This window comes from Sardina pilchardus, chromosome 6 (assembly GCF_963854185.1).
Source record: "Sardina pilchardus chromosome 6, fSarPil1.1, whole genome shotgun sequence".
Taxonomy (NCBI): domain Eukaryota; kingdom Metazoa; phylum Chordata; class Actinopteri; order Clupeiformes; family Clupeidae; genus Sardina; species Sardina pilchardus.
In genome coordinates, this window is record NC_084999.1 from 35,592,504 (window position 1) to 35,664,592 (window position 72,089).

Sequence of the window (72,089 nt, forward strand, 5' to 3'; positions counted from 1 at the left end):
TCCTTAATACTGACAAGATAGAGCAACATAATGCATCTCTATGGAAGAAAAATTCGAACAGTTCCTGTCTGCTTAAAGAGCCGTATCGCAAAGACGTCATAGTGGGATATCGATCTCTGTCAGATTGGCAGGCAGTTCAGTTTGAATGTTAACAGGTCTGCTTAAAGGGGGATTTAGCCCCCCTCCCCTTTGCGAAGACAGAACGCGGAAATGATCGAACGTTTGCGGCGCCTCTCGCTCCGCTTTAACCCTCTCTGGTATAACTAACAAGTAGTTGTCTCTGTGAACCGCTTTTCTGTTGCCTTTTTTAATTTTAAAGTAACAGGTCTTTGCCAACATGTCTTTAACCCTCATTATATTTACTGGAAGACTACACGGTGCACATAACGGTGCGGTCACACGCTTACATCCGCCAACGTATGCATCATTTTCATCAACGGCAGCATATTTCCATAAACGCGTACTGATTGGTTTGTCAGTGTTTGAAAATTTGCATAAACTGCATTTCATTGGCTAGTGCTTACGCGATCCGTCAAAAGTTGAACATTTCTCAACTTTTTAACGGAGGCAACATATCCCAGGCAACGCATCGGACCCACAATTCAGTGCGGCATAAAATGAATGGGAAAACAACGGACGAACGTTGGCGGACGCAAGTGTGTGACCGCACCGTTACTGAAGCATTCTGTTTGCAGAGCATCTGCTGCAACACTGTAATCAATGGAACTCTTTACACTAGAAAAAAAATAGACTAGTCTTCTAAAACTATTGTCACGCTCTGCGAACAGAGTGCTTCACTTGCGGACCCAGTGTAGCTGTCTTGTTACAGGTGGTGGATTGTGTCACCAGTACAGCAGCCTGCTGGTGGCAGTACCTTTATATTCATGTTGCTGACATTCAGTTAAAGTAGGTAGTTATGTACTTAATATGCTTCCAAAACGTAACTCATTTTGTTATGCTTGTATGATTACAGATGCTGTGAGAGTCATGCCCTGTGCAGCGGCTTCTGATTCAGTACAGCAGTTCAATCAGCCCAGCAAACAGGAAAAACAGTTAAATGTGTTTTAACACATTTAACAGTTAAAACAGTTAAATGTGTTTTAACTGTCAGCATCCCTACCCAAAAAAGATCAGGCTACTGTTATTTCCAACTAAGAAAAAAAATGGTCTGGTTTGAAGGTTATCTGTGTTTTGAAGCATGTCCTAAATATTAATTAATAATAAAAATGTTTGACACTATTTATGGTTGCATTTCATTTTACTTTTATTAGGCCTATCTGCTCAATGTATTTATTATGTATTTGTCTATAAATGTACTTATTTCATTGAGCATTGAGGTGCCGGTGACAAGTGTCTTCTATTGTTTAGGAATTGCATGAAGGAGTTCAAGTTTGTAACTGATTGATAACTTGTAGGCTGTAGTGTAGCAGAGTTGATTTCATGTACTGTAAACCCCATATTTTAATGCTTACTGTTTCACAAAATGAAGGTATTTGGCTGTAAAACCACAAGGTGCTTCACATGATAGATTTTGACTTAATCATTTCTTGAATTGAATGTATGAATTCATTTTAATGTCATATTGGTTGATACAAAACGTATTTTGTGTAGCCTGCAGGTAAAGTATGTTTACTTGTGATTAGCTTCCACTACAGCCTTGCGTAATCTATAAACAAATTTCATAGTTTTTTTTTTATTTAGCTAGCTGCTATTAGTTTCCCTGAGTCAGGCTTTTTTCCTATAACATTCTGCGAGTCGTAGGGAAATGTTAGGGTAAGTTCTTACACACGTCTGCAGCAGCCTGTTTGAAGTAATAATATGCTTGTATGCATAGGCTACCTTCACACTGGAGGCATCTCATTTCATATAATAGACCATTTTGTTTGGTTTATTTTGGTTTAGCTTTACAGTGTAATAGTTCACCACTGTTAGCTGGACGCAAACTAGCTCTCAAAACAAAAGTGCGTGTCTGAGGAGAAATTCAACGCTTCATCTAACACAACGCAAGAGAGGGTAAACACCGCTACGTATGCTCCAAAAACACTGACGGCAATCATCAAATCCATTAACCAAGCCAGAAAACAACACTGAATTGTTCGTTGTCACGTAGAAGGTGATGTGTCACATCCATCAAGGAGGATAAATAATTAAGTGTCAGTTGTCATGTGAGAGTTTGCTTTAAATACACCAACGATAGTCTAGCCTAGCCTACTCTAGTTCTTCTAGACTGTAAATAAAAAAAACACAGCGATCTGACGTTTCAGTTTGGGGTTACCATGGTTTCTCAGAACGTTAGAGCTTCAGAACGTTAGCGCATTCACCGGCAGTTCCCTAATGAATATTCATGAATCTTCCCCTACCATCCTGTAAAAAAAAAATTCGCTTCCCCCCCTGGCGGCACCCCTGGTCAAAACACTACTGTAAACAAATCACAATATAGCCACCAAAGATTCTAGAACAGAGCAAGATGGATCACTGGCCGGAGAATACGTTGGATTTTTTGAAGTACATTCTAACGCTCCATGGGCGCCATTTTGGTTAGCCGAAAAGTAATAACCCAGCAAACAATTAACGTTCTGCTAACTTTCACTAACGTTAGCTTTTGGTTCCCCTATGGTTCGTTTTTCAGCAACCTACTAATAACGTTTAGAGAACGTTATCTCCAGGTTGTCAAAACAAATAACGTTCCCCTAACGTTTTTACAACTAAAGAAAAAAAACGTTATATTCTGGTTGAATCCCAGCAAGCAAATAACGTTAGCCGCTGGTTCTCCTGTGGTTAGTTTATCAGTAACCTTCTCATACCCTGGAGAGAACGTTAGCTCCAGGTTATCAAAGTTTCCCGAACGTTATTACAACTAAAGAAAAAAACGTTATATTCTGGTTGCATTTCTCTTTTCACACAAAGTTGCTACTTAGTTGTTTTTTGGTATCTTATTTGTATATCGGTATTCTCTGGTTATGTGCGTGGGGTTGATTATTGTTGATGAAAATCGCCCCAGAGTTTCTATGAGTTTCCAATTGAACACGGCCAGCAGCCACACTGCAAAGTCGGAATAATTTGTTGCAAAATCGACATACAGCCCTATTCTATTCTTCCCCCCTCTGTTGGATTGATATTCGGCCGACCAGCCAGCCCGTCAGCTAAAGGGGCCAGCGCGAGAAGCTGAAAAACTTCCATCTCCGGTCCGTGAAAAAAACAGCCAGTTCTGGGGTGTTGGTGTTTTAGCAGACTCAACCTCGCTAACTTTAAGACATTTGGCACAGAGATAAAGTTACTCACGTAGGCTACTGGCTGTATGGTATCGATCACATTCTTCACATCGTTCTCCATGCACTTATTCCATTAAGTCCAACAGGCTTTTAAAAAACACTGTACAGGGTAAACCGGGTGGAAGAGCTAGCTAGCCATAGTCCCAGGCAGGCACACAACGATTTCATGCTAACTAATCTGACGAATAGTGTTGGATTAATCCATAATCGATTAGAGTGGCACCTGAAATGCATTCATGTTTTTAAAGCTTTATTTGTTATGAAAATATGATGATGAGGACTCCAATGAATTCTTTCTCAAACGTTGAGACTGCATCTTAAACAGCACAATGTTCCCGGGGGAGAATTGTTTTATATTAACACGTAGTCCAAGTTATAGCCTGTTACAGTGCTGTTCACTCAGCCTATCCCACAATTCCCAGTCCCAATTTAAAACAAAATAAACCAAAATCCATCATAATTCTGAACCGAGGACTTTTAATGGCATACGATGCAATAAAAACAGCCAGTTTTGAATGTTGAAACAGTGTGTTAGGCTAGCGCCTGCTCTGCTTATGTTTTGATCTGAGTAATCGTTTATTATAGGAAAAGACACCGTAGACAAGAAAGTATTAGACCTAACCGCATTTAAATACTTAGCTGACACAAATTAATGTTAACGAACCGTATTCGTCGCAGTTCAGCAAGCAGTTAATGGTAAGTGTAATTACATACGTATAATGTCATTGCCTTAGTCATCAGAGACGTTCGCCCTCTCAGTTTGCAGATAGGCTGTAGCCGCAGATGGAGAGAGTACAGCGGAGCCATGCCTGGATGTCACGATAAATTTTACATATTTTTTCCCCCTTTACACTTTGTTGCTGGGAGGTTAGGGGAACGTTAATACAACCAAATATAGTAAAGTTCCCTAAAGGGTAGGAGAACGTTCTGCTAACCAAAATAAACAACCAGAAAAAAACGTAGTATTTTCGTCAAGAAAGCTTTCCTGGGGAACCTTGTGGCAACTTTCGCAACTTTCAGGCAACGTTTTCCTAACCAGGAAAAAAACGTTCTAAAAACGTTCTCCTAACCAGAAATTGTTAGCTGGGAAATCGTGCCTTTCACACGGCCAGATCATTACCGAGTAACAAAACAAAACAAAAAACAGCTGGCAACGGCAAAAACAGCTGTTGAGGTGGGTTTATATGATTGGAACTGTGTCAGAAATGTTGCTGAGCTTACCAAAATGGCGCCCTGTACTGTACTTCATTCTTTTGACACAACTGATCCATCTTGCTCTGTTCTAGAATCTTTGATAGCCACTAGTAGCCTAGGCTACTGTAAATAGTTAAGTAAACTAGCCTACTGTGTTTTCCCTTTTTTAATCTTATCTTTCTTTTAACTCATAATGACATACCAGAGATGGTTGAGAAAGTCAATTTGATGTCAAGAATTAAGGCTTTGATCACACTATTGAGCAAGCATAACACATTTCAGCCCAATAATTTTCCACGATTGTTTTAATTTAACGGCTGCTTATCGCCTCTTGATAAGCGCGCACACGCAGTAATTCTCATCCCCCACCCCTGACTTTTCAACTCCAGCCAGAGTGACTTCATTTCAACCATCAACCGTCACTTTTCAATCATGAATCTGACTGCAATCTTCAACTCTGTAGCATATTCAAGGTAAGAATTACAGTACTTTTGTATGCCAATTGAAAACGGGAATTTATTAGAAATGTATTGTTTTCACAATGAAATGTTAACCAAAGCCATTATTGTCATGTTAGAATCAGGATAGCACGTATCGATAGCTAGAACTAGCGAGCTAACGTCGCTAGCGTTAGCGATGTTAGCTGTTAATGTTAACTTTTCCAGTAACTGGAAAGTTTCCAACAATCTGTAGACATGAAGTGGCAACTAAAGCCATCAGTCATGAAAACGTTGGCAGCTGCAGCCTCATTTAGGTTTTGGCTGGGCCAGCTAGCCAGCCAACTACTTCATCAGCCAGCCGTTATTCTCAAAGCAAATGGCTCCGGGGTCTATACATAACACACTATCCATTGCAACATAGCCTATTTGAAACCGATCATTCCCCCTCCCCCATACACTCGTCTAAGCTAGGCTACTACAGACATCACCGCGCATCGAGGACAATTAACTGCCTCCCCACCCCCACCGCCTCTCTTTGTGCATAGGCTAGGCTGTAGGCATGGCTATTTAGGCAACTCGTGGAAGAATGCGCAATCATGTAATCATCGCATATGCGCGTTTCAGAATGTTCGAATTCGCCAGCGTGCGTGTAGTTGTGTGAATAGAAAAAACAGAACATAGCCTATATTTATTGATGCTTTGCTTAAAATAATTTCCACCATGAACAAGTCGGGAATCGAACCAGCAATCCTTTGGATGAGAGGCCGAAGCTCTAACCAGTGAGCTACAGTTCTCCTCTACAGTTCAGTTAAAATGTGTATCTCAATGCTGGATCTCGAATTCACGTAGACGTTAGCTTAAATTGTAGAAACAATAAGCCCATAGCCTTTTTTCAGCAGACATAGCTGTGTAATAACTGTGTAATTGAAACCAGACTGTTCATTTTCGGCAGCGCAAACAGATAGGCTACCTATTAAATGAATAGAAGTGAATTTGGGGAGTGAATTGACTTTTACCCATTCACTTTTAGAGCATTTTAGTTGAAAGTCAAGTTTGCTTAAGGTTTGTTCAAGAACTCTTCCAGAGTTTTTACCTCAAACAAAACAAATCAACACAACTAAATGAACAGATAACTCGAACGTGCTGTATGTCATAATGAAACAACCACAGACTGTCAACAACACGGTCTGACACGAATGATAGCCTACTAGTGCAAACTGAATTGATGACCAAACGATTTGATTTGTGCACGAAGCGCCATCTAGCGATCATTTTGTGTAAGTAACAGCCTCCCAGTCTAAGGACTCAGCGGTCTTTTGACCGCCTCGCCGCGCTTTAAGTCGTTCACAACAGCAGGGCGCTTCTAGTAGGTCGTCAAAGCGGTCAAATGACCGGGGCACGGCGCTTCTAGGTATAATGCTAGAAGTATACTCGACGCGCCCGACCTGTCGCGCGACAATGTGACGTCAAAATGACGTAATTTCCTGTGTCGCTAGCCACATTTCAGCCGCGCGCCGACCTGTCGCGCACCGAACATTTGATATCAACCGCGCGCGCCAACCTCGCACGACAACCACGAAGAGATTGAAGCCAAGCTCACGGAGCCAGTGTCCTTATACAGTCATCAACCACATAAACCACATTCAGGCATTATCATATAGCCTATCCAACATCTTAAATAAGCCCATTCATTTTTAAAACGACTGTAGTCATGAAGTTTGAATAATAGTAAGTTTGAAAAGTGGGAAGTTAACTTGGCTAGGCTGCAGCGAGAGTTGCCGTTTGGATGACTGATTTGTTTACAGTCGTGAACTACGTTGGATAAGTTAACGAAGTTACCAGTGAGAGTTGCAACAGGAGGATATTAGGGGGAAATGACTAGGACCGAGGCACATAAGTATTCCAGCAAAAGGTAAGGAAGAGATTTATTTTCAACCAAAGGATATCTGCTAGACCTAAAAAAATATATATATCTTTCCATTTAAGGAGATTACACAAGCTCATCTCATAAACGAGATGGTAGGCTAATCCTTCAGTTGTGCAAGCTAAGTCTGAAATATCAGCAAAGAAGCTAGTTGCTACTGCCAATAACGTCAATGGATACCGTGCCTCCGTTCAGGAGAATACTGCAAATTGTGTCGCGACTACCACGCGCAAGTATACATGGTTACAACGTTCCCCGTGACGTCAACATGTCGCACGACAAGTCGGGTGCGTGTACTGTACCGGGGCCTTAAGTGGGTCAGAACGGCGCGGCGCTTCTAGTGTTAACATTAAACTTAATACATGTAGTGTTGATGCATAATATGTAGTGTTGCTATAACTGGAAAGAGGACCAGTAAAACAAATTAATGAAGTAGGCTGATGTGTAGTTATCTCACCCCTAATTTAGGAACTGTAGTTTTGCATAGTCATGCTCATAGATCCGTCATATAGTGGATGTGAAAGGGGAGCATTTGGGGAATTTCAATTACCAGAAATATCATGCCGATAAGTAAAGGGATCTTTAGTTTGTGAAGGGTAGTGTTTGGCTAAATGGTATTCATTTTATAGCCTTTATTTGCCCAATGTTTGGTGACTTACATTGAGGCATGTGTTTATTTAAGATGCATGTGAGTGTAGTAGTGCTTCAGTGATGGTCTTTTCATGTTCTGTGTGTTTTGCAATGTATTAATTAATGTAAGCCTCTTTCTGTTCCCTCTTTTAGTAGGTGGTGTGAGGACTGCTGCCCTGAGAACGCTGTGTCAGAGACACTTAGGCCCTGTACACATTAACACGGGTAAACATAAATACGTGCAACCGTAGTTAAAATTCCCTCCGTCCACACTATCGTTTTCATATAATTTTCAGAATTTTCTGGCATTAGAAATTCCAGTTCTGCATTATTGTTTTGATTGTTACGTCACTCTCCCGCCGGTGCAGCAGAAGAGTGTTTGACAGACGCGCAACAAGTTGTCAAAAAGTAACACTGGCGCGGCACAGCTGTAAGATTGCGACCAAATGGATGTTCATCGCTGAGATAGTATAATGTGCACGCAACCTTTTTCACCACATCCACCGGTTCTCTCAACCGAGTTGTCTGACCTTCAATGTGCGGGCGTGTAGGAGATCACTTTGGCTTAGTTGGTCATCCGAAAGTTTTCTCTCCACTCCTCGGGGAGTAGCCTACCTCATGTAGGCCTAGCCTATGAAATTGTCCCACCAGTCGTGTTACGGATCTCGATGGGATCCAGTTAACTGGAGATAATTAGCACGAGCAGGCAGTTTTACCTAATTTACTGCAGATGTGACTCAACAAATAGTCAATCATAAAACAAGACTATCTGCGCGATACAGAACTCTGCGCGAACATAGGTGTCCATAATACAAAAACTAGCCTTATTTCTGCGATCAGTTGAAGACTTATTGCTCCACAGCCATAGTTTGTGTACATTTTGGCAGAGTGCAGCCTGCAGCTCATTGATTTCGCTCGCTTTGGTATAGGCCTGCGTATATAGGCTAGCCTACTTATAATTTTGAATGGTTGCGCTAAAGTGTGTTATTGAGGAAGGGTTTAAATTACAATAAACAGGTGTAGGCCTACTGGGAAAAACACCAATGTCAACATCTGGGCTTGAACCAACGCCACGCAGGATGCATGCCAGGCAGACAGATTAGGCTACGGGAGCGCCAACACAAGCATTTTAAAACCAACTCCATATTTGATACATCGTTAAAATGTGGGCAATGCAGTAGCCTAAACTTAGGCGATTTTACACCAAGGCTAGCCAACAGCGAGGCATTTTTTTTCGGCACTTGATTTCGTCTTTGGAAGAGTTAGACTCTTTATCCTACATCAAGATAATGCAGTGCAACGTTGCAATTGTCGCATTTGCGGGAAACGTAGGCTATATCTGAAAGCTTTCGATCCCAAAATTAACATGGCAACGTTGCCTATGACTAAATTGTTTAAGTGAAGGTTGCATTTGCTAGGTGGTCTGGTAGCGCATCAGCCTGGCTTTAAATCGAGGGGGCGCAGGTTCGAATATTCAGTGGGTGTTTTTGCCAAAGGCTCATGTTGCCTTTTGTTTTTGGATTTGTTTCAGTCAGGCACAGGCTATCGCTTTATTTGTCATGGACACAAATTAAGGGGACCTCTTCGTGGAAACCCACGTCTTCATTGCACAGGCTAGCCTAGGTCCAATGGGCTCAATGCAAAGTTAGTGTGGTTAACGTTACCATTTCTAGAATCGGAGTCATATCTGCAGTAGGCTAGCCTACATTAGGTAAAACTGCCTGCTCGCACTTATTGTTTGTCCCCAGTTAACAGGATCCCATCGAGATCCGTTACGGTAACACCGAGTCCAGAAACATCGGTAGGCTGGTCTGAAACGCCGCTGCAACTTTTGGCCATCATTCATACATACATTCAAACAATTCTTGAATTCTTGAATTTCCCCTTGGGGATCAATAAAGTAGGCTATCTATCTAATCTATCTATCTATCTATCTATCTATCTAACACATGAGATACAGCGCTCGCCTCCTCCGTTGTAGCAACACCCGTGCACTATAGGCTACAGCAGAGTGAGTTGTACATGAAGATATAGTAAATTATATAGAGAAAGCATCATCTGCAGCATTTCGTCTGCCATGTTTATGGTGGTTTTTGGAGTCTCGAGCATAAACTTTCCTCATCGTCATGGCAACCGAACGTCATTGTATCTCAATCTCCCCGGCTGCGCTGTACACACAACTCCGGCTTCGTGTTGTATTCCGATTTATCCACCTTAGCTATCGTATTTTAAAAGCACCGTATACGGCTTAGGAATACACCGTATTAGTGTGTACGGGAGGGGTAAACGGGGGCATTATTAAGCGTATTCATATTTACCCGTGTTACAGTTTTTTTCAATCGCTAACAAGCGTTTGTCCATTCAGTTGACACATTTTCAAAACTCTAAACACAGTTACCACATCATCGGTCTTTTGTGGCCATACCATTCACACATTTCACGTTGTTTTCACACAGTATGCAGTCAGTGAATACATTTTCACAATGCTTACATTTATTTAACAGACAAACTATACCTCCCAACAAAATAATGGATCGTTTTTGTATTATTTTCGAATGTTAACACACAACATCCCACAATAGTTAACACAATATTCCAAACCTTAGATACAGTATAAAAACCTCTGTTTCTGCAATGTTATCAATTCAAAAGCAATATATTTCAGCTGATAATAAACAAACAATCGAATAATTGACACACAGATGATTTATGTTGGGTAAATTGGGCCAACCACAGCTGATTCCAGTCTATCTTAGACTCAGTGGCAGGGGTTATTGCTCTCTATTACATTGACACTTACACAGTAAAAAGAGGAGGTGATGTTTTTGGAAGCAGAAACTGAATAAGACAAATACCGTAATGTCTGGACGAGGAAGAGTAAGAGTAAGGGGCCCAGGGAGAAGAGCAGGCCCAGTGAGAGATGCAGTGAGAGGAGCAGGTGCAGAGATTAGACACAGTAATATTGTGCTTTTTCTTTGTTCACCCCCTTTTTATCTGGGCTTTTTGCTGTTGTTTTTTGTTCAGAATGCTCTTTTGTATCATGGATATTTTGTTCACTACAATGCTGTAAAACTTTTTCTGTTCTCTTTTTCTATCATAGTCTACTGTAAACAGTATTTATACTGCACCTCCTTTAGGCCTAGTGAACAGTAAAAAAAAAAAAATTGCTTTTTACTGGAATGTATTTGAATGCGAACATTACATCTGGACATACAGTTCCCAACCAAGAAATTTAGTGTAAAAATGCTGGATTGCATGTTTTGCATGCAAATACCTGTAAAACTGAAACATAAAAGTCTATGCAGTTTTTGTAATGTGAACAGTAGCCAGTATTTTGAAACCTAGTGTACTCTGATTGACTGCATGTATCTTGTGAAGTGAAAACAAGCTTCATTCTTTGACAAAATAAGTTCATTTTGAGTCAGGTTTCCAGTGTTTTGGTAAAGTTAGTGTGTGCAGAGAAATGACGAGTTAGTGTATATGTAATGTCACAGTCTGGCTCACAAACTGTGACAAAGATGGGAGACACACGAGAGGTTCGTAATATAACCAAATGAATAATTTATTTACAATAATAGAATATAACCAAACGTTGTAGATCTACTAAGGATAAAGAATATAACACAACCGATTCTAACAAATAATAGGCTCAGGCAGGCATCAGGGAAGAGACTGGACAACTGCAGCTCCATAGATTTAAAAGGTTGGCCTACACCGGGCCCTTGGTGCAGGCCAATCAGCAGCCAGCTCGTTTCCTCTCCAACGGCCTGAAACTCAAAGACAGACACCTGGTGGCAGGGTGGAACTCTGCACCTCACAGCGACATGGGGCCGTGACACCCCCCACCATAAGAGCAGAGTTCCGCCTAAGACAACACTAAGCATGGTTCCCATGGGTTAACCCACCACCATAATTTGAATGCCACTAGACACCCGAAACATTTAAGACTACAAATTACCACAAATCCACAATACTAACAATCCAAAATTAAACCCAAGCCATTATCACCATCGCAATAACATAAGTGCAGCACTATTCATCATTCTAACAGGTATGAAAAAAGTATGTATACCAGTATAAGGTGTGTGTGTGTGTGTGTGTGTGTGTGTGTGTGTGTCAAACCGCTCACCAAATCCAGACATACCACTCCAGAGTCTAAACAACTGACTTGCACAACCCAGCTACTCTTGGCGCCTAGAGGAGCATGGACAGTCAAAAGAGAGAGTCAGAAAAGGGAGAAGAACCAGGAAATGGTCAGAACAGGATTCAATCATTGATCGCCCTGGATAAGGCATCGGCCACAATGTTATCCTTGCCCTTAACATGGCGAATATCTAGGCTGTAAGATTGCAAAAATAAGAACCACCGCATCAGTCTTCTATTTGGACAGGACAAAGATTGAAGGAACACTAACGGGTTATGGTCTGTGTAAACTACTAGGGGAGCACTAGATTCCACATACACTTCAAAGTGTTGTAATGCCCACACCAGGGCCAGTGTTTCCTTTTCAATTACAGAGTAGTTTAATTGATAGGTGTTGAATTTTCTTGAGTAATAGCTCACAGGACGCTGAACATCGTTGTCGTCATATTGAACTAATACAGCACCGGCTCCACGGTCACTCGCATCCACCTGCAACTCAAAGGGACGTTCCAAACAGGGAGCTGCAAGAACAGGTGCAGCACACAGGAGACTTTTAACATTGTTAAACGCTTGTTGGCAAGAAGTTGACCAGATATATTTGGCTTTGGCCTTTAATAGGTCTGTTAGGGGTGCCACTACTGCCGAAAAGTTCCTACAAAAACTCCGGTAGTACCCTACCAAACCTAGAAAACGCATCAGATCCTTCTTGGTTGCCGGTACAGGATATTGCTCTATCGCAGCAACCTTCTCCTGTACCGGACAAACCTGGCCTTGGCCGACTTGCTTGCCCAAGTAGGTGACAGTCGCCTTGGCAAACTCACACTTTGCCAAGTTGACTGTCAAGTTTGCGCCACGCAAACGTTCAAAAAGTTGCCGAATCTGGACGATATGGTCTCCCCAGCTGTTACTATGGACGACCACATCGTCCAGATACACCGCACAGCCCTGCATGCCCCCCACAACGGTATTCATCAAACGCTGGAATGTTGCGGGAGCGTTGCGGAGTCCAAAACTCATAACTGAGTAAGAGAACAGACCAAACGGTGTAATAAAGGATGAAATATCTCTAGCACGTGGAGTTAAGGGAACCTGCCAGTAGCCTTTTAGTAAATCAAATTTACTAACGAAGCAGGCAGAGCCAACACGGTCCACACAGTCCTCAATCCGAGGCAACGGGTATGCATCCGGCTTCGTTACACTGTTAACCTTTCGGTAATCAGTACAGAACCTGGGACTCTTGTCAGCCTTATCCACAATCAAACAGGGCGAAGCCCAGCCAGATGACGAAGGCTGGGCAATGTCATTGTCAAGCATGTAACGGACCTCAGACTCCATTACTTGACGTTTCTGTTCGGACACCCGGTAGAACTGTTGCCGGATGGGCTGAGCCTCCCCAACGTCAATGTCATGTTCTATAAGGGTTGTACGTGAAGGGACATCACTAAACAGACATAGATATTCTCTAATGAGATCAGACAGTTCAGCAGAACGCTCAGGAGACAAGTGCCCACACACAGACTCAAGATTGGACAGAGTTTCAGAGTTCTTCAGCCGACCTCGCAATCTACACTCATCCGGAGCCACCACTCCATCATCATCCAGTACAACCATATCACCAGACAAATACCCTCTCACAGTATCCACCATGAGTGCAGGACTAGTACTTGGCTGCACACTCCCCCCTGCCACAGAAGAATGTACAACCCGGGAGAAATAGGGTTTTAACAGATTTACATGGCACACTTGAGTTTTCCGTCTATGGCTTGGAGTCTCAATCAAATAGTTCAAATCAGAAAGCTTACGGAGCACCGTAAACGGGCCAAGAAACTTAGCTTGAAACGGAGAACTAACAACAGGAAGCAGCGCAAGAACCTGATCACCATGGCTAAATTGACGGACCTCAGCTTTTCGGTCATATAGCCGTTTCATCTTGACCTGAGAGGATGTCAGCAGTTGTCTAGCCTTCTCCCCAGCCAAGTACAACCGATGCCGGAAACCATTAACATAGCCAAGGATATTCTGAGGAGGCTCAGGAAGCATCACAGAATCACAGAGTAAAGCTAACGGCCCACGTACCGTGTGTCCGAACACCAATTCGTTTGGGCTAAAGCCCATGCTCTCCTGAACAACCTCTCTCGCAGCTAACAAGAGCCAGGGTAAACCCTCCTCCCAGTCACCTCCCAGTTGAACACAATAACTGCGCAACAGAGCCTTTAAGGTTTGATGAAACCGCTCTAAAGCGCCTTGACTCTCTGCGTGATACGCAGAGGATTGACTCTGTTGGACCCGCAGCTGTTGCAACACCTGCACAAACATCTTGGAGGAGAAGTTTGAGCCGCGGTCACTCTGTACTACCCTTGGAATACCAAATATGGACATAAATTGGGTAAGGGCCTTAACCACAGACTTGGTCTTAATGACTCGCAAGGGATAAGCAGCAGGATACCTCGTACTCTGACACATCACTGTCAGCAAATACTTACTGCCTGACTTAGAACTAGGCAAAGGGCCAACACAATCTACTATCAGGTGCTCAAACGGCTGGGCCATAGCTGGAATAGGCGAAAGCGGAGCTGGACTAATAGTCTGATTGGGCTTCCCTGTCATCTGACAGGTGTGACAGGTCTTAATGTACACCGCCACATCCCGTTTTAAACGGGGCCAAAAGAAATACCGCAGTATGCTCTCATATGTTTTCCGGACCCCAAGATGGCCAGACTGATCATGTGAAGTTTTCAGAACTTCCTGCCGAAACTTTTCAGGAACCACAATCTGAAACACAGGATCACCAAGAAAGTTGTGCCCATGTGACACCCATTTCCTTATCAACAGTCCATCCTGTAACAGATACCCCCTCAGAGCACTCTCACCATCAACCTCTGACAGTACCTGATCAAAATACTCCCCAAGCGTTGGATCAGCTCGCTGTTCAGCTGCTAGATCACTGCGGGAGACAAATAAAGAGCTAGGAACAGGCACAAGAGAACCCACATTCGACTTGGTAACATCAATGTCAATCTCTAGGTCAGGCTGAGCCTTACTCATGGCACGAGTAACGGCACATGCAGAAAACACATCTGGAAAACACTGAGCATTCTCATCGGGCATGTTAGAAACAGGGGTAGCAGTTACTACTAAAGATGGTAAATTAGCAAACACACGGCTACCAGCTAACTGGTTACCCAACAGAATATGAACACCCTGAATCGGCAGTGCAGGACGAACACCCATAGTGACTTCCCCTTTAGCAAACCCACAGTCCAGAATCAACTTGTGCATAGGCACAGGTAAAACACTCAATCCCATACCACACATAAGTATCTTATCCCCAGTATCTGAATGCTGTGAGAATGGTAACACTGAACCTATCACAAAAGAATCAAATGAACCTGTGTCCCTAAGGATTTTTACTGGGACTCTTGCATCACCTCCCACTAGTGATACATAGCCATCAGAGACAAAAGCTGAAAAATCTGGGCGTTCTGGACTGACTTCATCCGCCACCTGCTGACAAGGAGAAACACAGGGAGAGGCACAACCAGAAGCACAGGGACAAGTACAGGAAGAAACTGGCTTTACACAAGAAATTTCAACATTAACTGGGTTATCTACAGGTGCTTCAACAGATGCAACAGCCATAACAGGTTTTGCATGGCCAAACGCTCCCACTCTTCCCTTAGATCTATTAGGACACTCGCCCTTGAAATGCCCTCTCTGCTTACAGTAGTTACATATTTTAGTATGATCATAATAGCTTTGACCAGCCCTGTGGTCGCTATGCTTACCAGGATGAGACTGTGTTGCTTCCTCCCCTCGTTTATTTGCAGGGTAAGACTGACTGGAATCCCATCCATAATCACCACGTCTACTAACAGGGACGGACTGTCTGGAATCCCCTCTATACTCACCACGGGTTCTGTACTCACGCTCACGATGCACCAAAGCATATTCATCCGCCAACTTAGCAGCTTCAAGGGCAGTTTTCACCTGATGTTCATTTATGTAGGTAGCTATACGACTAGGAACAGAGTTTTTGAATTGCTCTAACACGACCAAATCGCACAGTGCATCATAAGTATGAACCTCAAGCGAAGAACGCCACCTGTTAAAGTGAGTTGTAATATCTCTGGCAAATTCCATATGAGTCTGCTTACCAGACCGCTCCCAAGTCCTAAATTTCAAGCGGTAAGCTTCAGGGACCAATTCATAAGCTTTTAACACAGCCATTTTAACAGATGTATACACCCTACTCTCTGCCACCGTGAGAGCAGAATACACTTCCTGGGCTCTCCCAGTCAGTGTGCATTGAATTAACAATGTGCGTTCAACATCAGACCAACCCCTACACTCTGCAACACGCTCAAACAGAGAGAAAAAACTGTCTGGGTCACGTTCTGAAAACCGAGGAACTAACTTCAAATTTCCAGAAACATCAAAGGGACGTGCAGGCACCTGACCAGCACCATCAATAGCTAGACGGCGCACCTTCTCCTCTAGCTGCAATCTCTGCACCTCATTCTCCCGAATTTCCACTTCTAACTGCATCAATTGTCTACGCTCATCAAAAGTCAACCCCTCTGAACTATCCAAAGATGCACTAGCTGCCCCTGAACCTGAACTTGAAGCAGCGCCATCCTCTCGCTTCAATTTTAACTTCTCCATTAAAATACTCTTCATATTATCTTTCATACGCTTATCACCAACATCAATGTCATAGTGAGATGCAATTTCTACAACTTCCTCACGTGTACACAAGTCCAATAACTTACCAGATGGAGCAGCCAAAAAATCCTGAATATTTTTAGTCGCCATGACCAACAATTACATTCAAACCTGTCCAATTCAAAAGACTGATGCACTAGGATCGACAAAAACGAAAGCACATTAATTAACGGATGTCCGAAACCACAGCAGACAAACAGTTGCAACCGCAGACCAAAAGGTAAAGACACGGTCAATGGATCGCCGTATTTTGCCCCTCTAACTACCTAACCAAAAACTAGCTAAACTTTCCCCGCTAGCTCTTCAGGTGCTCGGCGGTGGTTACTGACGCACTAAATACCACAAGCCCGGCAAGCAACCAGCAATCGGCGACTCACCCGCAGCCTCGGCCGTGCTCCCGAGACAACTGCTCAAACCAACGATAACACCACACTACAGATATCCCCCCAGGACGAACTCCAAAGGGAACTCGCCCCTAGCCTAACAGGGACAAAACACAGCAATAGACAGTAGACCGTGCAACAACCTCCGGAACTCGGTTACTAGAATCCTCGCCTAGATTACATACATTCAAAGACTACTCGGGACAACCAATCCCCGCAATAAGTAGCATACAAACAGACTGCACAATAATTATATCAAACAAAGCAACACTTACCCCTCGGTAACGTCTCCCAACAACTAGCCATAAGCAGCAAGCATGCTCACAAACAAACGCTACTACTAACCAGATTTACTACGCGCTGACGTCACGCAACGTAGTAGCCTACTTCATTCATAAATTCGAGTTAACGACAACAAACAGGTTACCGACCGGATTCTAAACCACGAGCCCCCATTTGTCACAGTCTGGCTCACAAACTGTGACAAAGATGGGAGACACACGAGAGGTTCGTAATATAACCAAATGAATAATTTATTTACAATAATAGAATATAACCAAACGTTGAAGATCTACTAAGGATAAAGAATATAACACAACCGATTCTAACAAATAATAGGCTCAGGCAGGCATCAGGGAAGAGACTGGACAACTGCAGCTCCATAGATTTAAAAGGTTGGCCTACACCGGGCCCTTGGTGCAGGCCAATCAGCAGCCAGCTCGTTTCCTCTCCAACGGCCTGAAACTCAAAGACAGACACCTGGTGGCAGGGTGGAACTCTGCACCTCACAGCGACATGGGGCCGTGACAGTAACAAAATGTGTTGTAAGAACATGGGATGTGCTTTTGAGAGGAAAATGATCCATTCGGCCAATTGTGTTTTGCAGGTGAGAGGTTGTGTTTAGAGTTTTGAAAATGTGTCAACTGAATGGACAAACGCTTGTTAGCGATTGAAAAAAACTGTAATGTGTACAGGGCCTTAGGCTGTGTGCATTTTGGAATGTTCCAAATGTGTGTCACTTCCATAAGGAAGAAGTTCCAAGCCTGCAAGTGAGTTCACTCACCAAATAGAGACACACGCATATAGCATTTAATATGTGTGCATGTACTGTATTTGTGTCTGTAACTGTTTAGTTTATCCCCTCCTTTCATGTGTCTGTTATGACTTTGTGGGCTCAACTGTCAACAACTGTCCAGGGCGAAGTCGGTCTACCCTGATGGCACTACCTGATGGCACTACCCTGATGATGTCTGTTAGCCATGGCTGCTGCCCTCAACATGGTGTAAGTGTTTGTGTTTTATTTATGTTCATAAATAAACTGATATCAAGAAGTAACATAGATGGTGACAAGGGTGGCAAGGGTGCCTCATGGCAAGGTAATTATAATTTCTATTTCTACATCTGATTGCCTTGCTTATTTTTTAAAGCTATGATTTGTTTTGTATGGCAATTGCTGTTTATTAACAAATTATATGGCAATTGCTGTTTATTCTTTTTAGGAGCCATCCAGAAGTCCCAGCCTGGAGCCAGAGGTTGCTATTGCAAGTCAGATGGGAGATGGCCTACAGTATGTTAGGCATCAGAAAAGTGGTGTTCGCATGAAGGCAGAGTTGCCGCAGGCAATTATGAGATTAGGTATGATATCACATAGACATACTTCTGTTCAGAAGTGTAGGGTCACTTCGAGATGTCCCCTTAAAAAAAAAAAAAAAAACACTGGACATATCAAAGTGAACTCCCAAACTTTGCTATGGTGGTGTATTGTACACATCTGCATTACTTCTATCTATTGCACCTGACTAGTGTGGGTTTGCTTTTATTTGTCACACAACCGGAGTAGTTTGCATTAATTACTGTATATTCATGAACGGGGTCAATTGTAATGTATGCTTTCTTTCTCTTTTTCAGACACTTGACATTTACTGCGAAAGGTACCATCAGAGAACCTCTCCCTACCCTGCAGGATACCTATACCAGAAGAGTACAACAACGGCCCAAAAGTATTTCAAAAGACATTTCACGGTCTGACCACGGACTGTTTAAACCACTGAGGTCAAGCAGACGTCTCTGTTCCCACGTGGCAGACTGAGGGAACACCCACAAAACAGACTGGGGATGAGTTTCTTTACTCCGCATCCTGTACACACACAACTCCTTATACTACATTACATAGACTTGCCAGTTGCCATACTGCACTTACACACACTGCGCTTTTAACCCCCTTATCTGTGTCAAATCAGATAAGGTTGTGGTTGTGTTCAAACCATGTCTACTGTTGTCTGTCAACATCCACTTCAGTCATACATTTGAAATGTCTTAAATAAATAACAAAAGTTAAAATTGTTTTATTGTCTGCAGTTAACTGAAATATTTTGGAATATGAGTTATTCTATTAATGATTGCTAATGTAAGTTCAATTGAATTCACAGTATTTAACTGACCTAGCTTCTACAGGGAAACAACCAATACTGTAAATACAACTAAAAAAAAAATCAATTGTTTTTCACTTTACAGCGAATACATAAAATACTGTAAATGAAAATGCGGTACCTTTACTGTAAAAAGTATTCACAGTAACTTACTGGCAACAATTGGCCAGTAAGTTACCGTAAATGGAAATACAGCACCTTTACTGTAAAAGGTTTTCACAGTAACTTACTGGCAACAATTGGCCAGTAAGTTACCGTAAATGGAAATACAGCACCTTTACTGTAAAAGGTATTCACAGTAACTTACTGGCAACAATTGGCCAGTAAGTTACTGTAAATACGACTGAAATCACAGTATTTAATTGTTTTTCATTTTACAGTGAATATATAAATACTGTAAATGGAAATACAGTACCTTTACTGTAAAAGGTATTCACAGTAACTTACTGGCCAATTGTTGCCAGTAAGTTACTGTAAATTTTACAGTAAATTTTTTACAGTGAAGTTATTTTCTTAACAAACGGATCCATACACTAAAAATTACACTATTAGGCTTGAAATGATTGGAACAACTTACAGATCATGACAAAATTGTCCAAAATGCCGTCAACAAATCCAGAAAGCCATAATGACCAATTTATTGACAATATTCCACAAGTCTTCCATTGACATTAATGCAGCGAGGGCTTACTCTGGTCTGCATAGGGGGATTCCCTCCCAACCCCATTGAAAAAATAGAACGCGGAAATGGTCAAACGTTGGGGCCTCTCGCTCCGCTTTAACCCTCTCTGATTCAGTGCAGTAGGGGTCTGAGAGCTCTAGAGGACCTGTTGTGAACAGAAAGAGGACTGAGGCCCTAACAAAGCTTAACTGGACCAGGAAGAGAACTCAGTCCTGTTTCTCATAAACTCACAGTGTGAACACAAAAAGAACTGAGTTTTTTTGGTCCACTTAAAGAGAACTGGTCCACTTTTGGGTCCACTTAAAGAGAACTGAGTTTGGTTCTTTTAAAAGGGACCAGGTGTGAAAACACCCTAACACTTGGAGGCCCGGGGCCTTTTCAGGCACTTTGAGGCAGTCAGCTACAGTGCCCTCCAAAAGTATTAGAACACATGCTTAAAGTTAAATATAAAATCATCTTTTGGAAATTTATCTTAATGCCTTAAATGAAACAATGAGTAACTATTCAACCTTTAAGGACATTCATTTTCTTTGTGAATGAATAATGTATTGTAAATAAATAAATGTTTTCCTTAAAATACAGGGGATCATAAGTATTGGAACGCCCATGTTAAATTCCCATAGGGGATTTTTATTTTTATTTTTAAAGGCCAGTTATTTCATGGATCCAGGACACTATGCACCCTGATAAAGTCCCCTTGGCCTTTGGAATTCAACTAACCCATGTCAACATTATACCCTTAACATACTAAGAGTAAAGCATGCTTCAATGTCAGTTATTAGCTGTTGGCTAAGGGATATTTCTTTTGCTTGAATGTATCAAGAAAATACATGTTTGAAAAATGTTTTAAATAGCAAGAATCTGCTTTTCTAAACAAAGGAATAGATGCGGCATGACTGATTGGGTTGCGAATGCGACATATTTCTGGAGGACTAGATAGGTTGTATAGGGAAAGTACTTCCCCATATTACAACATAAAGAATAAGGAGGTAATTTATGGTAACCTTATTATACCAATTAATTAGAGAACTCTCTACAAACCCAGTCTGTTTGTTCTCTCCAGCTCAAATTTCCATTAACAGTAATATAGCATCTAAGCAGACAGAACTATGACAGAATTATTTTAAGATCAATCTTTTGGGTACTTTTTACCAGTAAAGATGATAAAATAATGGATATCATCTGTTTTGATATTCAAAGATGTTTTGTATTAACCATGAACCACACGCAGCTAGACCACCATTATTTTGAATGAGAGAGAATGTCTTTCATTGTCTCATTGTGTTATCTGTAAACATAATGTTAATACAATCTTTTCTCTCATTAATTGATAACTACAACTCCATTTGGAAATAGACACATTCAGTGTAGTCATATTTCATTAGAGTGGCTTTAATTGTATCCAAGTCACTTGTTCTGCCAGCAGGGGGTGCACTTGCATAAACTATCTCTCATCAAGCCTCAAAGTCTTACATAAACGAGTAGATGCTCACATGACACACATTTTATGTGTATCAAATAATCTATCAAATAAAAACCTACTGAAAGCACAGACTTTACAACTACATAATGGAGTAGAAAAGCATTGGGTTCTAAATTAGAGTAATGTATGTCTCAGTGACACATCCATACAAATACATGTACATACAAGGTTGACACACGGAGAGGCCAATAAACACATACACAAACACATTTAAACCTGGTAGGAAGGACATTCTTCATTTCAGTATTTTTTTTACTAAACATCGCTTAAATGCAGTTTGTCTGTGAGGTGCTGGTGGCAGCCTGGTTGATATGCATGCTCACAGATGCACAACGTGCTGCCACACTCTGAGAGCAGCGTGATTAATTAACATCCCGTTCATAACCCTCTAAATTAGCACTGGAGCACAAGGGCTAATGAGATGACTGTGAGATGTTAGGTTACAATAACTGCCATTCTCCACCTATAAGGACTAAGTGTGAGCAAGTGTGTGTGTGTGTGTTCATAATGTGTGTCTATCCTATTTGTAAGAAAGAAAAGAATACTTTTTGCAAGATGCATGGCTTTTGTTTGCATTGAGGATACATTTTTGTGACATAGACAATTCTAAAAGTGTATGTGTACACTTAAATAATGTAATGGTCTCCATGATATGAGATTCAATAGGTTGTATTGTAATACCAAATAGCAATATGTGTTTTTATGCTGTCAATATTTTCATAGACTATCTTATCTTTCACATGCAGGACGGCTCTACTATAATGAATGAAAGAACAGTTGATTACAGACTTAATATATTATTTATCAATATATATAATATAAATAATATAAATATATGTATTGCAAGTTGCCTATTCTCTTACATAGTTATGTATGTTATATTTATGGTTTAATTAATATAAAAATAATTATTTTTCATTTCTGATATTTGGTATTCTTAAATGGTTATTCTTTTTACATATTGCAATATTTGGTAAGTTGCTTAGGACAAGAGTATGCAATATACTACAACTATATCTACTGTATTATCACCAGTTGATCTGTTGTTTCATGAGGTAGTATGATATTGTGTGGGTCCTGCTTCACTGTAAAATAAACTGTTTTCACCCCACAGTCTTAAATTCTTGTGGTATGCAGACTGCGATACCACCAACTCTTTTGTAATGAATTCCTACTCCAGAAAAAAAACTGGCATTCGATTCTTTGACAAACAGAAAACTATGTTGAAAGCTATATCAGTGCACTCCGATGAAGTTTATTGTTTGTACTGTGTTTTTTGTACAGTTACATTTAAGAGCCAGCTTCAAATTGCTATTAATGTGTATTATTTCAAGTACAGAAGATAATTTGCCATTAGGCCTTACAAGTCTTTTGCCAAATAAAAAAAAGATTATGGGCCACAACGTTGGTAGAACTCTGTTCCTGGGTAATCCGATGATGTTAATTGGCCTGTGATTACTTATGTAGCATTATTTAACATTTTCTGACTTTTATTTTGATATTTGCTCTACATCTACAATAAATAATTATTAATTAAATTATTCACCATCATCAAAACTGTTTGTTTTTATAAAACATACATGTGTGTGTCTGATTGGAAACCAACTCTCTGAATATATGTTTCTACTAAATAATAATAATAATAAAAAAACATTTTTAACAATTGGAGCAGCATTGGAATAAGCTCTCTATTGATTTTGACAATGCCTTTAGCCCTCTAGCTGGAATGCAAATGATGAAACAGAAATTGTCTAATGCCACAAGGCATATGTAAATACTTTAAGTTGTGTAGATGGGTATTTTCAGATTTCTGCTGTATAGTAAATGGATAGAGAAACGTGTGTAAAAATAGTTATGGCCCTCCTTTTACAAGTGTAATGCTATATTTACAAGATAGTATTTATAAACACATTTGCATATATCAAGATGAAAAACTTGTTTGAATTGGTGGTAATTTGCATTTGGAGAAGCATATGGCTTATCCATGGAAGCCACAGGCCTTGCCTTCATTAGCTTTGCCGGGTTTCATCAGCCCTGCGCACTCCTGCTGTGACATCCCGCCATGCTGCCTTCTGTCCCTGAGGTTTTGGTGACAGGGGACAATATGTCCCCAAGGTGAGGTGCTGGGGTGGGGGTGGGGGTGGTGTGTGTAGCATATATGATAGTGTGTGTGTGTGTGTGTGTGTGTGTGTGTGTGTGTGTGTGTGTGTGTGTGTGTGTGTGTGTGTGTGTGTGTGTGTGTGTGTGTGTGTGTGTGTGTAAAGAGGTGTGCACATCCTGGCACAAATGATTATTTCATCAGACATTTCATGGTCTCAGAAAATGTGTGGTGTAGTTTGCAGATGAGGCCAATGGGTGGTACAAAGCACAAGTACAAAGCTGTAAAAACTGAAAGAGGTGAAAACATTTTGAAGTCAAAATCTAATTTACTACTTGGGTAGATAGATAGCATGTCCCTGGCCATTTATCTTTTTCTATTGTTGCTTTACTGTGTTTTCAATCTCAATTCTTTCTTCCTTAGCCAGTATACCTTAACCCACGCCATCAGTAACATTATATTGATGGTATCTCCATACTCATTGTCATACATCTATCTATACAGTATACAGCTCCGGCGAAACCACCACATTTTTCTGTTGTCATCCTACGGTATGTAGGATTAAATACATACTGGTCCCAGGTTTATATGTTGGGACTTGAAAGTGACTTGGTGACAAGGATGTTTGTTATGGCAGAATGATATTTTATTGAAAGATAATAATGTTAAAACAATGAACAGTATTATTCCTAGATGATTATTATTGGAAAAGGTTCAAGCAGAAAGTTATTGGAAATGCCTTAAATTGGTTTAAACTTTGTATATCCTTGTTTTATATCTCACAAAAGTGTAATTCCATCTATCTGCCATCATGGGGTGCTATAATAAACATATTTACATCATATGGCTATAACTAAACTATGTAGTTTAGAGCCAACATTTTTCTTTCATTCTATCCATTGAGAGGCCATACTGTAGATCACATATTTTCCATTTTAAACTTTCTGAAAAGCATGTAAATAAAATGTAAGGAATTTATATATCTAACGGTCTCTATGTGTGTAGCCAGATTTCATACGTATGTAAGGTACAAAAAAATCTGTGGCACTGTCATTGAACATGATAATATTAGAGTTTGAAGTGACCTGCTTTTTCTTGTTTACATTTGCTAATATTTGAGGGTAGCAATTGGTCCACTGGTCAACAGAAATGGCAAACAATCAATTATATTTCAGTGTATTGCATTTGTCATAGTAAATAGTCAGTGATCATAATCTATATATAGTCTCAGCAATTTCATTTGCAATTTCAGAATGGTTTGTACTCTAGTAGTTTTGTACCATTTAGCTTGTAATAACATACAAATGTGTCTTTGCCCTCCTTTAGGAATGCTTTATTTACTGATCATGTTCATTTTTAATTCACATTATCAAATTATCCCCAATTTCAACATTTATCAAAATGCAACTTGACAAGTAGGCTATCCCAGGTATAAAATGAATCAAGGCATACATGAATGGGGGTTGCATAGCACACCAGTTTTGTGTAGTTCCTTCATTGCGCTGATTAGATACACTATGACTCTGGGAAGTCATGGCTGTTTGAAAACATCAGTCAAAAGTAATGTGATATGTGCTGCATGTGACATGAACATATTACGTAAATGGCTGTCAGTGAAGAGACACTGTTATAATAAGTTTCTTGCTGGACTCAAATTATGGTATTTTCAAACAAAAGTAAGTGTAGGCTATTATTTGACTTCTCTAAATTGTATTGCATGTCATTACTGTAATAATGTATTTTGCTATAGTTTACAGTTTATATCATTCTGTGTTATACTGTAGTGAACCTATCTGTTGTTTAAAGTGTATTGTCTTAAAAAGCTTAACAAGTAATAGTATGCTATATAATAGTACATTAGATTGAATTAGTTTATTACAGAATATGTTTCATTGAATTCATTAATTGGTCTCATTCTTTTTTTTTTTTTTAATGAATGCAGTTTCAGTATATATATTTGAATGTATTGGTCATGTGTAGCCTAGCCTGAACCCTTGAGACAAAAAACAGCAATTAAATATATGGTCCAAGAAAATGTGCTACTCAGATAAATAAACAGTTAAGTCAAAATACTAGTTTAATTAATTGCCTTATTTGGTAATTGGATTCCAACCAGCCATTAAATAGTTTTTTGTTATTCTTACATAGAGCAGGGAAAAGTTCAGGCATAACTGGTTTATCTCTTGCCGCCAATCTTATTCAGTGTTTTAATAAGTAATGATTGCCAAAGATCAGAGGAACTGTACAATACAGCAAAAACAAGTTAGGCAGATGCTTTGATAATGACAATTAATAATTTAATATGTGTAATTATCCCCTCACATGAAATCATAGCAATGGCAGGAAGCTGCAGGGATGTTGGCAATTAGTATGAATTGGGGTCATCAGATCACACAGAAATGGCACAAATGTTGAGTCAGCATCATTGACCATTTTGTCAGAGGGATATTGTTGTTACAACTTAAGTGAAGTGATAATAGCTTACCTGAAATATCGCGGAAGAGATTTGTTATTACATACTGTAATGTGTTTTCTGACGTTTCTTTTTCTTCTTTCATTTATCACACATCGATGCCAATAATAGCCTACCGAATTTTAATAATACTTTGTTATTGTAACAATAAATAAAAAAGGCACGTGAATTAATGTTTTGATTTTATTTTTATTTATTTCATTTATTTTCTACAAACCAGTATCCATACACAATTGTTTTGAGGTTTTGTCAGATATTGCCTTTGAATGTGTTTGACACATTCAGAATGCTATGATAAACTCTACACCCTTCAAATTATGCAGGACTTTTTGTGCAGCAATGCAGCACCATGTTGAAGTGCTAAATAGCTAATCTGATTGAAGCTCTAATGCAGTGTGGCTATGCTGGGCTAATGGCCAGCTGTGTGAATACATCATCTCTTCTGATAGAGGAATCAGATCATAATCAATCCCAGTCATCAATGTCTTTAAACCCCTATTTGCCAGATGGTAGTGGATATTGGCCTCTCCACAAATGCCCTGGCACAACCATTCTTTTTTTTCAAAGTGGGGGCATAATTGCGGCACTGCTTGTTTTTTTAACTGTACAGAGAAGTGTCGTTGAAGCCCTCTGACCCTGATTAAAAGCTACTACACTGATCTCACAACATATTTCAAATGGCTATGTGAGGGAGAGGCTGTATATTCACCAAATAATTTCTGATCTACTCCACCTGGGCCTTGACAACACAAATGTTTTAGGAGATTGAAGGTGTGTGGGATGTCAACACTTTGAGAGAGAGAGAGGAGAGCTGATGGGGGACATCCATTCACACACCTCTAACCTCCTTGCCTCCCCCTTTTACCCATCCTCGTTTACTTGTCTTCCAGAGATGTAATTGAATTAAATAAAGCCTCTTGCTACTGGAGGGCAGCTGCCGCAGCTGCTGTTTGTGGCACGGGGAGAAGGGGCGCCATTCTTGAGTGCTGTTACATATGCTTCTAATTAGCAGGTCAGGGAGGCGGTGCAGCCCAGTGACAGGGGCCGCTGCTGCCAGCACAACAAGGGGCCTGCAGCTGTGGGCAATTCAAGCAGAAGAGGCTTGATCACCGCCTCATTATTTCCCTGCTTGAAACTGTGTGTGTGTGTGTGTGTGTGTGTGTGTGTGTGTGTGTGTGTGTGTGTGTGTGTGTGTGTGTGTGTGATTGTGTGTGTGTGCGCTTAGTTCTGAGGTTTGGGTCTAATGCCCAGGGGGAACTCAAATAAATTAACAGTTCTATTAGTACCAAATAAATGAAGGTTGTAGGGTGACATGACAAGTGTATAAAAGTAAATGACTTTAGTGGAGGTAGAGTCAAATGTCGATAGAGCTGCCCTGTGCAAAAGTGTAGACATTGGAATCATCTCTGTGCCGTATGGTGTTATTTCCTATATAGCAGCACTGTTTATAACTGTTTTGAGATGGTGTTAAATCAACTGTATTACACACAATATTCATTGTTTCTTAACATAATACATTTATTTTGTATTGTGTTGACATGACCTTTTATCTTGAGTCCATCTAGCTTGAGTCTTCAAAAGTATTTTTGTTGAACTGTCATTACAAACATTTCATAAACTAATCAACTGCTGTGAAGAAATACCAAATGACATGTCTGTCAAAGCTTGTTTTGGTAATTCTCTAATTTCCACAAGGAATTAGATGGTGTTTATGAGATTACGTAATTGCTATAACTGCTCTCTTAGGTGCAGTGTTTGATTAGCCTTTCCTGATTGGGAGCATTAAAAGACTGATTTCAAGGTGCAAATGTATTAACACAGAAGAAAAAAAACAGCTAATGATCCAACAGTATCATTTTTTGTTTTGTTTTGCTCAACATGACAGTCTGTGACTACAACCTGCAGAATGTTGTTTTTTTTCAGAAAAACATTCTACTAGAGTAATGGCAGGGCAAATATATTGTGTCAACATCATAGATATATGCATATGATTTCATCGTGCACATCATGGCCGTATCCATTCATCTCTCCAATTAGGTTGAAAACTATTTCAAGAAATCAAACAAAAATTGTGCAAAGGAAAAAAACTCTGTTGCTATCAAGAGGCCAGCTCAGTCTATTTAGCATTTTATAACCACCTATACTGAATTTTGAATGCATCAAAAGAAGGATAGAAAGACATTGAATTGTTTGTGTGAGTGACACAGGGACTTCTCAAAATGACAAGAGCACTCCATGCCACATGTTTATCTCTGTATCTATCCAGCTGACCTGTAAACAGTTGTAAAGGTACATTACACAGCTTTAGTTTTTTTTGGTCACATTATATGAATGTTACTCAACTGTTGTGAATAGCAAACTTCCTTTCGTGAATAACAAATAGCAAACTTCCTGTGACTTACTCCTGTACACCAGGCTTGTGCACAATTCCAAATGTTGGAATTAGCCTCCATTCAATTTGAATTGGAATGACAGGAAGTGGAATTCAATTCATGGCAATTCAAAACAATTCCACAGTCACATAACAGGAAGAATGTGTTGAGTCTCACATACATTCAGTTCAGGGAAAATTACATTGGAAATGTAATTGTTTACTATTTTCAATTATAAGTTGTGTGTTTGTTGAGATCATATCTGACATATTTTGTGAAACTTAATTGTTAAACTTAAATTGTTAAACTTTTGTGAAACTTAATTGTTAAACACTGCAAAAGTAAAAGGTACTCAAAACAAGTGAAACTAGATGTACCCCAAAGCGTTACACAATTAATATGACCGCCACTCAGTCTGGCACATTATATCACGCTTTTGTTTCCATCGTCTACTCCATCCCCTACTGCAACTTTTTTTTGTTTGTAAATGAATGTGTGCATGTGTGCGCTTGTTTTTGTGTATGAGTGCTTCTCTGTCTGTGAGTTTTTGCTGTGAGTGTGTGGGGTGGGGATAATGGTGTGTGTGTGTGTGTGTGTGTGTGTGTGTGGGGGTTCATTCATTTAATTTCATATTTATTATACAGGAAAGTATTAAAAGTAACAGAGTTACAGTTTAAAACGGGCCTGACTCAGTGAGAAGCTGATTTCCAGCAGGTTCCTGTTCTGCAGCACATAACAAGTAACAGGGACAGGACACATCAGCATTTACATACAACAAAAGGCAAACATAGACATCAGACTTAAACAAAGACAAAGGTCAGTGTTTGCAAGTGTATGTATTGAGGAGTAATTGTTTATAGTGTTTTTTGAGTTGTGTGATGGATTGTAATTCTCTAATGTGTTAAGGAATGCCATTCCAGACTCGTTTTGTTTTATTTTGTTTCACCATACTTGGTCGTGTGACTACTCGTGTAACTGTATTTTAATAGGGAAAACATGGAGGTGTTTGGTCAATTCTAACTTCATCTCTGTTTGGATCCTAATGAATGCATTGGGCTAGCTAAGTGCTATCAAAGTTGAGCCGCACGCCAGAGCCAGTGAGTGCACGCATTGAAACGTGAGAGGTATGTATCAACTCGTCTTAATTAAGCGAATAACATAGTTTAATATAAAAAAACGGTGAAGTGTTCCATTAAAACAATATAAATGATCTAACACTTTTAATCTATTTTTTTAATCTTGATAAGAATCAAATAATTTGCAGTGTACCCTTAAATTATGTATATGAATTTATTTGAATTTCATTGTATTTCAATTCTACTTCCCTTAATTCGAATTCAAAATGTAATTCTGTATCCTGTTTTTGACCTCAATTCAAATTCAATTCAAACTCAAGATCTCAATCTCAATTCAATTCTGAATTTTGCACAAGCCTGCTACAAATGTATTATAGGTAGAGCAATGAAAATCTGGTGACTTATTGCCCTGATGGAGAAATGTGTGCATATAAAACATCTTGTGCTCAAAGTTGACCTTTGACCCTTATTTGTCAGATACTGTACTCAACTGTACTAAAAATAAGGAGTTGTGCAAAGGCAAAAGGCAGTAACGGACATATAATCAGTACCACCATATAGAAAATCATTAACTGAACACCTTAATTGAAGTCTAATAATGTTTCACTGTTATCACTAGATTTGCCGGGCCGCTGTTTTTGAAGTTGTATTGCTGGTTTTCTCGGTAGCGACTTGCTACATCTATGCTATATACAGTAGCTATGCTGCAATAGGTGAATGATTCATCTATTACAAGTTTGTTTACCATCAAATTGGCTTTGTAAAGGTGAAATTCCTGCATAGTGTACCTTTAAACATTTACTTTAACTTAAACATGGCTTAAACATTCTGGAAATCACGTTATAGTGAAAGGAGTGAAAGGAGAGAATGGCCTCAAAGCCGCAGGTTACTAAACCTGTAGCTTGATTGCAACACCAAAGAGCTTACTGTTATGTCAGTCAGAACACATACTTAACCTTAGTGAAGGCACTCCATCACACTCACACACACTCATCTTAGATCCAACAAAGCATGAATGCATCTCTCACTATCCAAGCTATTCAGCCCAGTGGAAAGTGTTCATGTTAACGGGTTCCTTTAATGATACAGACAAATCAGTTCAGTCAAATACACAATAATCTATAGAAGACATTATTCTAAACAGACATAGAAAGAGGGTTGAACATAGCTCATAAGGCCACTGCAGTGCTCCAAATACACCCACATTAAAGGGGTAGTAAACAGCTATAGGAGGCACAAGGTGAGATTAAACTACACAATACTACCTCCCTACCTTGGATTTTCAGCACTGGAATTGAAGGCAGATGAATGAGTGTTGGTAAATGTGGTGGCTGAAAATCATTTATATATTGATTAAATATTTTATGACATGGAGGTGTACACTATATCAGCCAGAAAAGTGTCATCAAGCCAGGAAACTATAGCGATGTGTGACTTAACAAACTTTATTTCTGCAGAGAGAACACATCAAAACCATACGACACGACAGTCATTTGTCCCTTGAAATAAACAAAAACATTATGACTGTTGCGTGACATGAGATTTGAACATAGCCGCCAATCAAGTTCGAACTGATGAAAGCCATGCTTTGTGTGGAAATGAGCGTAAGCCTGTTTTATGCTGTACATTAATTTCAGAAATGAGGTTCAGTATGTCTAAACTCAGAGTGGTGACTGATTCATCCAAACCTATTTTTCCAATGCTGTGGCTAAATAACCTCCAGCATGAATGAACTGGTAAACCATTAAGGGTGGTCGTAAGCCATACACATAAAACTTAACCAACATCCCAATACCTGACCAAACATACAGAGACAAAAGAGGGGAAACTGAATGCCATGATGCAAGTGGTTTAGGAAATTGACAGGTCTGACCAGTGAAACACTGGGGATGCAAACTACACTGAAAAAATCACTGGATTGACTTGATTTTTACTAGGTACATCGGTTGCATAAGAATGAAATGTCTATGTTTACAAAACTGATTCATGCTGAGCTGCTTGGTTGAGTTCCCCATTGTCCTGCGTTCTATAAAGTAGGGTTCAGACCAAAGCGTCCCGACGAGACGAGCTGCGACGTTCTAAAACCTTGCGACTGCGACTCAACGTGTTTAATGCTCTGCGACGGCTTGCGACTGCTTGCAACTACGTGCAACTTCTAATTCACACCGCTGCAACTCCGTCTCGTCGCGTCGGGAATCTTTGGTGTGAATTGGGCTTAAGGTGTGCATTAACTTTCGATGTACGCACGGCTGGAGCACCACAGGGATGCATACTATCACCCATTCTCTACACACTGTACACAAATGATTGCCAAACATCCTCCTCAGCTCACACCTATTTTAAATACGCTGACGACATAGCACTGGTGGGATTCTTACATCCTGACGCCTCATCTGTTGGAGGCTTTGAAAGGGAGGTCCAAGGTTTTATTAATTGGTGCTCAGCTCATTTTCTGCAGGTTAATGTAAAGAAAACAAAAGAAATGTTAATAGATTTTAGCAAGAAAGCGATACTTGTCTCTCCATCTGAGATTAATGGTGAACAGATAGAGCGAGTCTCATCTTATAAATATTTGGGAATTGAGATAGACGATAAACTGTGTTTTAACCATTGTGCACAGACCAAGTGTAAGAAACTGCAACAGAGGATGTTTTTTCTTAGGAAACTAAATGATTTTAGATTAGATAGCAGCATCCTCCAACTATTTTATAAATCCCTCTTGCAGAGTATCCTGTCCTTTGGGTTAATCTGTGTTTTTGGAAATATGTGTGTACAAAATCAGAAGAAACTGCAGCGCATTATCAAATCAGCTAGCAGAGTCATTGGAGTGGACCAGGCATCCGCAATCCAGCTGTATAATGAGCTCATTTTAGGAAAGATGGAGCCTAACTGATCCAACACATCCTCTGTTCCCAAAGTTTGTCAGAAGTACCAGGTCGAATGACATAATTCTGCAGAGAGCAATCAGAACAGCAAGGTACCACAAGTCATTTGTGCCCACAGCAATTAGACTGCACAATAACAGACCAAAACATGCAACAGGTGAAACCTTTTTTTTGTAGGCCTAGCCATCCTTAAGCCCAAACGGTAGTGGGGATTCGGGAGTGTCACCCCCGAGAAATATTGCTGTGTAAATGCACAAATTCTGTGCACTTTCAGTCAGAGATTAGGGCCTGCACTGTCTGACTCCTAAACATTCCTCACCTATTATCTAGCCTATGCATGAAAACATTTTTTGAAAACGAAACTCAGCCATATTATTTTCTCAACCTTAGTTTACATTATGTGTGATAACTCTAAACAGCTACTCTTGTCAGATGGCCGTTATACATCATTGAAAAGCTGAGAATTCCAGGCTTTCAGTAAAGGTATGGTTTGCCACCTTTTTGGTAACGACCAACCCTCTGGCTCACTGACTAATAGGTTATTGAGAATGATGACTTTCTCTTCAGCATTATCGTAGCGTAACCTGCTAGCCATTAAAATGAGGCAATGAAACAATGTAACGTTGACTGCAAATATTGTGCAGACTGTTGTGATTGACTGGCACACGATCACACACACACAAATCATACATCATTTAGCATATGACGGAGGTGGCTTTTAGCTAGTTGGGTGGCAGTAGGCTAATGAAAGTTAACGTTCATCAGAATCCTGGGATATGCCAGCTTGACAACGGGAGATTAGAACTAACGACTGGCTTTTGGCCATAGCAACCATCCATTTAGAACTAGTAACCGCAGTTTGAGAAATTAGTTGAAATGTGTCTGGGAAAAGTTGTTCTACAAGCAATACAGTTCTAGCGATTAAAACATTTAAATTAGCACCGGAAACAAACACAACGCAAGTGGCAACAGTGGAATAAGCGGGAAAATGAACTTCACGCCGTGCGGTTAGTCAAATGCACTTTTCTAGGGCCGTATCACCGTCTAGAACGTGCATTAACTTTGACTAACCGCACGGCGTGTCGTCCATTATCCCTTACATATAGTGTGCCACAGTATCAAGAATCATTCACTGAAATTGGGAACACTTGCTATGGAACCACTGATACTTTCTGCATCCTCAATAGCAAACACATTCATGATGGGATCAAAGCATGGTTCATCTCAAAAGCATAACATAAGATACAATTTGACTCCAAATGACTGGTCTTTAAGCATAGTCCTCATTAAGAAACTCATGTGAAAACTTTTGGCAACACTGTTAGTGCTTCACATTGATCTAACATGATTCTGTTGGGTGCTGAAACACATTCTTAATCTGATTGTGATCTGTCATTCTGATTGAGTAATCCACTTTTTCTAATTGAATCAAGTGGTAAGCCTATGCTAGGGGGAAATGGAAAAGAGGGTAGGCCTATGTCGAATTTACAAAACCACAAAACATTAAATTAAACAAACTCATGTTTTTCTTTCAAACACAATGGTATGGAACTGACATATATTGCCACAGCAATGAATCCATCCAAAAAAATTATGTTAGATCAATGTGAAGCACCTAAGTAGGCTACTGAACTAATAAGGCAAATGAGCACATAGAGCTCCACAGTCCCGCCCACAGCCTTGTCTGGAAGTAAAAATCCAATACAATTTCTCCATTGACAACTGGAGAATAAGCCATAAAATCGTAACCGTCCATGGTAGACTTAAAACCAGCTACGATGTGACTAAGCGATTATACCGGCTCATATAGATGTCAAAAGTTAACGGGGCATCAACCTTGTTTTTGAGAAAACAATGTTTTATTCACGATTTAACGAGAGAGTACTACACTACCCAACACCCTACCGTGTAAAACTGGTGAAAGCAGAGCCTTTGATTGGTAGAGATCGCCGTTGCCATGGCAATCCCAAACAAACTGTACTCAACTTTTCGCGCTCCTATCGTCCGGCTAGCGATATTACGAATCCTACTATGGCCACGCCAAGTCCCGCCCTATGACGCGCTATGCCGCCCTCTGATTGGCGCCCTAACCCAACCCCTAACCCTAACCTTAACCCTATTCTAACCCAGCACAGCGTGAGTGTCATTGAGCTCAGCCAATCAGAGGGCGGCATAGCGCGTCATAGGGCGGGACTTGGCGTGGCCATAGTAGGATTCCTAATTTCGCGTCCGGCTAGCGTCTCGCTGGAACTTCAAAACTTAAAATGGCTGCAGGGCTGTCAGGACCGATGTGTGGTCTTCCGAAAAAGAACAGTTTTCTCATCTTGAAGGTTGAATTTACTCAATGGAAACGGTAGGAAGTAATCATCTTCTTTTCTCAGATTAATATGGAACCATGTTAAACTATCGTTAGGCTGCAAATGTTGGAAATGTGTGTACGTTTGCAAAGCATCATGGGATTTGAGTTCTCTAACTAGGAATTTAAGATATGTACACAATCTTGTACCTTTCGCTTGTTTTACATTTTCTGTTCATTTTTTCACTCGAAATTACAAGTTATATGCTTATGAGTCACATCGTAGCTGGTTAGCCTAAGGCAGTGGTTTTCAAAGTGGGGGCCCTAAGGCATGGTCTAAAACTCTTTATATCCAGATTTTTCCAGAAGTCAATGGGAGAAATGAATGAGAAATTTTCTTCCGGACAAGCACCTCTCTCGGAGGAGGGGCGGGACTGTGGAGCTCTATAGGGTGCCTTGATGTCACCATTCCACTATGTTCCCATGAGCCTTTGCAAGAACACTGAGGTACGGTAATCATGCAACTAACCGTGTTGCTAATAGTTTTCAAACACGTTTCTTGAAGAGAACTATGCTTAGAGACTCATATGTTATGCTTTGAGATAAACCATGCTTGTTCCCACCATGAATGGGGTTAGGTATTGAGCATTGGTTCCATGGCACATGTTTTTAACTCCAATGAATGCTTCTTGTGGCACAAGTTGTCCTTTAACATTGATTAAATACATCTGAATGCCAACTTTCCATGCCGTCTGTGTAACACAATGACATTGAAATGATATAAATACTTTATATAAACGTCACTTAACACTAGAAGCGCCGTGCCGTTCTGACCCACTTATACCTAGAAGCGCCGCGCCCCGGTCATTTGACCGCTTAGACGACCTACTAGAAGCGCCGTGCTGGTGTGAACTACTTAAAGCGCGACGAGGCGGTTAAAAGACCGCTGAGTCCTTAGACTGGGAGGCTGTCACTTACACATAATGATAGCTAGATGGCGCTTCATGCACGAATCAAATCGTTTGGTCATAAATTCAGTTTGCACTAAGCCATGTGTCATTCGTGTCAGACCGTGTTGTTGATAGTCTGGTTGTTTCATTATGACATACAGCACGTTTGAGTTATCTGTTCATTTATTTGTGTTGATTTGTGTTGTTTGAGGTAAAAACTCTGGAAGAGTTCTTGAACAAACCTTAAGCAAACTTGACTTTGACTAGTATTTCATTTTTTATATTTCGTTTTTTCATTTTGTATGCTGGTCTAATCCGTTTCAATGATCTATGCTAGGCTGAAGCTAAAAGTTGTATCGCCAGACTCACAGAATGGCTGGATGAACGTGAAAAAGGTAAATATCAATTGTTTTGCTCGAGGGGAGGTGGAAAATGAGCTTATTTCCAAAAATGGCGGAATATCCCTTTAAGCAAATGTGTCTGTCAGTGCGTTGAGTAAATCTAAAGACTTCTTGAAATAAAACTTTTGACTTAATTAAGTGTTCTTAAATTAAGTCAAAAGTAGCCTGTTCATACTTAAAACAATACCAAATACATTTTAAAACATTTATCTTAATGTAAGATTAATAACACTAGGTTAGATACTATTTTTTTTTGCAGCGCAGGTGTGTCAATAGTTGTGGAGGCCATTGTAAAAACCCTTTAAAGCAGTGGAGATTTTAAGCTATTTTTAGGGGCACTCTAAATATCATTATGGTTTTGTGAAGGTATAAGCTATTGCAGGTTCATATGGACCAATACAAATAAATCACTGATTCCCTGCAGGAGTTGAATGTGTCTCTGATTGGTGGGCATCTGGGCTGTTATAAAAAAAAAAGGAAAAAAAAATCAATTCAAATTCAAATTGTCAGTATGAACAGGTTACTTTTGGGAAACCATAACTGCTGTTATTTTTTTCATCAAGATATAAGTGAAATAGAATAGAACAAGTAAAGGTGTAATAGTTATGTTTCCTATGGGAATATAGGAAAACTATCTATTTAATAGCTTATAAGACAGAGTGGACGGAGACTACAGACTTGCTTCCAAGCATCAGATATAACATAAAGTAACTTAACATAAGATTAATTTGGCCACTGAGATGAGTGTATGGCTTCATTGTTTGTCAGGTAAACTTATGAAGCAGCCTATTTTACCATTCAAGCTCAGAGTTCTTTGCCATACAATGTTTTCTTATTCTGATTTAACTGGGCTTTATATTAACAGTAACCTACATCTCACACCCTGACCTAGGAATGCTTAAATGTACTTTAAAATATATTTGAATTCAACTAAACTTGAAAGTCCCATTCTGGGCCTGTTTCCTGCTTATTAGGGCCTTAGCCACTCTATGTCTGATCCTACTGTAGAATCAACATGGCTTAACAGCACAAGCAACTCTGGTTTGTTGTTTTTGCGATAGTATATTTCCAAAAGAATTGCAAAATATGTATCTGCTAAATATCTGTATCAAATCAATAAAACAAATCGCTTCTGTATACATCCCAATACTTCAGAGTTCCAGATTTAGGCTGACGTTCAACATTTACTAAATTACACAGAAGTGCAATTTATATTCATGTGATGTTTATGTTGGCTTATCCAAAGTGACATAGGCTATTATAACAATAAAAATGCAATAGCATAAAATATAACAGCATCAAAAAATTCAGATACATTTAAATCATCCCTGAAAAGATCAGTTTCGTTAAATTACCACTCAGCTTAAGTTTGTAAATAAGGAATAAGAAACTTGCTTGAATACCCCTTTCTCAAGAGAAAAAGGGAGAGAAGTATATATGTTTTGAGGAAAGGTGTGACTCCAGTCTGTTTGAAAGACAAATTAAAGTCTTATGAGTCTAATTTCATGCTGTCTAATTTCATGTGTGACAGCAGGTAGATTAGTAAGTATTATACACTAGTAGTATTGATGGAAAGGAATCCAGAGAGAATGTTGAAAACTTCACTGAAGAAGTATAGATAGGCCTAACAGTACTCTTTAAGTGTGAATCCAATGATTAAGAATGAATCCAATCTCTGATGTCTACACAAGGCTCTGTGAACTGTGCAATTTCTTCAGTGATAACAATATGAGTGAGGTAGTTGTGGCAGGTTGTTAAATAACAAAGAAATTAGACAGACAAGGTGAACAAAATAGTCTCACCTCTCAGATGATGTCCCACAAACCCAGCCTCAGACAGACAGACAGGTAGTGATGTTCATCCTATTGGAGTGCCAGGCCAGCTGATGATGAAATTTGCATCACAAATATTATGTGCAGACCGCATATGCCGCTTTACAGTGCTGCCTGCTTTGTCCAAGTGACAGGGGCTTACTGACATAGGTAAAGAAAAGCATGTTTTATTATGTACATCGATTGCACAAGAATGAAATGCCTAGGTTTACAAAACTGATTCATGCTGAGATAACCCAAGTCATTTCAAAGAAATTGATGAAGTATTAAGGTATGCATTCAAAAGTACTAGTTTTGCAATATCAATGTTAGAGGACAAGTTTGAATGTGTCGTACCACAGTTTTAAGAAGCATGCATTGAGGTTAAAAATGTGCTGTACAACCACTGATACTTTGTGCATGCTTAGTAGCCTACCTAACGCATTCATTGTGGGAACAAAGCTCATCATGGTAAATTTTCTTTCAAGGAATAGCTCGGTATTTTACACTTTAAGCCCGTTTTCTTTATTGCCTAGCATGAAAACGAGTATTAGACACCGACATTTCAACGATTGAGCCTGTTTGTGGAATTTGGCGGCTTTAGAATGGAGCTCTGTATGGCTTTAACATTGCTCGCTTTGTGCATGGTCTATTCTGTCCTTAAAACACCCCTAAACGTTCGTTTTTAAAAATGTGCAGCTCACCGAGTGGTTACTGGTCCTCAACCATCTTCTATAGAAAGTTTCGCAATGTAAACTTGATTTAAACAATCACGGCATGATTCAATTTGTAAAACAAAAGAGAAATTCTGCATTCATTGTAAACATTCATTTATGTGCTATTGCTGTATCAAAATTAAGTAAATTCACCTTTATTATTTTTTAGTGCAATAAATAATTGTATCACTCAAGGGGCAGTTACAGGCCAGATTTCCCACCTGTCCTCTCATACAGCTTCAAACACAATGATTTGAGATTAGTTAAACTGAGCAGCAGTATAATCATGCATTCTCTTATATTCATGGCACAATCTACATCATACACTGTTGAATTTTAGACAAGAAATGGTCTCCTCTTCATTTTGTTCTCTTGATTTGCCCACTCTGCTTTAGCAGAAATGTTGTTAGAACTCAAAATCTGTGACTCAGCTTTTTACATTACCGCATTATAAAATAATGGCTGTGAAGCCTGCACCAAATAGTGCCATTAAAAATGCATGAACCTCAACCCAAAGCTCCTCTATTTAGAATAGAGCTATCAGTGATGCCTGTTATCTTCAGAACCCCCAGGTAGAAAATGGTAATGATAGCACTTAACATCAGTGCACATATGGAGGGAAAATGGAAATGCCAACAGCACCTCAACTATAAAGAAAATCAAATTGAAATATTAATCTGCTGATTAATATAACATTATGAGAGCCAATTCCCTTTGTTGTTTAACAACAAAGAGTTGCAAAATAAGCAACTGCCTACGAGGTAAGGGGTTTAAAAAGGTCCCAGAGAGGTGCTGAAATCCCTTTCAAGCATCATTATCGAGAATAATGTATGCACTTCCACAATGCTGAGATTTGATATGGATGTTTATGTATCTTTTAATTATTGTCCTTTATTAATACATTCTTTGATGAAGGGCAATCGCAAACTACTAAAAAGGCAGAAAAAGTCGCTGCTCGTGAATTCTCCAGTGAAACAAGAAATAATATGTACAAAATGTACCCATGCAAAAAGGAGCAACATTTGCATGCTCCATCTACATGCCAGACATATTGTCTAAAATATCAGAATGTTATATCAACTTTAGTTCTGGTTGTGCTTCTTCATTCATCTTCTCTTTGTCTTTGGTCCTTGGTTCTATCCATGTGTTTTCAAAGAAGGGTTCTACACCCACAAGATGATTTGTCATTGACATTTGTTAACAATCTTTGATATACACTAAAAACACAGTTCATGTTATTGTCTTTGGCATTAACAAAAGAAAGAATAGCATATATGTGGAAGTCAGATATATTAGTCCTCACTAATGATTTTCCTTTCAGTCAATGCATGCATTTTTTTATAATGACATATGTAGTGAGTAATGATAAAATACAACCTTTAACATGATCCTATACTATTTGCCCTTTCACATATATTTCAGACTAGTAGATTCTATGTCAGATGGTGCATTTCTCTTTTTTATATCGGATGAAGAACATGTTTTGCTTTTCAACACATGACTGATGTGTGCAACGTCTAACACAAAATAGTGTAATTTTTTATATCTTTCATGCGGGCTTAAATGATGCCAAACTATACAGCCTTTAAGGAACATTCATCACTGAGTGAAGAAGCTTGCTGCAGATGTTATGCAAGTAAATGATTGCTCCCATTTAAAAAAAAAAAGCCTCAACTAGAATTAGACCTTTTCATCGGCCAATATATTTCACTTGTGATTAATTGCAACACTCAAGTTTGGATCATTTTTACACAAGAGAGAGTTTTTGCTTTGTAAAATTGATATAAAAGAAATGCAAATCATTTGGTGTTCTTGGCACCCAACATATGCTGCCACAATGGCAATAAACCTGCCCCTGACAATCCCAGCTGGAGGCTTGTAAGACTTGCTTTTGGCAAAAAAACCCAGCTTAAATTCATTTTGGAAATGATTTCCAATTAATATATTGCACAGCACCTTAAATAACAGAACATTTCATTTATCACTCATCAGGAATTCCCTGCGTGTCACTTTCACACAATTGACAACTCATGATTTAGCCATTCATGTTGATATAAGAACTTTGTAACTGTTTTATATACTGTAATAACATACAGTCATTACTTGTGGCTATTACTATAAATAAATTCTACAACATACAATCTCATTGGATCTGGTGTGATAATGCTTTGTAATGCTAATGCACTGTGTGTGTGTGTGTGTGTGTGTGCATGCGTGCGTGCATGCGTGCGTGCGAGCGAGTGATAGAGAGAGAGAGAGAGAATTTCTTAAAAGTGTTAATTTTGATACTCACTGAAACCACCAAATTACTAGAGATTATAGTGCCATCCACAGTGGGAGAGATTCCAGTGGTATTTTGGTGTGGTGCAAAACCAAATTAGTTTCAGTTCAGTTGTATAACTGGGGAAAACTGCATGATACCATAGACATTTCCAAATCTACTACCTACTGTATCTCTGCACTGTTTATGTCCTCCAGAAGATTCATTCTACTATGAGGAAGAGTCAAATTACTTTGAAGCACAGGGAAAAGTGCTCATGTGGAGATTTTAATGCATGCACAGGTGCTGAGCCCAACTTTATAGATCCACAAGACAGTGCATACATATTTGGCCTATCACCTTTGCACCTCTCACCAACCACCACATTAAGAAATAATCTACATTGTGGTTAAAGGAATAGTTCGGAATTTTGGACATAGGACCTCATTTCCAACTTCGCCGGGGTGATATAGGTCGGTGGAGACAGTTTTCAGCGCGTTTCATCCTGTCCTTATGTAACAAAGTGAGTCTTAATACGGAGCAGGTGACCCAAATGAATGGATGAAAGGAGGCTGAATTACTCAATAAATAAATTCTTTATTTCTTTTCAAAAGGCTCCAGGAGGGAGGGGAAAGACAGGGCAGGGAATGACAAGGGGGTAGCTGTGACTGCCTCCGTAATACTAGTCCGACAAACACCTACTACATCGCTCCACTAAAAAGTTACAGTTATGCTGTCACACAGGTGTTGGTTACACAGCAAACATGAAGAGGCATATCATTACACTGCAAACACCAGGAGTGCTTGTCAGTCACACAGGAGGACACACGTGAGATGTTCAAACCCACACTGGCCACTAGGGCATTAAGTGCACACTAAGATGGAGCTCTGTTATCTAGGAGTGTAGTTGGAGGAGCAAGTCACAGCCAAGGGACCGGAGAAATAAACAACACAAATACAAAAGAAAACTAAATTTAAACCGGGGGAAGAGTTGAAATAAAGAGGGGAATGTAACTAAGCAGCCCTTGTCTCATGACAGGAGACGTGCTGAACGGGCTGCTTCAAGAACACTGGTCGAGTAGACCAGTGACGAGTGGGAAAGGGCAAACTAATAAATTAATACATAAACCAAAATAGAACACAACAAGGGTGGCTGTAAACACAAATAGCTAACTGACTAAAGACACAAAAATAAGTAGGGGAAAACAGTGGTCATGCTGCTGTGATGCCAGTCAGCTGCGATCTTCAAAACGCTCCATTCTCCCACAATGTGGCCTACTCCCAGCGACCGGCAACTTGCATTCTGCCAGTCTCTTCTTATATCTCCGGGAGTGCAGTGCTCAATAAGTCTAGTCATGCCACAGGTGGATACAATTAAGATCCGCCTTTCAGACTTAAGTTGCAGCGTTCATCTGGTGCGAAGCTGGTGCTAAGCTAACACAATTCAATGGTAACATCCAACCTGCCACTAAAACAGTCTTAATCCACTCCACAGAACACCAAAAACAAATAAATTATAGCGTCAGACTATCGATGCACATGCCTGTGTTGATAGAATAATGTTAGAAATAAAACTAACCTTGCATCGCATTGCAATAACCTATATTGTTCCCTGTATGGCAGTAGCGGATTGATATTATCCAGGCTACAGAGGGAGCCGGTTTTGTGACAAGTTTATTTACCTGCCGCTCCAAATAATTCCACTCTGCCTGGCTACAACACACATAACGTCACCGGTACATGTAGCACAGTCTCAATCTAAAGTTTCAGAAGCAGTTACGAGAGGGGCTTGCTTTATTAGCAAGAGTAGCCTACCAAAAGTAATTATCTGTTCATTAGTAGCTGTTGGTGCATCTGGAAAGATGGATGGAAAGGCATTTGTTTTCAGTAACTTGTGGTCCTTCAGACTGTGGGGTTTTTCAAAGTCCTCTGGTCTAAAATTATCACTAGCCTGTAGTACATTAGTAGAGGCAAAGAGTCCAACTCTGTTTCACATCTACATTGAACTAGCAGTGGTCGGCCTCCCCAGACTGACCTTTCAATAAAACGAAGCTAAATTCCTCCTTGTCGGATTTACGTTACATTTAGCAGACTCTTTCCATCCAAAGTGACTTACATGTCAGTTCTATTACAAGAGACTACATTGTCTCAGGAGCAACTTGGGCTGAAGAGCCTTGCTCAACCACCAACTCCTTAACCACTACACCACCACAGCTCTTTGCAGGTAAACTGCACTCCTACCCCCCTCAGAACAAGGCTTAGAGTAGCAACAGGACCTGCCAGAGAAGTACTGCCAGATCTTTTAGTAAATCCCTCAAAGACAAAAATCCAGATTTTCCAAAAGAAACCCAGATGTCAGGAACACATGTTCACCTTAGGTAGCACCATCCTAGAGCATTTATTATTATTTGTTGCAAATAATTGACAGTATGAGCTAGGGCTGTCAAAATTGCTCAAAAATGACGTTCAAAGAGACATAACTTGTAAAAGGTAGTTCATTTAAGTATAAACATATTTGACAACGTATTGCCTACTCAAAAACAAGTAAATCAAAGGTCAGGACCGCAGACCTCACTCTCGCTTGCTCTCTCGCACTCACACACACACTTTCTCTCTATCACCCGCACCCTCGCGTTTGTTGCGCACCTAGCTCTCTGCGCACAACGGAAAATGAACAACAACAAACAAATGTTGAGTGCTGATAAAGATTTTTGTACAAGCAATTTAAGATTGTGACTCTTGTCCCAAATAGGCTATAGCAGGCTTCATTCAATGATTGAAACAAATATTATTAAATTAGGCTAATTGAAGTTTTACAGTGGGCTAGCCTATATACGGTAAAACCCGACTTTCGTTTCATGTGCTGTTACATCACGTCATTAATCAGCTTCTCAGCTTTCAATCCCAAAAGTTGTTGTTTCGATTCTATTGGTGACTGTTACACAGGGATACGGTATCTCATTGCTTGACAGAACTCCCTAAAGCCTTCCCCATCCACGACACTAATCGGTCTCCTTACAAATGAACGACATTAATTTCTGCGTGATGGCCTTCTGAAACGGACACTTAAGAGCGTGGCATTAAACGCCAAAAGCCTGAAATGCGTCACATAACACGGCAAATGACTTAAGAAACCGGCGTGTCATTCTACGCCTTTTGGTGAGATCAGACTGCCTTACTTCTCAGCACCGGTGGTCTCACACAGTGCTGCATCTCAGAAAACGTACTCAAAGATGTGTGTGTGTGTGTGTGTGTGCACTGTGCATCTGTGTGTGTGTGTGTGTGAGGTGTGTGTGTGTGTGTGTGTGTGTGTGTGTGTGTGCACTGTGCATCTGTGTGTGTGTGTGTGTGTGTGTGTGTGAGGTGTGTGTAGGTGTGTGTGTGTGTACAGTATGTGTACTGTGCATCTGTGTGTGTGTGTGTGTGTGTAAGGGTGTATGTGTGCATGCGTGTGGGCGTGTTTTTGCATGTGTTTTTTATGTACATGTGTGTATGTGCTGGTGCATGTAGGCATGTGTCTCTGTGTGTGTATTTATGTGTTTGTGTTTGTGTTGTGTTTGTGTTCCTGCATGTTTGTATGCAGGAACACAGCTACGCTAGCGGCGGTCATAATGATCATGAAAACTAGATGTACCGCAAAGCGATACACAATATGACCGCCGCTCAGTCCTGCACATTCTCTCCGCAAATATCAATCTCGCTTTTGTTTCCATCGCCTTAGTGTTAATTTCGCCAGACGAGACGAGACTAAATATGTTCGTCAACCACCTTTTTTTCCGAGATGAAGACGAGACGATGACGAGACTGAACCAATGTCCTGAAACACTGACTAAGACTATAATAAAATGCATTACTGTTGACGAAAAAAGACGAGACTAAAATGTTTTGCATGATACAAAAACTAAGATAAAATCTCTCTTTGTTTTCGTCCACAAAATGAGAAGACAGAATATCTACCTGTTGCGTTTAAAATAGTCCAAATGAGTTCACGCACAGTAGCCTAGCTTTCCTGATAACAACGCGTAGGCTACGTGTGAAAACAAAATAGAGTATTCTAAACTATTTTAGCGAACGGAGCGTCTAAATTCGCTCGGTTTAGCCTGCCTGCAACGCATGATTGTTTGAAGTGCGTGTGCTTCTTTGAGAGGGGAATCTATGTAAGTTACTTTGATTTCAATTGGTAGTTGTAAACTACGTGATACGTTTACGTCTACATTCAAAAAGCATGTATAGCTTAATTGTGTGTATAGTCATATTATCCAAAAAATCCAACTCCAAGTCCTTGCGAATCGAGCAAGTGATTGTTTGGCCAAAAGCGAAAGTAAGCCTATCTTCCGACCGAGAGGAGGTGCATTCACCTGAATGTCTAACACTCTGTAAAGCGCCTTGAGACATGTGTAATGTATTGGCGCTCTATAAGCGACATTAAATTGAAATTGAAATTTAATTGAAATTCAGATGAGGTAAGCAGAGGTAGGCTAGAAGTTTGTGGTAATCGCCCTGTTCCTTTGAATTTTCATTTCAGTTTAAAACGAACAACGCAGAATCCACACAACACCTTTCAATATTAACATTTCAAAGAAAAAGTCCACCGGGACCGTTCGCTTCTATGTGTATGGAACGGTGTAGTGACGCATTTCATATGGATGCACTTTTTGACATGTCAGTTAGCCTATTCATTTGCATCACTGGCTAGATGTAAAACTGCATTTCGTTACTGATATTTCACTTGTGCAATGACAGTTAAGTTGAATATACTCGAATTTAAAAACTCAGAAATATGAAAAAAAAAAAAAAAAAAAAAAAAGAATCCATGGTATGACCTCTTCCTGACTGACCAGCAGTGACCATCATTGAAAAGTCAAACTGGAACTGACAGTGGTTTTTGATTTGTTTGAACACAACTAGCAAAAAAACAACATGTCATGCTGATACCTTTTGCTCTTCTCAACTTCTCGATTTTAGAAGTTTTATACCAATGCTAAAGATTTTGTGGCTGGTGCTACAAATCTTAGAAGTTAAAATTGAAGTTGACAAACCATTTTAAGTTGACATGCAGTTAAATGATTATATTGGACGAAAGAGCAGAACCGGGGCTTTGCAACGAGACTAGATACTTGTGAAAATAAAATGAAATCATGAAGTTAAAGCAACACCATGTAGTTTTTCAACCTTTATAATATATTTCCAAGAGCCTTGTGATGGTACATCGATTTACAATCGGTTGAATGACAAGTCTGCCATAGCCTGACAGTGTCTGTATCGCTTTTACTGGCACTACGGAACGTTGGGTTTCGGGTAGGAACCCGAGCACTAAAAGAACTACAAAATTCGACTGCTTTACGGCATAGGCTACACTTCCCCCACCGCTTCCTCAAATTCAGTGCGAGCCCATGTTGAATAGACAGTTATGGCCAAAGCAGCAACGAAACCGAAAGTGTTATGATACAAGTGTAAACTTTGTCGGCTACAGCCTAATGTTGAAGTAGCGATTTATGACGAAGCCCCTTTTATATTGAACAAAAAACAGTCAGTAGCCTATCTAAACGGGGTGTAGGCCTACACGTTTGGTAGGGGCTAGCCAACATTCTTGAAAGTAAATCACGATTAGACAGAAATAATATTTTAGGCTAACTAATGACTGAGTCATGTTTGTTTATTTACTTTTCTGGTGAAAGTGTCTTGCCACAGGCTGTAATGCAAATCGACTTTTCTACTTTGCAGATTGCTTCATATGAGGCTATAATATTGACCATATAGACTATGCTATTACCATAGGCCTACAAACAATTGAATTATATTCATTCTGTAAGTATAATGACGCTGTCTTATAAACATGAGCTACGCGATCTTTTGGCGTTTGAAAAAAATAAAACCCATTAAATTATATTCATATGATGATATGCTGAAATGTATTCTATAGGCTACTGTAGGCTACCTGGAATTTACATTTCAGTCTGTGTTTGCCCAAGATGTGAGAACTCCTGGGGCCGGTTTCACTAAGATAGACTGTGACTATAACTTAGACTAAGGGTATAGTCAGACATAGCATAGACGTCTGAATAATAGTGTTGTACAAAGCAGTTGAGACACCGACTATCCTAAGTAGGACTAGATGCAAAGAATTGTGGGTAATATGGGTATTTTAAGACTCTTTTCAAAACAAAAAACATGGCCGACCGAGTGGACACTAACCACGTAGCTTTTGCTCACTCAGAAAAACTGTGCATTTTGGAGGAGTTTAACACGTATAAAGACTTTTTTGTGTCATGCATAGTGGCTAGTGTGGTTATCGTTGCTGGCTAACGTAACAGATAAATATTTTGCTCCCGTCTTGTCCTACCCATGCTCTATCCCACTTTAGCGTAACGTTAGCTGGATAGGAAGCTACGTTACTTCCACCAACCTACCAGTCCGCATGCTCTTTTAATGTGTGCATAACACGTTTGAGGTCGTTTACATTTTATTCGTAGGTAGGAACATACATTGTTGCCTTAATCTAGCCAGGTTAGTTTAAAGCAGACGCTGTTGACTCATAGGACTCGAAGCCCTAGCTAGCCATGCTAGCCTGATTTCAAATGGATAAGATGACGTAGGCCTAATTTAGCACCTTTTCTGTTGTTATCATGGTGATATAGCCCTTTAGACCCAAGTTAGCCTGGGGGTGAGGTGTCTATATTTTAAAGTCTAAAATGAGATAGTCTTAACTTTTGTGAAACTGGCTTACTTGCATTAGAGTGATCTATAAAGAAACATAAGACCTATCTAAGCCATAGACCAGTCTAAACTACCTTAGTGAAACCGGCCCCTGAAGAATTCGGCTTGTCAACAAATGCATGTGTATCCTAGCTCTATCACCATGCTGCCAACCAAACTGCTCGGGAGCTGGTTATGTGTGCGTATAGCTCAACGTGTAAATCTACAGCCTATAGGCTACTGACCAAACAATTATCTTGAAAAACAAAGTTATCACGTGTAAGATTCTGTCATCATATTACAAGAGCTCTGCCTCTCCAAACATTTTGAGCGTGCAAAATATGCCACTATAGAATAATAGAATAGAATAAGTCTTTAATTGTCCACCAAGGTGGAAAATTGTCTTTGGCTCACCCAAAACACAGGATAAAACAGACATGTTTCACAGACACATTGATTGGACATACAGCAACTGGACATACAGCAACATACAGCAACATAGCAACTGAACATACAGCGACTGGACATACAGCGACTGAACATACAGCAACATAAGCAACATATGGCAGCTGAACATACAGCAACTGGACATACAGGACAAACATCAATGGTTATAAAAACAATATAAAATTAAATAAATAGGAGCAGTTCTTGCTGTCAGGGGATTCACTTTGAGTTGATAATATTAATGGCGTTTGGAATAAAGGATTTTTTAAAAATGCCTTTAGCCAATGGGACCCTGTAGCGCTTGCCAGACTTTAACAGTTCAAATTGGCTACAAAGGGGATGAGAGGCATCAGCTGCTATTTTCCTGGCTTTCCTTTTCAACCTGTCAGCATAGAGGTGGGTTAGCTGTTTTTGGGGTTTCCTCACTATTTTGCTTGCCATAGAAACTACCCTGTTTAGTTTGGTCTTACATTTGCAATTTAAGTGCCCAAACCAAGCAGGGAGGTGGAAGGTTAAAATACTCTCAATATGTGTAGTATACACAAGTCCTAGGATCTGTGTACTGACACCAAAATTGCTTAATCGTCTGAGAAGACTTAATCTCTGTGAGCATTTCTTGAACACACTCTCTGTGTTATCAGAGAAGCTAAACTGGCAGTCAAGGAGTGTGCCCAGATACTTAAAAGTTTTCACAGTCTCAACACAATGGTCATTGAGTGAGACTGGCTGAGTTGTCAAATCTTGCTTTTTACAAAAAAGCAACTCCTTTGTTTTTGACACGTTTATCTCTAGCTGGCTATTTTTGCACCATGATTCAAGAGCCTTCACATGGGCAAAGTAGGTGCCCTCCCCAGAAGGATCATTTTTCTGAGACAGGCCCACCAGGGCCATGTCGTCAGCATATTTGATTAATTTAACTGTGTCATTATTAAGAGAAAAATCATTTGTAAACAAAGAAAATAACAGAGGTGACAAAACACTACCTTGTGGGCAGCCTGTGCTTATGGTCAGCTCTGCTGACTGAGTGCCGTTGGTGAAGACCCTCTGAGGGCGACAGGAGAGGAAATCTATGGATGTGAATACCACAGTATCTGGTGACCATCGATTTTTTTTATGTTATAGAGACACTAAAAATGACCACCTTAGATTAGGCTACGCTATTGCTCATAAATATCGTAATCGTTTTTTAAAAATAAGTAATTGACCAACATTAGGCTATCCCAATACCGAGAACGTGCACAGACCTGAGCTGAAAGCCTAGGTGTAAAAATGTATCACATAACTGGTATTGTAGTACCACATAATCTAATATTTAATGTGCAGCCTCAATATGTCTAGCCTATATTGAACGCTGTCTTACTTGCTTCTGGTGTAACCGTGACAGATTGTACGACAAGAAATTACCGTTTCCCAACTGTAGGGGGACCAGAGAGCAAAACTTCCATGGTGTTGCTTTAAATCAAAGTATATCATATTTACAGTCTATATTGCTCTGCGTTCACCGGTGCATCCAGGACTCTCGCTTGATTTCCTCGCGAACCCAGTATAGCACAGACATGACACGCATATCAAACGAAAGAGGAGAGCAAACAGAGCTTTCCATTGATACCAAATACATCTATCCGGACGAAGTGACAAACAAATAATACTGTAATGTCATATAGCTTTGGCTACCATACCTCTCGTTTGATTTACTCGTGAAACCGCGTTCAGAAAGATATGAAACGCATGTCAGATGAAAGAGGAGAGCTAGAGCTATCCACAGATACCAAATACAACCTTCTAAGCCATAAAACAGACGAAGTGACAGCAAAATAATAACTTCATTTAGCTCCACTTACCCCATGTTTTTGTGTGCCATAATTGCCTATGTTCATAATCCAATGTTATCATGTGTTTCTCTATGGCAAGTCACGTTCACAATACGGTTTTTGAGATCCTAGCAAACTCCTGTATGGTATCCAATTAAAGACTCATATTGCATCCAAAATAAACACTTTTTTGCCTTTACTTTGTTCATCGCAATGCAGTAAAAAAATATTAAAGAGAATCATCATCTGTGCACGTCATGTGCTACCACGCAAACAAGTCAGGTCAGATCAGCTAGTGTCACAAATATGGAGCGCAAAAAGTGTCAAAAAGTCATTTCTCATCACTAAATAAAAATTGCCATTTATTTCTGGAAGGCATAATTTATTTCTGTAAATTGCTCAGCCCCAAAGTATACCTTCACCATGGGTCTTATATTGCCGTTTTCAGGGCAGTCAGGCCTACACAACCATGCAAGTCATGTTGAGCTGTCAGCTTGCTGTAGTGAGATATACGTCAAAATGTAAGAATTTGTATAGTATGCTTTTACATTTTTTTATTATTTATAAATCTAAATCAAATCAATGCAAGCATTTATACATGATATTGTGGCAGATCTGGGTAGCCTAGACTGTGCTGAAAAAAACAATATATAGCATGTGTGAATGGCACCTACAATGCCCAGGAGTGAAAATGCCCTTAAAACAGTCTAGGGCTCATAGGGTTAAACACATTCTCTGCTTTGCACATTGTTTGCAATTCTGCAAAACACCTTTTGCAAAACACTACACACATTGTCTTATATTAAACACTTTGTGCAAAAACGAAATCCCCTGGTATCATTGCGTAAACACTTTGTTCAAAATGTAAAACTCATCTGGCAATTGTAGGCACTTACTTATACACCTGAAAACACGTGCACAGAAAACAGAGCACCAATCGTTCTGAACCTTAGCACTACAAATAGGCCTCAGGTAAGCCATTTTGAGAACTTAGCAAGCATGGAGACAATGGGTGCCTCTCAACATCTCTCCTCAATCCTCGATGCTTGATCCTTGAGGGGCGTTCCCACTGATCTATAAACTAGCACTGGATAGACTATTCCATTGTTGCCGCCCCATAATTCTTTATCTAGATCAGTCAGGACGAGGATCGAGGAAGGAAGGGAGGGTCTATAATAGACCAAATGAGAGGCACCCAATGAGAGTAAGAGGTACTGTATAGGAGGACAAGGAGAGAGAGCTGTCGGACGTGGAAGAGGACAAGGACAAAGACAACGACCAGTGCAGAGATGAGTCTCAGATGACATCAGGGCTGCTCTGGTTTGAGATTGGTTCAACAACCATATCAATTTCATATATGAAAAGTTGTATACCTGCCCCCTTACAGCCCATGGCGGTTTGAAAGTATATGATCGCCAACCACACGCCTGCATGCCTCTTCTGCAGGCAATTGAAGAGGCATGTGAAGACATTGGGGATCAACCCCCCCCCCCTCCCACCCCACCACCACCACATACACACTAACTTGCACATACTGTATGCACACTCACAGACACACACACACACACACACACACACATATACACACTCACAGACACATACACACGCACACACACAAAGCAAATATGTATGTTGCTGTTTTTTTCAATCGCAAATGATCCATTATTTTTTTTACTTTTGTTTTGTTGCTATTTGACGTTTCTATTTCTCTTTATTTCTGTAGAATGTTTGTTTTTTGTAAAAACTCTTGATTGATTACAACTTTTGAGTTTTACAGAAGACGAGGTCTGAGAAAATGACCAAATAAAAAAAAAAAAAATAGAAATACAAAGACGGCAGTGTTTCATAATAAAGTGCATCAGTGTGTTACTGGTGATATAAAGGGTAATTCAAATGTGTGTTTAGTTTTGTTGCAAGAATTTAGTTTTTAGAAAGGAGTGTTTCATTTTGGCATAGATGTGAGTTGTTTATCCCCAAGTGCTATGTGTTATCAACCTGACTTTCGCCAGATCCTGTAGTTCGCTGTCTGCTTCACACAAGGATCTGGGACGGGTCCTTGTAAGGCGGGTCCTTGTAAAACATCCTCGCATGTGATTTGATAAACCACTTGCCTGTTATCTTGAATGACGTGCTAGGCTTTTTCAAGCTCTTCCCAAACCCGGTAGGAAGAAGAGTAAAAACATCCTTGCCCCCATTAAATGTCTTCAAAACTATTCTCTGTTAATCTTTTAAAGAGTGAATACTCGATAGATTCGACAAAACGGTTGAAATAGCAGAATCAATGTCAGCACAAGACTCCTCGCTGTGTGCCGCCATTGTTGCTTGAATCAAACACTCGCTTCGGCGCTCCTGATTGGTTGATCATTTTTTGATCACTGGAACGAGTTTGGATTGCCCTCGCGTCCAGACCCTTGTGTGGAGCTCAGCGAAACACCTCTGGTGGAGCATGGCGGAACTACAAGGGTCTGGCGAGAGTCAGGCTAATAGGAGTCAGGCTAATAAGTTGGCTGCGCAGCACAAAAACTGCGCAGCACAAGATGCACGTGGTTAAAAATCTGTCCACGATGGTCTAGATGGGCGTGTTTTCGACTCGGCAGTTGGTATCGCATGGCCTCAACTTATCGCGGGAGCAAGGCGTGGCCAGGCGGCTGCTCCGCAAAAGAGCAGCCGGTCTGGAGGTACTGCGGAGAGCAGCGGAGCCTAGACCCTGCCTTCATGACGTCAGGTCTTTGCCCTAATTGGATTTTACATCCCTGACGTGTGTGCAGGTGTTTAGATGCCTCCCCATATCCACAAGAGTCCGTGCGGGTCCGTGCCTCGTGATTCGTCACATGGTCAAGTCTAGCCAAGTCTACACTACGGGAAGTAGAGAGTGTACAACTTCAAAGCAGCGTTTGTATCCCCTCCCCTGCTGCCACCGGCAGCTCTCGTTGCTGCAAAAGGTCATTTGGAGTTGAACTTGAACACGGCTATTGTGTTATAGCTGTGTGTAGAGTTTTGACATAATGAGCCAAATGCTGCAAAACGTGTGCAAGCAATAGGCAAAAACTGTAATACTGTACTGTAAACTACAGAACAATAAAGATCACCTCATTGAAATCATACAGTATCACGATATGACCGCTACGCTAGCGGCGGTCATAATTACTTTTTTTTCCCACAGAAAAGTGTCTGTGGCAGTGCCATTTGAGGTCCAAAAGACCACGGCCATCCAATATTTCTTCCCCTTGTTTTAAGTCAAACGATTTTATGAGAAATCGCCAGGTAAGTCTCTTTATACTGAAAACAAAACCAACTAGATATTTTGATCTTGATATAAGACTAATAACACTTTGTTAGATTTTTATTAGATACGCAGATTTTGTAGGGTGCCAAGCTGCTTGAGATCACCACAGAAGGGTAGAGAAGCCATGAAATCCTGAGCAACTGCAATGCTGGAAAGGCAGCTCGGTGTACTTCTGGTACTGACATATCTGAATTGAATCACTATACATGTACCTAAGAGGTAGGTTAAGTGTTAGTGTGTGATATTTATTACAGTTTACTATTTTTTACACATTTACTATTGAATATGTGGTTCAAAATCATTCAAATGTTAATTTCTGATTAAATGTTTCCATGTAAATATCCAGCTGACATAAAGACACTTCACTGGAGCCACAAAATATTTTTGATTGTTGAATCACATGACCAACATACAAAATGTAAGAATAAATTACATAAACAGATCAGTCATGGGAGACAGTCACTGTCTTGTTGGCTCCCTCCTCTAGGTGCATGCTCAAATTATGATGGATAGAACAGTTTAATGAGCTCTTGTACGCAATTAAGTAATCAGGCATTCCTGCTGCTAGGAGAGAAGTCTGTAAGAGTGCTGACAAATAGTAGGCCATCAGTTTGCTAATCAACAGGAGACAAACCACAGTGTAAATGCTATTTTGAACAAGAATTGTCAAGAGACAGGGATGACACAGCTGACAACACTTGATTCAGAACTACACAAATAATATATCTTCATAGATGGACATTTGTCTACCAAATAAAACACAAACTGTATTACAGTTTTTGCCCGTTGCTTGAACACTTAGCAAAACTTCGCTCACTGTGCCAAAACTCTACACACAAGTAAACATAACACAACACTAGGAAATATACCTTTCACATCTATGTCAAATTGAAACTCTACTATCAGTACCTAAACTCTGCTATCAAAACCTAACAATCCCTTGTCAAAATATAACTCTGGTGACAAAATGAAACACACTTGCATCATATGCATACATTTTCAGATCGGGAGGAACACACTAGTCTACTTTTTATAAAACATATTTGCTTGAATACCTTTTGCAAAACTTCGCTCATTATGCCAAAACTCTAAAAACACGTAAACATGACACAACACCGGGAAATATACCATTCACATCACCATTTCCAATGGCAAAACTGAGGGCTTTTTGTAGATGGCTGATTGGTGTTCAGTTTTGCAAGTAAGTGCGTTCAGGTGTGTATTTGAGAGGTTGCAATTACCCGATGTGTTTTGTATTTTGGATATATGTGTTTAACAAATGGTACTCTGAGATTTCATTTTTCATTGTGTCTATGTATGACATACAGTAGAGAGTAGTATGCAGGACCAAGTGTGTTGCATAAAGGAGTAAGTGTGTTGCAGAATTGAAACTAGAATGCAAAGCAGCACTTTTGTTTAAGGTATAGGTACATGTGTTTGAGATATTGCAACACAACTTCAAGTTGTGATACTTTAGTCTAAGCATGGGTCTATAGTGTTCAAGCAACGGGCAAAAACTGTAAATGTGTTTAAATGCTTATTGTAGTATAGTTTTGTGTATGTCACCTCAATGTCTGAATCTTCACTTACAAATGTTTCATGTTTCGTGTATTCTTAGTATAACAAAAGCTTATTTTCTCAAGATAAATCGTAATGAAAGATAGCATCCCATTCCACACTGCAGAACTGCAGTGAAACCCTGAGAGAAAGAGGAATTGATCATGATATCCAATATTCTAATATGTTCTACATTAAGCCCCATATTCCAATGTGTGGTTTAAAACTTTGTCTTTCTCACTAGTGGGTCACTTTGACACTAAAATAATTATTCTAATGGCACTGAATGATATCTGTACTGTTCCTAAACATGGATAATATAAGTCAAGTCAAGTTTATTTCTATAGCGCATTTCATACATAGCAGTCATTCAATGTGCTTTTGCTTTTTGCTTTTGTAAAGCACCAGGGTTATCGTGTCTGTTCAAGTCAACAACTGATTAGAGACTGAGTGTCTCCTGAAGTTTTCCACTGTTATTGCATGATTATCTATCCTTTGCTTTGTCTATTTAAACCTTGTATAATTCTCTATCAAATCAGAGACGCATATTCTGGAGTACACTGTGCCGTCACTGTACTCTCCTGTACAGCCTGATTTAACCCTGTATCTTGTTTGTGTTTCTACGTGACTGAAATCTGATTTGTGTGATCCTTCAACACGCTGGACAAATTGCACTCCAAATAACCAACAGTATTTGTGTGGAGATAGTTTTTCTTGGGTGATAGGCAGCGTCAGTGACAGTGACGGCTGAGCTATCGGCCCTGGGCATTAAGGTCTCCCCAGTGAGAAAGGAAATATTGTGTGCACGCACAGACAGGCCTACGTCAACGGATCTCCAAAGAGTGGCAATGGCTCTGGGTGTTTGTGAAGGAACACTATTACTGGTTTGCAAAATTAGACTCTTAGTAATATAAGTAAAGTAAGAAAAAATATTTATAAAGCACATTTAAACACAGCTTTCACTGACCACAGTGCTGTACAGAGTAAAAAATAAAGAAAATAAGAAAAAAAAAGAAAAGCAGACAGACACAGATCAACAAAAACAGCAGGAGACAAACACAGGCGACAAGTGCAAAGTTACAGACAAGACAACAGGCAAAGCGTTTAGGGAGCTGAGAAGGATAAGGTAAAAAGGTGTGTTTTGAGCCTAGACTTAAAAACGCAGATGGAGGGAGCATTTTTAATGTCCAGGGGCAAGTTGTTCCACAGCCGTGGCGCAGCTACTGCAAAGGCTCGGTCACCTTTTTGTTTAAACCTTGACCGGGGCACATGGAGGAGAGTTTTATCATTTGACCTGAGAGACCTGGAGGCTTGCTGCAGGTGGAGAAGGTCAGTGATGTAGCTCGGGACTTGCCCATTTAGAGCTTTAAAAACAAACAGAAGGACCTTGAACTGTACTCTAAAATTAATAGGGGGCCAATGCAAGGAAGCCAAGACTGTGGTAATGTGGGCATGTTTCTTGGTACCTGTCAGCAGTCTAGCAGCTGCATTTTGGACCATCTGGAGTCGATTAAGTAGGGACTGGGGGAGGCCGAGGTATAGAGAGTTGCAGTAGTCCAACCGTGATGTAATAAATGCGTGGACAACTTTTTCTAGGTCATTAAATGACAGGGAAGGCTTAATTTTGGCAATCACTCTTAGTTGGTAAAAGCTATTTTTGACAACAGCACAGATTTGTTTGTCAAAACAAAGGTCTGAATCAAGAATGACACCTAGGTCTCTAGCAAAGGACTTGACATGTGGGGCAAGGTGATCTAGATGACTGACAAGTGTGTGTCTTGATTTGGAAGGGCCAAAAACCATAACTTCTGTCTTGTCGCTGTTTAGCTGGAGGAAGTTATTTGCCATCCAGCCTTTAATATCATCCAGACAGTCTAGGAGAGGCTGAAGGGAGTCTCTAGACTTCAGTGGCAGATCAAGTTGTGAGTCGTCTGCATAGAAGTGAAATGATATGTTGTGTTTTCTGATAATGTTGCCTAGTAGGAGCATATACAGGCAGAAGAGGACTGGTCCAAGGACAGACCCTTGGGGGACACCACAGGAAACTGGGGCAGTGGATGAGAAGAACTGACTTAGAGATACTGAGAAAGTCCTGTGTTTCAAATAAGAGCTGAACCATTGAAGGGCTGTGCCTTTGATGCCAACCCACTGTTCAAGGCGGGTCAGAAGAGTATTATGGTCCACTGTATCGAAGGCAGCACTAAGGTCCAATAAAACCAGGATAGCACTGTCACCTGATTATGCGAGTAACAGATCATTTGTCACCTTTAGCAAAGCTGTTTCGGTGCTGTGACGAGCTTTGAAACCTGACTGAAAGGGTTCCAATAATTCATTCAAGTCTAAAAAGGTTACAGTTGTGACAGGACAACCTTTTCCAGCACTTTTGAGATAAAAGGGAGCTTAGAAATGGGGCAGTTTTTTAGACACTTAGTATCCAGATTAGGTTTTTTAAGCAGAGGCTGGACGACCGCATGCTTAAAACATGAGGGGACTGTGCCGGCAGCTAGGCAAGAATTTATGATGGTTTGTATACTGGGGCCAACGGTATCAAAACTATCCTTAATGATACGGGAGGGGACAACATCATGAGGGGAAGATGTGGGTTTCATATGCAGCACTATGTCCCTCAGCTCTGGTAAAGAAACCTGTTGGAACCTGCTAAAAGTAGCTATAGCACCAGAGCAACCAGGTGAGGTGTCAGACAGAGAGGGGTTAAACAAAGATCTAATGTTTTCAATTTTGTCAGTGAAAAACTTTAAGAATTTCTCACAGATGGCAGTGGATGCTTCAGCCTCTGGAGCTAAGCGGGGGTTGATAATAGAGTTGACGGTGCGAAACAAAATTTGGGGTCTGTGAGAATTCTTATTTATGATGTCTGAGAAATGTTTGGCTCTGGCTTTCTTGGCTGCTGCTTGATAGATCACCAATGCATTTTTAAAAATATCAAAGGAGACAGTGAGATGATCTTTCTTCCACCTTTTTTCAGCTATTCGACAGGCCTGTCTAAGAGAGCAGGTGGGTTCGTCCAACCGCTGTTGGGAAATTAGCTTAGGCCGCCTATATTTGAGAGGGGCCACAGAGTTTAGGTTATCTGAGCAGGAGGAATAGAAGAGGGCAATCACATCATCTGGGTTTGAGGAAGGCCTGTGACAGAGCGCACCGCGTCTGTCACGCAAGCGGGCGCATTCCCGCCAGTAAGAACAATGGGAACCGAGTTTGCGATTGAACAGACATTACATACAGTACACACATACAGGAGAAATGAACAGAGAAAGAAATGAAATGCATATGTTGAAAAGGAATAACTATGTATTGTGCCTTTGTATGATGCGAAGAAATAGTGAATAGGCCGTGCGCTAAACATGGCTTTATTGTATTAGCTGCTGATGCAAGGCATAATGTCGGGGCAGTTGTGGCGGGTTTCGTGCGCGCATAATTTACACCTTATATGAAATCGCTGCGACTGTGCCAATGTTTGTCTGTGTATTGTGTATTGTCTATTCTATGTATTGTTGTCCTTACCTGATGTCTACCTGTCTTCCGGGGTGCGACAAGAGTGTCGGAGGTGAGACCCAGTTAAAGGGACGGGGCGCGCTCCCATAAGGGAAGCACTCATAGAGACAGGGGTGTTTCTGTAGTTTTGTTGTATTTGGTATTTTGAGGAACTGTAGCGAAGAGGTTATGATTACTTAATGAAGGTTGTCAGGTAATGTGTTGCGCTCCATAGTATCTAGCCTAGAGGATATGTGGGTGCGTTAATTGATTGTGTGCTGTGTTTGGTTCGCGCCAATAGGATAAAGCAGTATTGGGCGCTTCATTCGGGAGAGGGGCCTCTGCCGTGAGAGGGCACATTGTCTCGGTCAGTGTATGGGTAAGTAAGGGCCTAGCTATTGGGCATTGTCCCATGTTTGTGTTTTTCGTTTTGATAAGTGTTTTCTTTTGTTTGTTTATGTCTAATGTCTAAACCTACCGGTAGCTTATAATAAAAAAAGGAAGTTTTCTTCTACTTGACATCTCTCGACCTGAGTCTCTACATCACCTCGGACACATTACTACATTTGGTGGCAGCGGAAAACAACAACTGGGTCTAAGACCAGGCGGAAATGTCAAGGTATGGGTCCAAAAGCACCCAAGAAGAAAGATGACGGGACCGAGGCGAAAAACGCGGATGACCAGAGGCAAGGCGAAGGCCAGCGAGAATGGCAGGAGAGAGGAAGAGGACTCTCCACGTCGGCGCTGGTGTCCAGAGCCCCATGGCCAGCTCTAGGTATGCCGAGTTGGGATGGAGGGCCAGCGACAGGGAGGGCGGCAGCAGCAGCAGCAGCAGCAGCGGCAGGGCTGATTGCAGCGCCTACTCAAGCAGCAGCAGCGGCAGGGCCAACGGCAGCATCTACTAGCAGCAGCGGGGGAGACAACGGCTCCAGCGGCAACAGCAGGGGTTCAAGCTGCGGCAGCGGTGACTGCTCCAGCGGCAACAACAGGGGCCTTCAGGCTCGATCGGATGGACACAAACTCACGGGTAACTCGAGGGTACCTGTCCCTGCAACCGTACAGGTTTGGTGTGCGGTACAGGGCCGGGGTCGAGAATGTGACTGCGGACGACCTGTCTAGGGTCTTCGGGGACGAAGACTCTTGAGGGGGGGGTTATGTGACAGAGCGCACCGCGTCTGTCACGCAAGCGGGCGCATTCCCGCCAGTAAGAACAATGGGAACCGAGTTTGCGATTGAACAGACATTACATACAGTACACACATACAGGAGAAATGAACAGAGAAAGAAATGAAATGCATATGTTGAAAAGGAATAACTATGTATTGTGCCTTTGTATGATGCGAAGAAATAGTGAATAGGCCGTGCGCTAAACATGGCTTTATTGTATTAGCGGCTGATGCAAGGCATAATGTCGGGGCAGTTGTGGCGGGTTTCGTGCGCGCATAATTTACACCTTAAGGCTGGCTTACATTGCACGATTTTGGCCTGTTTTAACAGTCGGCGACTAAATTTCCAAAATCGGGCGGAAATCTTGAGAGTTGTGCTAGAATCGCAGCGCGCTCCCGTCATCTAAATCGTTTAGTGTAAGGTGCCAATCTTAGCGGTTTTAAGTCCGTCGGAGGCAGTCTTTCTCTAGTTTTGCCGTTACGACAATATCAAACATGTTTGATATTATCGGAAGTCTTTTCAGTCGTGGCTCATGCAAATACTGACGTGAACATTAAAAACCAATAGTAACCTCTCGCGAACACGAAAACAGGAAGGGGCAAAATAGGCGACAGCTGTAGCCTGTATGATTATTTGTTATTTCATTTCTTATAATTTATTAGTCGGCTATTCTACGAGACAGAACAACTCTATATCTGTTAGTGATGTCACACATCAAACAATGCTGCAGAAACGCGAAAAAAATACTTTGATATGAGTAGGCTATCATGTGATTTCCTGTTAATGATGACGTGTAGCCTATTGCACGATGGAAATAATTTGAAGGAATCTAGCAGCAGTCTTGTAAATAGTGACCCACAGTCTTTGCAAAATCCTAATCTGAGACTGGCCTGTGGCTAGACTGTGACTAAAAACTCAATGAATTGTCTTTAGATGTGAGAGGGTCTGATACTGTAGTCTTTCAAAAATCTTTTCCAAATCTGTGCAAAGTCTGGCAATGTAAGGTAGGCTTTATATGAAATCGCTGCGACTGTGCCAATGTTTGTCTGTGTATTGTGTATTGTCTATTCTATGTATTGTTGTCCTTACCTGATGTCTACCTGTCTTCCGGGGTGCGACAAGAGTGTCGGAGGTGAGACCCAGTTAAAGGGACGGGGCGCGCTCCCATAAGGGAAGCGCTCATAGAGACAGGGGTGTTTCTGTAGTTTTGTTGTATTTGGTATTTTGAGGAACTGTAGCGAAGAGGTTATGATTACTTAATGAAGGTTGTCAGGTAATGTGTTGCGCTCCATAGTATCTAGCCTAGAGGATATGTGGTTGCGTTAATTGATTGTGTGCTGTGTTTGGTTCGCGCCAATAGGATAAAGCAGTATTGGGCGCTTCATTCGGGAGAGGGGCCTCTGCCGTGAGAGGGCACATTGTCTCGGTCAGTGTATGGGTACGTAAGGGCCTAGCTATTGGGCATTGTCCCATGTAAGTGTTTTCTTTTGTTTGTTTATGTCTAATGTCTAAACCTACCGGTAGCTTATAATAAAAAAAAAGGAAGTTTTCTTCTACTTGACATCTCTCGACCTGAGTCTCTACATCTGCACGGACACATTACTACAAGGCCCATCTGCAGTTGAAAAGGCAGATTTTGGGAACATTTCAGAAAACTGGATTGAAGTAAGGGAGTTAATATAGCGGGAGGAGTGGCCTGGGGTTCTATTTGTGCTCAGGGGATTAAATAAGGAGATATCAAACGTGATGGGCTTGTGATCAGAGAAAGATGCGTCCTCAATGTTTATGTTGTTAATCAAAACTCCGTAGGACATAATCAGATCGAGAGTATGACCGAGTACATGAGTTGTTTATGTGCTGAAGAAAACTGAAGGAATCCAGGAGATGACAAAATTCGCTGACCATGGGTCGGCCTGGACAACAGACATGGATATTAAAATCACCCAGTATCAGCAAACGGTCATATAATGGTACAAAACCCGATAAAAAGTCAGAGAATTCACTAATAAAGTCCTTGTCTGGCTTAGGAGGCCTGTAGACTAAAGCCTACCTTACATTGACAGACTTTGCAAAGATTTGGAGAAGATTTTTGAAAGACTACAGTCTCAGACCCTCTCAGATCTAAAGACAACTCATTGAGTTTTTAGTCACAGACTAGTCACAGGGCAGTCACAGGCCAGTCTCAGATTAGGATTTTGCAAAGACTGTGGGTCACTATTTACAAAACTGCTGCTAGATTCCTTCAAATTATTTCCATCGTGCACTAGGCTACACGTCATCATCAGCAGGAACTCACATGATAGCCTACTCATATCAAAGTATTTTTTTCGCGTTTCTGCAGCATTGTTTGATGTGTGACATCACTAACAGATATAGAGTTGTTCTGTCACGTAGAATAGCCGACTAATAAATTATAAGAAATGAAGTAACAAATAATCATATAGGCTACAGCTGTCGCCTATCATGCCCCTTCCTGTTTCGTGTTCGACCAGAGTCACTATTGGTTTTTAATGTTCACGTCACTATTTGCATGAGCCACGACTGAAAAGAACTTCCGATAATATCAAACATGTTTGATATTGTCGTAACGGCAAAACTAGAAAAAGACTGACTCCGACGCACTTAAAACCGCTAAGATTGGCACCTTACACTAAACGATTTAGATGACGGGAGCACGCCGAGATTCTAGTACAACTCCCAAGATTTCCACCCGATTTTGGAAATTTAGTCGCCGACTGTTAAAACAGACCAAAATCGTGCAATGTAAGCCAGCCTTAAGACGCAGACCAACGGAGTTGTAGTGGATTCTATTTTTATGCACTGTAGCTCAAAGCTAGAGTAAGTCCCGACAGAAAGAGCCCGTATCGTCAATTGTTTTTTTAAAAACCAGAGCTACTCCGCCTCCTCTTCCGACGCATCTTGGGGTGCTAATGAAGGCGCAGTTCGTTGGACAAAGTTCACCAAAAACAGACGACTCACCGGGTCCAGTGCCAATCCAAGTCTCAGTTAAAAACAGTAGATCCAGGTCGTGTTCCGTAAAAAAGTTGTTTAAAGGGATAATCCGGAGTGAAATGCACTTTAGATAAATTCGGACTATTGGGAGTACATACGTTGAGTTGACACCAAAATCATGTCATTCGGATGTATTTTGAGAAAGTTAGAGTTCACCGTTTTTAGCCAAAACTCGTTAGCCTGGAAGTGACCGGGGCAAGTCCTTTCACCACTACAAAACGCTATTTTTACCCCTCTTCTACTGTTCCAAACAACACTACACTTACGTGGTAGTGAATAGAGGGTTCCTAAAGCCAAACCGAAGTATCCTCACGTCTTCATGTGGTCGGATAGAGAGTCCAGAATGAATTTACAGTTTTTGCCCGTTGCTTGAACACATTTTGCAAAACTTCGCTCACCATACCAAAACTCTACACACTAGCGAACATAACACAACACTAGGAAATAAACCTTTCACATGTATGCCAAATTGAAACTCTTCTATCAGTACCTAAACTCTGCAATCAAAACCCAACAATCCTTTGTCAAAATGTAACTCTGGTGACAAAATGAAACACACTTGCATCATATGCATACACTTGCAAATCAGGAGGAATACACTAGTCTACTTTATATAAAACATATTTGCTTGAATACATTTAGAAAAACTTCACTCATTGTGCCAAAACTCTACACACAAGGAAACAATGACACAACACTGGGAAATATACCGTTCACATCACCATTTCCGATGGCTAAACGAATGGGCTTTTTGTAGATGGCTGATTGGTGTTCAGTTTTGCAAGTAAGTGCGTTCAGGTGTGTATTTGAGTGGTTGCAATTACCCGATGTGTTTTGTATTTTGGATACATGTGTTTAACAAATGGTACTATGAGATTTCATTTTTGAACGAAGTGTCTATGTATGACATAGAGAGTAGTATGCAGGACCAAGTGTGTTGCATAAAGGAGTAAGTGTGTTACAGAATTGCAACTAGAGTGCAAAGCAGCACTTTTGTTTAAGGTATAGGTACATGTGTTTGAGATATGGCAACAAAACTTCAAGTTGTGTTACTTTAGTCTAAGCATGGGTCTATAGTGTTCAAGCAACGGGCAAAAACTGTAATCGAGTCAGTACCTTTCCGGAAATGTTAGTAAAGTGTTGTTGAAGCGTTGCGCAGCTGCCGCAGCGACATTTCCGGTAAGGTACTGACTCGATTAAATTCATTCTGGACTCTCTATCCGACCACATAAAGACATGGGGATATTTCGATTTGGCTTTAGGGACCCTCTACTCACTACCACGTAAGTGTAGTGTTGTTTGGAACAGTAGAAGAGGTATAAAAATAGTGTTTTGTAGTGGCGAAAGGACCTGAGTTTTGGCTAAAAACGGTGAACTCGAACTTTCTCAAAATACATCCGAATGACATGATTTTGGTGTCAACTCAACGTATGTACTCCCAATAGTCCGAAATATTTATCTAAAGTGCATTTCACTCCGGATTATCCCTTTAAGATGAAAGTCTTGTGTATCACAGACCTGCTATTAACCAGGGCTGCTTTCGCGGAATAAACAGAAGCCTGGTGACATCGGGTGTATTCCAGAGGGCGAATATTGTGGAGATTCACCCCGCCGCTTCGGACGCGCGATCTCGGTTGAGCAGGGCTGTCAGCCAGCATTGTCAGGTGTGGAGTGACGGATAGATGGCAGGAGTACCTGAAATCGCGCGAACGCCGGGCCAGGTATAGGTCACTGCGACCTACGCAGACATTGGAGATCTGGCGGGACCATGGCTGCGCAGTGGGGACACTCACTCCTCTCCTGAGTCTCACCCGGACGCCGCTGCGATTTCCCCTCTTCCTACGCCGTTTCCTGCGGTAGGAGATACAGCAGGGAAGCTGGCGAACACAATCCACAGAAAAGTGGATGAATCTGGGATGACATCTGTTGTGCGGAGCAGGAGGACAGTCATGAGATTGAAACTCGACTGTGTTTCTGATGCTCATCAACGTTTGGCGGTCATAAGTCCATGTTGCTGCATCGGAGTAATTCCAGAGAAACAGTAGGGAATAGACGAACAGACAGGACATGTAAGACACCGATCGCGCAGGTATGAGCTGACGGCAGGCCGACAAACACACTGGCGCCATCTTGCTCAAGACCGCGCGCATCTATCACTATTCACTATTACTGGTTTGCTAAAGTAGACTCTTGTATAGTCTATCTGGTCTCACACTCTAACAAGTCTGTTCTTAACAGTCACATTAAGATGGCTACTTGAGATGCAGGAAGGGTTCCACTGTCTATCCAGGTAGCTATGGCTATGATTGGTGAAGATAAAGAGCATGAGGCAATTACAGATGATATGGTTAAAGATGGCTATCAGACAGTTTGGAGTATAAGGAAAGGATTCTCAAAATAGGTTATTCAGCTGAAGCCAAAGATTTTTTTGTGTTTTTTTTTGTGAGTCTGTGGCTTCATATGTCTGGAGAACTGCTCATAGAGCCCGGTGGGCAACCTGCTTTTATGCCTAAAAGAAGAGCTAAAGGAGGCTTCTGAGAACTCCCAAATACTGTTGATGCAAATCCAAGGAGTCCTATTGAACAAGCTAAGGCTATAACTAAGTTAGCAACGCACATTTTTAAATGCTCGACTGAGGGTGAGGGAAGCAATTCAAAGGTGTGAGCAGTCAGACAGCCCAGGACCCTTCATGCTGAAACAGGCCATCCTGGTTATCGTCCTCCCGCTGCAGGCTCAAGCCCATGGCCCCCATCGCTACTCCCTCCAATAGGGATTCTGTGCCTCCTACTGTATATCATTACCCAGTGAGAATTTGATCAAGTTAACAATGTTAACACATTATTTGTTAGTTATGGATAAGCTGCAGGTCTGGGACTATGGATATCCACACCTTTGAAAGCTAGCGATCTTGGCAGGAGCCAAATGTTGATTTCTGGATTAAATTTAGAGATGCTACAGTGAGCTTTGGATTGGCTACTGATGTTGTCACTGTCATTAAAGCTAAGGCTCCTTTGGGTTATGCAACCTGCTTCTCTGAAAGAAAGCCATTTACAAACCAACCCTGTTCTTAAGTTACTCATAACTCTGTTTCCAACAGACCACTGATAAACAAGCGGTAGGGTGCATACCAATCACACCAGTCAGGCTGTATCCTGTAAAGCGAGCAGCAGAAAAGGGAGTGAAGGAAATTGTTGAACGAATGGAAGCTGGAGGTGCAATCAAAAGATGCACCTACAAATTCTTCTTTGTGGCCAGTCCCACGACCGGACGGGTCGTGGCGATTGACTGTTGAGTACACCGCATTGAACAAGGTCACACCTCCCTAGTATGCTATGGTGGCTAACCCAGCCACTCTGCTGTCTCAATTAAACCCTTCATTCATTGTTTTCTGCCCTCGACATCAATGGGTTTGGGTTTTGCTGCATTCCAGTTGATTGAAGATTTGCATTTACCTGTGATGGCCACCAATACACCTTCAGCAGGTTACTACAAGGGTATTTCGACAGTCCCTCAATCTTCCACCAGGTATTGGTACAGGTGCTTGCAGTGGTGCTTGCACAGGTGCAGGATGACTTAAAGGGATATTCCGCCATTTTTGGAAATAAGCTGATTTCCCACCTCCCCTCGAGCAAAACAATAGATATTTACCTTTTTCCTGTTCATCTACTAAAAGTAGGTCTGAAATAGCCTGATTACCATCGACTCTGCGAGACTTTAGTCTGACCAAGAGCCTGTGCTAACACGGTTTCTCCAAGCACTGGTTGACCCGCCTCCTGTAAGTGCCTCGATTTGCTACTGGTCGATGTCAGAAAGCGGTTTGCCGAGTTTAAACCAATAACAACACTCTTTCCTCTGCCTTGAACACGCCTCTACCCAGAGCCGTTGGAGCTGCTCAAAGTTGATTGGTTCTCGACCAAAGGGGGCAGTTCCGCAAATTTCGGGAACTCAGAAATCCTTCCCGATTAGCAGTTGACCAAAACTGAGGGCTTTTTGTAGATGGCTGATTGGTGTTCAGTTTTGCAAGTAAGTGCGTTCAGGTGTGTATTTGAGAGGTTGCAATTACCCGATGTGTTTTGTATTTTGGATACATGTGTTTAACAAATGGTACTCTGAGATTTCAGTTTTGAACAAAGTGTCTTATGTATGACATAAAGAGTAGTATGCAGGACCAAGTGTGTTGCATAAAGGAGTAAGTGTGTTGCAGAATTGCAACTAGAGTGCAAAGCAGCACTTTTGTTTAAGGTATAGGTACATGTGTTTGAGATATGGCAACAAAACTTCAAGTTGTGTTACTTTAGTCTAATCATGGGTCTATAGTGTTCAAGCAACGGGCAAAAACTGTAACGCGATTTAGGAGTACTCTTAGAGCTAAGATAAAAATCTTTGTGAATACGGGCCCTGGCCAACAGAGCTGCAAAGGAAGCTGCTTCACATACACACTAACTTGCACATACTGTATACACACTCACATACGGCTGGGTAACTTTGCCACCAATGTACCCCGTACTCACTCCTTACTCCCCCAAGTCCAGATGCCCAGAACACAGAAGCAATACAAGTAGAATAAGTATAAAAATACAATTGTTTATTTAAGTCAATAAATTAAGCTAAGTATTAAAACAATATTCTAAAATGAATGTTTCGTTTGCAGGTCCCAGTCACAGTTCACAAAGGCTGCTGTTGTATGGAGCAGCAGAAGATCCACCAGAAGAGAGCCGTCTGCAATGGGAATCCCGTAGGCCACGCCCCCTCGTGACGAACAGGGAATCCCCAGTGACGTGTGGCGATTCAAACCGGAACCGGCAACACCAAGGCACCTCGGGCAGCAAACAAACGTAATCAGAGCAAAGCAACTTTAATAAGCCACGGCAGTCATGGACTATATAAACCAGGATGGAAATCGGACTTTCCTTTTTGTTGGAGATAGAGAGCGTGGATTTAGGGCACCGTCGGATCTTCACAGCTAATGACGTTTGTGGCTTGCGTTCGTGGTCGGCGTCCGTGGCTTGCGTTCGTGGTCGGCGTTCGTGGCTTGCATTCGTGGTCGGCGTTCGTGGCCTGGTCAACTCCAGTCTCGTCCCAGCTGCCAGGCCTGCATCCATCCTGTTGTCTCCCCCCGAATCTCCCGTAAGTCTGTATTTCTCCCCCTTTATACACCTCAGTTAGTTCACTGAGAGGCTAGGCAATAATTGTTCATGGCAAAGTGGTAACGAGTCATTTGTGCACACCAATGGAAGTCCGTGTTAGGAATAGTACTAGTCACTAGGCAGACACAGCAATCAGTGATTCAATTAGGCAAACACAGCAAAAAGTACACAGCAATACAAACCAAATCACACACAGTGAATCACAACAATCCAAATACTATGCTATTCCTTATACAGTCCCATTTGGCTGACAAAATCCCCCCCACCTTGAGCATAGTCGTCCCGACTATCATGGACTAAAACCATCAAGTTTATTACCTTCAGTACTACCTTGAGGAGCAGCATTAACCTGGGGACTGGATGGCCCAGGATCGGCGTTGGCTTGAGCGTCTTGAAGAGGCCCATCAATCCTGGCAGGAGGGTCATCCGGTACTACTAAGGGCTCCTGGTCTCTCGTAGCTCCAGGCCTTTGGGCATAAAAGGTCCGGGGCCAATAGGTCCTCTTCTGGCTTGTCTCGGTATCAATCAGTGCAAGCTGTAGGGAGGAAGCTGGAGAGTTCTTCACCTCCCCCACCGTCCGGCCCGCTGCGGTGGGGGGTTCTGAAAAACTGCCGATGGGCTTTGCCGTTTCGGACAATGGCGTTGGAAATGACCAGACTCACCACAATCCAGACAGATGGGTCGGCCCTGGGAGTCCCACTGGTATCGCGCCATCCGGCCAGGCTCTTCTCGGGTTGAGGATGGTAGGGCTGGGTTTGGTGGTGGTGCACTGGGGCTGTCGACATGCCCTGTAGTTGAGGCTGTAGGCCCACGCATCTGCTCTAGCAACTGGGCACCCAAAGCACTCACCTGGTCACTCAGTTCCTTCTGTAGCTCACAGCGCAATTGTTCCTTCCAGTCTTCCATCTGCTGTCGAGACTGCTCCTCACCCTGGTCAAGTCTGGCTGATGCACGGGTGCGGGCGGCTCGTACTGCATTCACCTGACCTTCTTCCTCCGGCCCAGGTTCCAGTTCTTCGTCTAAGGCACGGGCCTCTGCGATCACGTCTTGAAAACCCTGCCCAGGCCGCCGACGCAGGTGGCGCTGTAACTCTGCTCTCACAGGTCCGGTCTTCACTCCAAGTATGAACTGATCTAGGAGTACCTCATCTTCTCCTCCTGCTGCATCTCGATCTAGTCTTTTCCACTTGGCATAGCATTTCCTTAATCGAAGAATGAAGTCACCCACCTTTTCGTCCATACGTTGACAGCACTTGAAGAAGGATGCTCTGGCTTGGGATGCATTGACTGTCTCCCCATAGAGGTCCTTCAGGGCAGCTAGGATGAGGTCACCAGTTCTCCGGCGTTCAACATCCAGCAGGGCCACCTCTCGCCGAGCCTCCCCCTCCAATGCACTGAACACGAAGTCGGCTTGCTGTTCTCCTGACAGTGGTTGCGCACGCAACATAGCCTGCACCTGGGCGCGCCATTCCCCAAATCGCCGCCGCTCCCCATTAAATTTTGGGAGCCAGGGTGCGCTATAAAACCAGGGCATAATTAAGGGTGAAGCAGGAGGTACATTAAATCTAGCACCTGGGCCGTCTTCTGTGTCACTGGGCATCCTGCCGACTACGCCAGAAAAGGGGCGAAGTGTCAGCCATACGGCTGGGTAACTTTGCCACCAATGTACCCCGTACTCACTCCTTACTCCCCCAAGTCCAGATGCCCAGAACACAGAAGCAATACAAGTAGAATAAGTATAAAAATACAATTGTTTATTTAAGTCAATAAATTAAGCTAAGTATTAAAACAATATTCTAAAATGAATGTTTCGTTTGCAGGTCCCAGTCACAGTTCACAAAGGCTGCTGTTGTATGGAGCAGCAGAAGATCCACCAGAAGAGAGCCGTCTGCAATGGGAATCCCGTAGGCCACGCCCCCTCGTGACGAACAGGGAATCCCCAGTGACGTGTGGCGATTCAAACCGGAACCGGCAACACCAAGGCACCTCGGGCAGCAAACAAACGTAATCAGAGCAAAGCAACTTTAATAAGCCACGGCAGTCATGGACTATATAAACCAGGATGGAAATCGGACTTTCCTTTTTGTTGGAGATAGAGAGCGTGGATTTAGGGCACCGTCGGATCTTCACAGCTAATGGCGTTTGTGGCTTGCGTTCGTGGTTGGCGTCCGTGGCTTGCGTCCGTGGCTTGCGTTCGTGGTCGGCGTTCGTGGTCGGCGTTCGTGGCTTGCATTCGTGGTCGGCGTTCGTGGCCTGGTCAACTCCAGTCTCGTCCCAGCTGCCAGGCCTGCATCCGTCCTGTTGTCTCCCCCCAAATCTCCCGTAAGTCTGTATTCCTCCCCCTTTATACACCTCAGTTAGTTCACTGATAGGCTAGGCAATAATTGTTCATGGCAAAGTGGTAACGAGTCATTTGTGCACACTAATGGAAGTCCGTGTTAGGAATAGTACTAGTCACTAGGCAGACACAGCAATCAGTGATTCAATTAGGCAAACACAGCAAAAAGTACACAGCAATACAAACCAAATCACACACAGTGAATCACAACAATCCAAATACTATGCTATTCCTTATACAGTCCCATTTGGCTGACACACACACACACTTTCAATCGCAAATGATCCAGTAATTGTTTTTTTTCCTTTCGTTTTGTTGCTATATTTGACGTTTCTATTTCTCTTTATTTCTGTAAGAATGTTTGTTTTTTGTAAAAACTCTTGATTGATTACAACTTTTGAGTTTTACAGAAGACGAGGTCTGAGAAAATGGCCAAAAAAGATCATTAAAAAAAATACAAAGACGGCAGTGTTTCATGTAAAGCACATCAGTGTGTTACTGGTGATATGTAGGATAATTCAAATGGTGCATGTGTGTATAGTTTTGTTGCAAGAATTTAGTTTTTAGAAGGGAGTGTAGATGTGAGTTGTTTATCCCCAAGTGCTATGTCTTATATAGCTGTGTGTAGAGCAGGGGCGGAGTGGTAATCGGGAGATTCGGGACATTTCCCGCCAGGCCGGCCGGCCTATATGTTGCTTTTGAACTGGCCCAAGACGTGCCTGAGCGGCCGCCAGATCATTTGTTATCATAAGATATTTCCGCAATGGCTTCTATTCCCGGAAATCGCTCATCGTCAGCTACGTCCAGTACCGAAACCAACCACTATTTAAACTATTTAGTTGCGATATATACCTTAGTCATGGTTATCCTACATATTAATTACAGGCCTATTCATCTCAGTTCTCCCGCATCAGTGGATTTGTGGGTAGCCTGTGGGTGTCTTCATTTAATTCTCCATATTATTAAAAGTGTTATTTAACTCTTTTGGTCACAAATAAATTCAAAATAGAACAGCAACGCCTCCTGGGAATGGCAAATACGTTTGCTAGGTCAAGTCTATTACAGAAATATAGGGGGATAGATGAGCGGCCCCTCTTATAATGGCATGGCCCCTTAGCCTGTATGGCCTATTCGTGAAAGTAGCGTTGGATTAGCAGGTGTTTGCTTGATTAATATGGAAGGCAAGAAGAGGAAAGAGAAAGAGGGGGCTGAAAAAGGCAGAATTAAGAAGAAGCGACTGCTGGAGGAGCATGCATCTAAATGCTCAAAACATATTTTGGCTATCCGTAGCCTAGTCCACGGCCATTACGAGTGCGGGTAAATTTGACAGAATGAAAAACATTGACGCAAAGTTCAACTACGTTGGCTACTTGCTAGACGGAAAATATCACAAGCTAGTTAACTCATGTAGCCTACATTTCAAACGAATCAATGGCTTACAGTTTTTTTTCAGTGACTAACATAGCGTTTGTCCAAACAGTTGTCACGTTTTCAAAACTCTAAACACATTGTGGCCATACCATTCACACATGTCATGTCGTTTTCGCACAATGCATGCAGTGAACACATTTCCACAATGCTTACATTTTCTTAACAAACAAGTTATACCTCTCAACAAAATGATGGATCGTTTTTCTATTATTTTACAGATGTTAGCATATGACATCCCACAATAGTTAAACCATTCTAAACCTTAGTAACCTCTGCTTCTGCAATGGTATCAGTTCAAAAACAATATCTCAGCTGATAATAAACAAACAATTGAATAACTGGCACACAGATGATGTTGGGTAAATTGGGCCAACCACAGCTGATTCCAGTTTGTCTTAGACTCAGTGGCAGGGGTTACTTTTTACATTTACATTACACTTACACAGTAAAAGGAGGAGGTGATGTTTTTGGAAACAGAAACATATAAAGACAAATACTGTAATGTCTGGATGAGGAAGAGTAAGAACAATGGGCCCAGGGAGAAGAGCAGTGCAGTGCAGTAGGAGGTGCAGGAGCAGTGAAGCAGTGAGAGGTGCAGGAGCAGTGAGAGGAGCAGGCCCAAGGAGAGGGCAAGGTACTGTAGAGATGTAAAATGCTTTTGAATGTGAACATTACAGTATATGTGGACATACAGTTCCCAACCAAGAAATTTAGTGTAAAAATGGTGTATTGCATGTTTTGCATGCAAATTCCCGTCTGAAACATGAAAGTCTGGACCTGGACCTTCATAGATTGACTATATTACATTTAGCCAACATTTTGTTTGTGTTTATAATATACGGAAGGTGGTCGTGCTCAAGGCATGGGAGGGTTGGGCCGGCAGTGGGCTGGCGGCGGGTAGGGGGCCGGTGTGGTCAGAATATTCCCGGTGGATTTTAGTGTCCCACTCCGCCCCTGGTGTAGAGTTTTGACATAATGAGCCAAATGCTGCAAAACGTGTGTAAGCATGTAGCAGTATGGTATACTGTGGGCACCATCAGGTAGGCTACCCCTGCTGATTGTCAAA

At 41.2% G+C, this 72,089-nt stretch overlaps 2 long non-coding RNA genes across 2 annotated transcripts in view; both read left to right on the plus strand.

Annotated features, from left to right (window-relative positions):
* The window catches only part of LOC134082219 (uncharacterized), a 3,254-nt gene extending 2,052 nt beyond the window's left edge, over positions 1 to 1,202 (plus strand). Inside the window, exon 4 of the long non-coding RNA XR_009939604.1 lies at positions 974 to 1,202. This is a non-coding gene — a long non-coding RNA (uncharacterized LOC134082219). The remainder of the gene's footprint in view (positions 1 to 973) is intronic.
* Positions 1,203 to 17,691: 16,489 nt separating this feature from the next.
* On the plus strand, positions 17,692 to 19,051 carry LOC134082220 (uncharacterized). Its single transcript, XR_009939605.1, has 3 exons — positions 17,692 to 17,990; positions 18,208 to 18,343; positions 18,617 to 19,051. It is a non-coding gene; the product is annotated as an uncharacterized LOC134082220 (long non-coding RNA).
* The last annotated feature ends 53,038 nt before the right edge of the window (positions 19,052 to 72,089 follow it).